The 67,761-nt window shown below is 58.7% G+C and overlaps 4 protein-coding genes across 5 annotated transcripts in view; 1 reads left to right on the plus strand and 3 right to left on the minus strand.

Annotated features, from left to right (window-relative positions):
• Positions 1 to 1,185: 1,185 nt before the first annotated feature.
• On the minus strand, positions 1,186 to 9,325 carry FEN1 (flap structure-specific endonuclease 1). Its single transcript, XM_077116013.1, has 2 exons — positions 8,414 to 9,325; positions 1,186 to 3,356 (listed from the first exon to the last, which is right to left on the minus strand). Exon 2 carries the CDS (start codon positions 3,335 to 3,337, stop codon positions 2,195 to 2,197), a length of 1,143 nt encoding a protein of 380 aa, XP_076972128.1. The 5' UTR covers positions 3,338 to 3,356; positions 8,414 to 9,325; the 3' UTR covers positions 1,186 to 2,194.
• On the plus strand, positions 8,762 to 11,889 carry TMEM258 (transmembrane protein 258). Of its 2 annotated transcripts, none has more exons than XM_077116016.1 (4): positions 8,762 to 8,894; positions 10,339 to 10,448; positions 11,008 to 11,183; positions 11,787 to 11,889. In XM_077116016.1, exons 1-3 carry the CDS (start codon positions 8,892 to 8,894, stop codon positions 11,132 to 11,134), a joined length of 240 nt encoding a protein of 79 aa, XP_076972131.1. In that variant the 5' UTR covers positions 8,762 to 8,891; the 3' UTR covers positions 11,135 to 11,183; positions 11,787 to 11,889. The 2 variants fall into 2 exon arrangements, with proteins under 2 accessions (XP_076972131.1, XP_076972130.1); XM_077116015.1 differs by having other exon boundaries at positions 11,008 to 11,144.
• A 612-nt stretch (positions 11,890 to 12,501) lies between these two features.
• MYRF (myelin regulatory factor) lies at positions 12,502 to 45,574 on the minus strand. Its single transcript, XM_077116017.1, has 27 exons — positions 45,495 to 45,574; positions 33,388 to 33,475; positions 32,826 to 33,089; positions 30,459 to 30,520; positions 29,261 to 29,540; positions 27,977 to 28,227; positions 27,742 to 27,865; positions 25,940 to 26,135; positions 24,708 to 24,784; positions 24,478 to 24,588; positions 24,005 to 24,095; positions 23,418 to 23,618; positions 23,028 to 23,139; positions 22,400 to 22,509; positions 21,715 to 21,875; positions 21,560 to 21,632; positions 21,182 to 21,270; positions 20,813 to 20,881; positions 20,399 to 20,479; positions 20,130 to 20,218; positions 19,818 to 20,009; positions 19,391 to 19,642; positions 17,690 to 17,777; positions 17,399 to 17,473; positions 16,852 to 16,957; positions 15,225 to 15,299; positions 12,502 to 15,027 (listed from the first exon to the last, which is right to left on the minus strand). The coding sequence occupies exons 1-27, from the start codon at positions 45,538 to 45,540 to the stop codon at positions 14,947 to 14,949; spliced, it is 3,444 nt and encodes a 1,147-aa protein (XP_076972132.1). The 5' UTR covers positions 45,541 to 45,574; the 3' UTR covers positions 12,502 to 14,946.
• A 5,348-nt stretch (positions 45,575 to 50,922) lies between these two features.
• DAGLA (diacylglycerol lipase alpha) overlaps positions 50,923 to 67,761 on the minus strand; it is a 26,155-nt gene continuing 9,316 nt past the window's right edge. Inside the window, exons 7-19 of the mRNA XM_077116018.1 lie at positions 67,482 to 67,559; positions 65,593 to 65,717; positions 62,041 to 62,194; positions 61,328 to 61,411; positions 61,136 to 61,213; positions 60,660 to 60,740; positions 59,658 to 59,800; positions 59,200 to 59,268; positions 58,792 to 58,864; positions 57,334 to 57,530; positions 56,454 to 56,583; positions 55,689 to 55,876; positions 50,923 to 54,009 (exon numbers count right to left, since the gene is read on the minus strand). Of these exons, the coding sequence (XP_076972133.1) occupies positions 53,043 to 54,009; positions 55,689 to 55,876; positions 56,454 to 56,583; positions 57,334 to 57,530; positions 58,792 to 58,864; positions 59,200 to 59,268; positions 59,658 to 59,800; positions 60,660 to 60,740; positions 61,136 to 61,213; positions 61,328 to 61,411; positions 62,041 to 62,194; positions 65,593 to 65,717; positions 67,482 to 67,559 (2,367 nt within the window). The 3' untranslated portion in view covers positions 50,923 to 53,042. The remainder of the gene's footprint in view (positions 54,010 to 55,688; positions 55,877 to 56,453; positions 56,584 to 57,333; positions 57,531 to 58,791; positions 58,865 to 59,199; positions 59,269 to 59,657; positions 59,801 to 60,659; positions 60,741 to 61,135; positions 61,214 to 61,327; positions 61,412 to 62,040; positions 62,195 to 65,592; positions 65,718 to 67,481; positions 67,560 to 67,761) is intronic.

A 67,761-nucleotide genomic window follows, 5' to 3' on the forward strand; every position in this document is an offset into this window, starting at 1 on the left:
CTGAACCCTCGCTGCATAAGCCCCTTGGCAGAGGAAAGAGCATTACTCTAGAAAACACCGAAGCAAGGGGGGGCTGTGCTAGGAAAAGAAAAGCCAATTCTCGTATGCTTAAAGGCCAGAGTGCCCATATGGCCAGACTGCATCAGTTTCTCATTCTCATGAGATGCTGTCTCATCCTCCTGTCCTTCAGTGTCCCATTTTGAATTATTTTCTTAACTCATTTCCAGCTTCAGAATGGGTAGTCCTTGTAAATCCTGTTTGCCCAAGTCTTCCTCTGCAGGCACAGAGCCTCATAAATGAACTACAGAACAACCCCTCTGCAACTCTCCGTCCTCCTGTACAAGAGCTTCCTCTCTGAGCAACAATATGAGAATGTGCCAAATAAAAATTCACAGGACTGATTTTCTCTGCCAGGTCCCCAAAGTTAACAAACTCCTAGAAAAGACCAGGGAACTCAGTAATTTAGAAAACTACATTGCATGCTTGTCATGGGGTACCAGCCCTTAACTAGAGCTATCACACCAAGGTGATAGCTCTTTAAGAAGTCTTACCATTTCCTGAATCCCATCACCATCACTAAAGAGTCAAAAATTACTTGAATCAGAAAAGAGACTTAAAATAAATTGTGTGGTTCTGTTTGGAAAAATCCATTTCTAGAGAAGTAAACAAAAGTAAGACCCCTGCCCTCGGTAACTTACATTCCACTGCCAGACTTCTATGTCCACACTAGTGGTTTTCAGAGTCTCCTAATTATGAGGCGGTGGCTATGGAGATCATATTCTCCTTTCAACCAGAAGAACTTTTATATTCTGAGATTCCAAATAAAATTATAGAATTGGAAAATAAGTAGCTGTGTTAAAAGACTGAAAACCTCTGGTCTTCAGTCTTCTGTTTAACCGTCAAGATGATATTATCAACTTGAAAGGTAGTGTAAGTGTCCTTGTTAACTCCAAATAGCAGTAAGTGATGGGAATGCTTTAAAAAAAAAAAAAAAAGCATGAAATGGGACAGAGCGCCCCACGAAACCTTTCAAAGTACAAAAACATTCTACCTCTACGAGACAAACCAACCTGAATTTACTATCACAATCGCAACAAGAAAGTGATTTTGAATGGTAGCTTTCACACACCAAACTGTTATAAGCTTGGATGCCATGAAATAGTTCATCTAAATTGTATGGTTTTCTCAAATAAGCTCCTTTATCTCACAGATTAGGTGTAAGGCCAGCAACCCACTAAATTTATGAGAACTCATTACTCAGCTAGATAACTGGACATCCTTCTCCAAATGGCTTGAGGACCCTCATAGCTGCCACAGCCATTCTGTGGGGCCTGGCGCCATCTGGTGGCCACGCTCAAGCCACCTGCTGTTAGGCGGGTGCGAGTCCAGCAAATGTTACCCTGGAGTGGGCCAAAGGAAAACATTTCATTCTGCCTGGGACTCGGGACACCTGATGGTTTCAAGTGTTCTCAAAGAACATGGTGTTGATGGTTACTTATAAAACTTTATTGATTTTTTTCCACCTTGAAAACAAAAACACATGAAAGCCAGCATCTTTCCCCCAAGTCTCAACACAGTTGATTGATTCAGAGACGCCATCGGCACAGCATCCCCACCTCACTCCCCTGAATGACCACCATCAAGATTCAGGGGTACACGGCCAGTAATCAAATACTTGCTGCCAACTCCAGGGACTCCTCTCTTCCTGTCTTATTTCTCAGCAGCTCTTCCAATCAGGTAAGACTCATCTTGCCGATGGCTGTATTTCAGGTTGGGTCAAAGCTGACCTGGGGAGAGAAGCACAGGATGGTTCCATCATCGCCTCCCACCAGCCACCAGCTGGCCATCAAGGAAATGATTTCCCTAAAGTCTTTTGTCTCCACCATTCATCTTCCTCTTCTTTCTCCAAAACTCATTTTTGCTATTACTTTCATGTAACGATGGATGCGGTGTCCATTAAACGGTTTGCGAAGTGGTTTGATACACTTTCCTGAGCTAATGAAGCAAAACAACAAAGCACCTCTGTGGACACCCTGCCATCTGATCCAGTCAAAAAGGGAAAAGCACTACCGAGGAGGGTGAGGCAATGGAATAGCCCCCCTCATCCCCATGGAGTCTGCTCTAGGCTCTAGCTCTTAAGGGTACAAGGCAAAAATTGGGGGGCCAAGGAGATACAACAGGAGAAAACACCTGTTTATTTCCCCTTTCTGAACTTCCCTGATGCCCCAGTCTTTGCCTTCTTCTTGGCAGATCCCTTGGGTTCTGGCTCCTTGCGCTTAGCTGAAGAGAGGGAGCCAGTGACCTTGAAGAAATCATCCAGGCGGCCCTGGGTGCTGCCCTGACGGCTCTTGCTCAGCCGCTTCACCCCGTTGCGGATTCGCTCTTCAGAAAACTGCTTTTCACCACACATGAAGGTGACCAGCCCTTCTTCGTTCGGCTCACTCCACTTCAGCTCCACAGACTCTGCGTCCAGCACCTCGGGCTCCAGGAAGAGCTGCTGGGCCTCCTTGTGGAGCCAGTTTTCTGGCACAGGGTACTTATTGGGGTCGAGCCGCCGCACAATCTCCTCGATGCTCTTGTGCTTTTGGATGAGGTCCACAGCCCGCTTGGGCCCGATTCCCCGGATGCTCTCACAATAGTCGCTCCCCAGCAGGATGCACAGATCCACAAACTGCTCCTGGTTCAAGCCCAGCTCCTGCAGAATCCGGCTCAGGTGGAACTCTTGGATGGGCAGCTTCTTGGCCTCGCTGGCAGTCAGATGCCGCATTAGCACAGGGCTGCCGAAAGTCAGGCAGTCCATGTCCTCGGTGGCCGCAGCGTAGACTTTGCCAGCCTTCACCAGGGCAGCACAGCTAGCCTCGGCCTCACTGGGCGCATCCAGGTAGGGGATGCCCATGAGGCGCAGCAGCTGCTTGCACTCGTCGTTGTGCTGCTTGGTGACCTTCACCAGCCGCTTAGTGAACTTTTCCACCTCCTCCTCTGCCCCAGCTACCTGAGCCTGCTGCAGCTGCTTCTCGGCCTCAGCCCGCCGCTCACTGCGTTTGGCCAGCTCACCCGACTTGAGCTGCGGCGGCTTGCCATCAAAGACGTACACAGGCTTGATGCCGTTCTCCATCATGCGGATGGTACGGTAGAACATGCCCATTAGGTGGCTGGTGGTCTCTCCCTCCTCATTCTGCAGCATGTCCCCACCCTGGCGAACAGCGATCAGGAACTGATAAATGCTCATGGAGGCATCGATGGCCACCTTGCGGCCAAAGTAGCTCTTAATGTCGTTCTCCCGGATAGCACTGGGAGCCACGTCAGCAATTAGCTTGGCCAGGCCTTGAATTCCCATGGCACCAGAGAATGGGCTTCTAAAAAAAAACAGGCAAGCAAGAGGAGTATTAAAGAACTAAATAAATGGCACAACATCCCATGTTCCATGGATTGGAAGAGTTAACATTGCTAATGTCAATATTACCCAAAGCCAATATGCAAATTCACTGCAACCCTTCTTAAAATTCCAGTAGCAATTTGTGCAGAATTGGAAAAACAGATCCCCAAATTCATATGGAACTGCAAGAGGCCCCTAATAGCCACAGCAATGTTGAAAACGAACAGGGGGACTCGCATAACCCAACATCAGGTTGTATTATAAAGTAACAGTAGTCAACACAGTATAGAACTGGCAAAAAGATAGTCAAACGGGGGCAGTGCGATGGTGGCTCAGTGGCAGAATTCTCTCCAGCTATGCTGGAGACCTGGGTTCAATTCCAGGCATCTGCCCATATGAGGAAAAAAAAAAAGACAGACAAACATCAGTAGAACAAAAAAAAGTCCAGAAATAGACCCACACATCTATAGCCAACTGATTTTTAACAAGGGAGCTAAGTACACACAGTGGGGAAAGAATAATCTCTTCAACAATGGTGTTAGGAAAATTAGATAGCCACATGGAGAAAGAAGATGAAGTTAGATCCCTACCTCACTCCATATACAGAAAAACAACTCAAAATGGATCAAGGACCTATATATAAGCACTTAAACCTAAAAATGTTTAGAAGATAACATAGGAAAAAACCTCCATGACCTAGGATTCAGCAATGGATTCTCAGATATGACAAAAAATACAAGCAACAAAAAGAAATAGATGAAATTATCAAGAAAGTGAAAAGCCAGCCTACAGAATGGGAGAAAATGGTTTCAAACCATATATCTGGTAAGGGTTTAATATCCAGAATTCCTACAACTCAACAAAATAAACCAACTAAAAAATGGTCAAAGCCCCTCCCCACCCCCACCCCACACGAGACATGACTCCCAGGGTTATAAATCTCCTTAGCAATATGGGACAGGACTTCTGGGATGAGGCGGGAGCCGGCATCATGGAAGTGAGAAAGCCATCTTGACTGAAAAGGGGAAGAGAGAAATGAGACAAAATAGTTTCAGTGGCTCAGAGATTTCAAACAGTCAAGAGGTTATCCTGGAAGCTATTCTTTTGCATTAAAAAGATATCACTTGTTAGTTTATGGTATACTGAAGTGGCTGGAGGGAAGTCCCTTCAACTACTGAGCTGTGCTCCAGAAGCCTTGAGGCTGATTCTTGAAAACAATTGTCTAACTGTATAGCTTTTATAATCTGACTGTGTGATTGTGAAAACCTTGTGTCTAATGCTCCTTTTATCCAGGGTACGGACAGATGAGTGAAAAAATGACAAAAAATAATGAGGGGGTTAAGGGTAAAAAATTGGGTAGGTTGAAATACTAGTGGTCAATCAGAGGGAGGGGTAAGGCGTATGTGAGGTATGAGTTTTTTCTTTCTTTTCCTTGAATGTTCTAAAAATGATCATGGTGATGAATACACAACTGTGTGATGACACTGTGAGCCACTGATTGTATACCATGAATGGAAGTTTGTGTGAATATGTCTCAATAATATTTTTTAAAAAATGAGCAAAGGACTTGAATAGACAGTTTTCCAAAGAAGATATACAAATGGCCAATAAACATATGAAAAGATGCTCAACATCATTAGCCATTAGGGAAATGCAAATTAAAACTACAATGAAATACCACTTCACACCTACAAGGATGGCTATTATTTAAAAAACAGAAAATAGCAAGTGTTGGAGAGGATACAGAGAAATGGCAACTCTAGTGTTGTCGGTAGGAATGTAAAATGGTACAGCCACTGTGGAAAAAGCAATATGGCAGTTCCTCAAAAAGTTAGATACTGAATTACCATTTGACTCGGAATTCCCACACCTAGGTATATACCAAAAGAAAGTGAAAACAGGGTCACAAACAGATACTTGTACACCAATGCTTATAGCAGCATTATTCACAATAGCCAAAAGGTGAAAACAACCTAAAAAAACCAACAATGAATGGATAAACAAAATATGATGCATACCCACTATGAGATGATTCGGCCATAAGAAAATATGAAGTTATGAAACATGCTGCAACATGGAAGAACCTTGAAAACATTATGCTCAGTGAAAGCAAGACATATAAGGACAAAAATGGCCTAACAGCACTTGTAAGAGATGACTAGAAATAGCAAACTTGCAGAGACAGAAAGCAGACTAGATATTACTGGGGAAGGAGGGACGGGGGAGTATATTTGTAAAAAATGGAAGAAAAAAAATTAACCAGCTGGTTAAATGTGAGTCAGAAAGCATTTAAATAAAAGAAACATAAAAAAAAAAAAAAGAAAGATTCAGAGTCAGGAAACACAGAACTCATGGGGAAATAGCAATAGTTAATTTGGGTGCAGAAATCTAAGGCAAGGAGTGGTGGGAGGTGAGGCTTGAGGGGTATGTAGGACCAATCACGAAATACCTCTAATTGCCTTACTAAGGAAAGTGATCTATCCTATGGTAACAGTGAGCCACTGAAAAATAAAGGTTAGGTAGTGCAGTGGCAGATTTGCATTTCAGGTAGTTTACTTTAGAGCAGGAAGGAAAAGTTAAAGGAAGTTTCTGTACTATATTCCAAGTGAAAGAGAAAAAGAAATGGAGAAAAGGTGATAGGTTATCATGTTGGTGAAACTGTGACAAGAACCTGGTGTCCTTGTAGGTAAATTAGATGGGGTGAAGCACAGTTCAGGGTAAGAAATGAGGAAATGAGAATTGGGTAATACAATAGATTCCCATTGTTCATACTGGTTATGTTCTATAAAGTCACCATGGCACTAAATTAGCATATACTGAACCACTCCTCACAGGGGAAATACAGGGTTAGGTTCTTATGAGTCTCTGGTCACATATGATCAACCAACTAGAATAAAAGAGAGAAGGAGAAACTGTAAGGATACAAAAGGAGCAAGAGTTATAGCTGGTGCCATCTCACCAACTTCAGCTAAACAAAGTCAGTAGAACAAATCGGACATCAAGTTGGCACTGCAGAAGATCAAAAGATGAACAAGACATGGTCCCCATTCTCAAGACACTTACAATCTATTAGGGCAGTTCATTCGAATGATATTAACCTAAAGCTTACTAAACTTCCTGAGCTCCAGGAACTGAACTGGGAACTAAGTGGAATAAGACAGTGTTGACGTCATGCAGGGGCTTAAAATTCTGTGGGATATAGGCAGCAGCATTATCTAGCATGTATCTGCATCAAGAGCCAGAGATTCAGAAGAGGATTGCTTAAGGAGTCCAGCGATCATAACTGCAGAACGGAGCCCTGAAGGACAGACAAATATTGGGTAAGCAAAGACGGCAAGATGAGAGTGGTACCAAAGCAATGCTAATTTTATTACTTAACACAGCTGGATATGGAACATATAATAATAAGTACATATGTTCTTGCCAATTCCTCCTATATAGCTATACAGCAATAGTTGAACACCCCCAATTCACTCCTCTGGCTCATCTCCTTCAACTAGCAAATATAACATATCTGAATTCTGTAATGTGGCTTTCTCACATCTTGCTTGTGGTGGTTTGGAGCTAAGTTTGACCTTTTGGTGAGGTTGCTTCAGTTAAGGTATGGCCCAATTCAATCACGATGGATCTTAATCCTATTACTGGAGTTCTTTATAAGGAGAAAGAGATCCAGACAGAGAAAACCAGGAGAAGCAAGAAGTGGAAGGTCAATGGACCTGAAAGAAAAGGGAGAGGTTTGGAGAGGACCCCATGTGCACTGCTATATGACTAAGGAGCCCATGACCAAGGATTACTGGCAGCCGGCCCCAGGATGCGTGTCTTCGGGAAGAAAGCACTGTCTTGGCAATGCTGTGGTTTGGACTTTTCCTAGCCTCAAAACTATGAGCCTACAAAGCCAGGAAAGGAAAACACCGCTCTAATCTCCCTTCAGGATCCCCTCAGCACTTACGAGTTTCTACTTTTATCATGATGTCACTAGGAGTTTTATGTCTTTTCTTCTTATATTTTCTCTCCACCACTAAGTCCAAAATGTGTGAAATCCATGGCTCAATCCGGTCATGACTTAGGGTCCTGGCATACTGTAGTCACACAACCCATCTGCACCTCTACAGTTCAGGCCCTCATCAGATCTTTCCTAAGGGCTGTTTCCCAAACCTCAAACCTCAGGTAGGCCCAAATCACCTTCATTATTTTTGTCACATCCGACTAAAACCTCTATCTTCATTCAATTAACATTTTTTTTTAAATGAACCCTTTTGATTTTTAACCAAAATAAGGTGAAAAAGAGAATTCATCTTAAGCAACAATATCTGCTTTTATAGCGTGATGTGTTAAACGTATAATTACAAATAAAGATTCTCAGGGGCCACTTACAGTCGGTGGTATGTGCCCACACTAAGAAATATTGTCCTAGGCCTTCTAGTAATTCACAGACTTTTCTATAACATAAGGTGATCCTGGTCCGTTCCTAATTAAGTCCAAATACCTCAGCGTGGGCCTCAAGATCTTCTGGGATTTGGATGTTTACAGTCCAGGTCCCAGCAGAAGGGCTGGGATAAGACCTGCCCTTTCTCACTTTTGCTCAACTGTGCCCTCCTCCCGCCGTCCTCCTACCCCTCCTTCAAAGCCCAGCTCATCTGGGTTCTCTGTGAATGGCGGTGGCAAAAGCTCCGCTCCTGCGGAGCTCAGCATTCAACCATCTGTGTGACGTTACTTAAGCTCGGCTTTTTCATTTACAAGAGAAGAATGATAATCATCTCTTGTCATGCAGAACTACCAAGAAGGTGAACTGAGAACACAGCTGGAAAACTCTCGACATATACTAAATACATCCATTAGGTCCCATACGCAAAAGCGTATCCAAGACCTTAGTAAAAATACACAACGGCCCCCTAAGACGAAAGTTATATTATTTTCAGAAATAAAGAGAGGCTCGGAGGTTGCGCGTCTGGCCCATCACAGAGGTAGCGGCGGAACCTTTGAACCCCGCGTTCTCACACTGCTCCGATCTCGGAAGCGCTTCCTGTAAGGTCTCACCTGAGACTTGGGGCGCGAGGATTCGGCAACTAGTGCCTTGTCGGGTGTTGACAGACCGAGACGTTCCCCAGAACGGTCTTAAGCCACGCTCCTTCCTCAACTCCGCCGCGGGTCTTCTCTTGCTTAGCCGCCTTCCAAAGCCCGCGCTCGCGTCACGTGACCTGCCCCCGCGCACCGCCTCCTGGGAATTGTAGTCCAGGTCGCTGCCCCTTCACAGCCAGCTTCTCTCACCGCAAACAGTCCCGCCAGGACGAATGGCGTCTCTCAGCGGTCCCGTCCTGCCCTTCTCCATCGCGTCCTTCCACTCCACACCAAGCTCGAGGCAGCCCTATCTTCCGTTACTGTTCAAACCACTGTACTACAAACCCCACAATGCCACTCGCGTGAAGGCGCTTCCTCTTCCGGTCGGATAGAGCGCTTGCTCCGGCCGACGTGGTCTTCCGGTGGCGGAGCGGCGGCTTACTTTGTGCGAGTCGAAATGGTGAGCGGGTTGAGGGGAGTTCCAGACAGGTGTGGAGATTTCCTCGAGGCCGGGCACTTACTTCGCCTCTTTCGCCGAAGCCTCAGGCACCCGAGATCCAGGGAGCGGGGCGCTTGAACCTCCGGCTTGGGCTGAGGGGCGGGAAAAGAAAGCTCTACGCCACGGACTCAGTTCAGGCTGAGGGTTTGATCGCACTTGGTTTCTGATCTCAGATTTTATAAGGATGGGGCGGGCGGTGGGATGCACACCTTTGAGATTTCGCCTATGCTGTTACTTCTATCTGGAAAGGTCTTCCCGCTGCCTAACTCGTACTCATCCTACAGGACCTTGTGTAAATGTCATTTTCCTGGTGAAGCGTTTCCAGCTTGGCCTCTCTTTCCTGGTAGCTCTCACAGCCGCTGTACAGAACTCTTGCCACGTTTCGTTGACTTCTTTGTTACCCGCCACGCCTCCTAGTGACTTCCATCTGACGTGCATCTCGCTCTGGGATGATGTCTATTCATCTTTGTATTCCCAGTGCTAAACACAGGGCCTGCAATTAGAGGCTCAATAAATGGCAGCGATTGTCTTTTTAATTTTTAGGGGGGCATAAATGTTTACTGAATTGAATTTCAGTGTCTCTTAGAACAATGGGGTCAATTTACTTCTGTATAGCTGTTATGTTCTGGGTTTTAGGAGCATCGGCTAGTGGGTGACAATGGAAGTTAACATTTGTACAGAACTCGCAGGCATAATCGCATAATCTCTCCCATAACCTCAGGAAGGAAACAAACTCCTATTGAGCAACTACTCTGTGCTAAGCATTGAACTAGATGCTTTGACATTCATCATCTTTCTTATGTCATACATCAACCCTGTGAAATAGATATTATAACCGCTTTACTGAGACTGAGATTATTCAGTAGAGCCAGAATTTTAACTGCTGTCTTTTGCCTGTAGATGCCAAGGTTCAATTATAGTGTAGCGGAAAGAATACTGAATTAGAAGTTGAGATGTGGATACCAGTCCAGTCTCTATGAGACTTGCATCAAGGATTCTGGTGTCTATACAATCGGGTCCTAAAGTCCCTAAAACTGTAGGCAGAATTTTTCTTGTACGGGTGTTTTTTTCCTAGGCAAAGTCCATAACTTTAATCACATTTTCATAGAGGTCATTGGTCTCAGGAAATGCTAGCCACTTGCTGTGTCTTAGCCCCTGAGCCTCAGCTGACCATGTCTCATTGAAAAGACAAAGTGCCACCTTAGATGTTAGTGTAGTTGTTATTGATGTTATTGTCATTCCCAATTTGAATTACTTAATATTGCTTCTGGAGGATATCCACGTTTCCCAGGTTGAAGTATGTCTCTGGTGGTTGCAGTAGAACGAGGCTCCTGATAACCTCATAGTCCCCTCAGGTTAAAGTCATGGGGTTCTTCTGTGGCTCTGATCTCAAACCCTCCCCTAGGAGCTCGAGGCCATGAGCAGGTACACCAGCCCGGTGAACCCGGCCGTCTTCCCCCATCTGACCGTGGTGCTGTTAGCCATTGGCATGTTCTTCACTGCCTGGTTCTTCGTGTATCCTTTCCCTGAGCAGCCCATGGGCCAAAGTTAAGGATGTGGGAACCCGGGGGAGGAAACCACACTGGGTACATCATCCTACGAGGTTTTTTTTAACCTAAGACAAGGAGGGTGAAGAAAGGCCACTGATGCTCAAGTTCTGGTGAGCTTTGTTTTTCAAGTTCAGCTGAGGTCAGGTTGCTCTTCCCATTTCACAGGGAGTGAACAGAGGGCCTGGCTAAGGGGGAGGCTGGTGATAGGAGAGCTGAAGTTGGGAAGGTGGTATATGGAAGAGTATGCTCAGCTATCAGAAGGACTAACGGCTAGTCCCAGCTCTACCACTCATTAGCTGTGCAACCTAACCTCTCTCGACCTCATTTCAATCATGGGTGGTGCAGGAGCTGGATAGACCACCAGGGTCCAGGTCATCTCTTGGGCTCCTTTGTCCGACGGCACTGAGTCATGCAAGCTTCCCAGAAAGCCCGGAGCCCATGCCATTATGGCCCAGAGCTGTACTGGCCAGGCTCCCTGGGCTCTGCAGTCCACCCCTCTGCTTCTCCTTAACAGCCCTACTCAGGTACGAGGTAACTTCCACCAAGTACACACGGGATATCTACAAAGAGCTCCTCATCTCCTTGGTGGCCTCACTCTTCATGGGCTTTGGAGTCCTCTTCCTGCTGCTCTGGGTCGGCATCTACGTATGAGCTCCCAAGAGTAAGAGCCATGACCGAATGGGACACTTTAGGCTCCAAGGCACAGTCTGGAGAAGCCTCCCTACACCTCTATCAGCAGGGTCCTCAGGCTCTTGCCTGCATGACCCCTTGGTTAATGGAGACAGACTCAGCAGATTCACTGGGGACTCTAGGCACGTGTGCCTCCTTACCTGACCCCAGTGGGCTCTGAGCACACCATGACCTGCTCTGCCAGTTGTGAGTGCTTCACCCTGCCCAAGGCCTCAGCCTGTGTGGGCACAGGCTTCCCGTGCTTATACATGTGTGTTCTTGGAGCATATGCCGCGGGTTAGAAGAGGCTGCTACTTGGAAGTGGGCTGGCTGGGAGGAGGCTAGGATCGAAGACTTAAAACTTGCTGCAGAAAATCCAACAAACAGGTCCCTGAGAATTGGTTCTAGTTGCTCAGCTTCATGGAAGTGTCCCTGTCAGCCCTTGCCCCAGGAGCACAGGGGTTCAGTGAAAAAAGGAGGTGGAAAGAAGGGTTATTGGTTTCATTTTTTTTGGGGGGGGGGGTCATGCATGGTATAGGAATCAAACCTGTGTCTCCCACATGGAGGGCGAGCATTCTACCATTGAACCACCCATGCACCCTGTTGGTCTCATTTTGATACTCTTCTCTTCTAGGTACCAACCACGCGGCTTCGCTGACTCCCTGCTTTTGTAAATTAACTTTTTTACTGTTGGAGGTGTCTCGCCTGCTGTTCCCAATAAAGGCAGATATGTGGCAGTGCTGCCTGGCGTGCATGTTAGTGGGGAGGGCAAGGGGCTGGACCCTTGTGACTTTCCCAGTCCCACCCCTTCCTATTTCTCATCTGCCCTTCAGAGGGTTCCTGCTGCTGGTAAACCCTGCTCTGTCTCTACCCATGAGGGGTGTTGGGGAGGGGCGTCTGTGGCTCTGGAATGGAAGGCTCCCCTGTGGATGGGAAGGGTCCCAGTCTGCCCCCTCTGTTGTTTCTAGAGCAAACTTTTCTAGGAACCCACGCCAGTCAGTCCTGCCCTGGGCCAGTCCCCTCCTCTAAATGGATCCACCCTGCTTTGGGCTGGGAGGTCCTTGCAAGACTCAGCTTGTCTTCTAAGAAGGTTTACCCCTTAGGGGGCTCCTTTTAACCCAGGTGGGGACAGCAGCTGATCCATGGGATGGGGCGTTGTGCCAGGGAAGGGGTTGCTGAGTCCTAGTCCTGTTCCCAGTCCTAGTGTGAAGCATACAGGCATCCATCTGACTCAGAGGCCCCAGGAGGCCTCTCAGGAGGAATTTTTTAGTCCCAGTTGCTCCCAGCTCCACAGGACCCTCTCCAACCAGAGCCTTCTCAAGAACAGGAGATGGGGAGGCAAGCTCAGATACAAAGCAGTATTTGTACATTTATTTATATATGTATATTTACTCCAGAAGAAAAAAGCAGTTCAGGGGACAGGAAGCAAGCAGGCTTGGAGCTGCCTGTCTCTCTGCCCACCTTAGAGTCAGAGTTGGTACATGATAAATATGAGTCGGAGCTCAGGGAGAGGAACTGGGTGTTAACTGGGAGGGAAGGGAACGCTGTATGCACACGCAGGCATTTAAGGGGAAGACAGTGCGGGCAGGGGGATTTGTGCACTAGGAGGGCCTATGTACAGCTTGAAGCTTGGGGGAAATAAGCCCAGTGGCTACAGGAACAGATGCCGAAGGGGAGGGAGGAAGGATGGGCTCCTGGGTCCTGGGTGGGAAATGGAACTGAGACCCACTTTGCAGCACAGCCAGGTAGCTGGCAGCCTCTGGCACGCAGCCCTTTGCCTTCCTTGAAGCCCTTTTCCCTTGGGCATAAGGCAACTTTGGTCCAAGGTTGACCCCCTCCAGCAGCTTGGAGCCCCAGCTTGACCCCTACCCCTGTACCAAGGACCCCCTCCCCAAGCTTGGAAACAGAGCCAGCTGCTAACCAGACTGGGGCAAAGCTTTGTCCAGATGGGCTCCAGGGGGCAGTGGAAGGTCATTTTCCAGTTAAGGACTGAGGGGCAGCAGTTTTAAGGCATCAGGGAGGGCTCCCGATGGGAGTAGGGAGAACTGAGTAGTCCTAAGTAAAGTTCAGCCCCCTGCATGGTATGGGGGAGGCTATGTAACTCCTATGTCAGAATGAAGAAGAGGAGCCGGATGGGAGGGTAGGGGGGTCAGGAGGCGAGGTATCCCCGTTCTCCCCGTAATCCCCTGGTATTTCCCTGTCCTGAGGGTAAGTGCTTTGAGATCCAGAGCAGATGGGGTGGGGGGGGCTGCAGTTCAGAGGCCCCTTCAGGATTCTGCTTCCCTGCAGAAAGGCCTCCCATTCAAAGCTGAGAATGAAGGAGACAGGCTGGAGGGGAAGCCTGGCTCCCAAAGGGACGGCAGGATACAAACAGACAAGGAAGGCAAATCCCTTCCCCAGTTCTGAACCCAAGGCAGACGTTTGGCTGAACAATCACCACACTCCTTCCATGAGCCCGGATATGGCTTCAGAATGCTCCAGGCACCCACTACAAAACAGATAGGTCGGCACTTGAGATACTGTGTCTTCACTAACCCAAATCCACCACTGCTCCTGGGAGGACTGGGCAGAGTAGGGTCTACTGCTGAACCCAGGCCCCTCCAGCTTGGCTGTCCAAACCCCGCAGGGGAGCTTTTGATTTGGGGGCGACGAGGCCACCAGCAGACAAGTGGAAGGAGAGGCCAGAGTCTCAGCAGTGGCAGGGAGCGGGATGGGCCTCTCTGGGGCTCCCCAGGAGGGGTACGGCACAGCCCCGGCTTCTTTGCCAGCATCGCTCCAGGGCTTTCCCTCCTCTGGGCTCTCCATTTCCATCTTTCCCCTCCTTCCTGCCCTGGTTTAAGTGCATTTTAGTAATTGCTTCATTAATAACAGCAAAAGCTATTTGAGTCCACCCACCAGCCAAGACCAGCCTGCTGCCCAGCAGGGATTCCTGCTCCTCTGCTCAGAAAGAATGATGGGGTCACCGACACAGGGACATTCCTGGGAGCAGGCTGTGGGGCTGCAAGGGAACGTCCCCTTCCATAGTACTCCAGATTCCAGGGTCCGAGGCTTACCTAGCCCACTGGCCTGTGAAGGGCTGAGGGTGGCTTTAACCAGGTACAGCAGGTACATATGGCACATGTCAGTTTCTCCATCCCATCCCAGGGGGCTCTTGGGAGCCAAGCTCTCCCAAGAGAAGACCCCCACCCCCACCCAGCCATGCTTAAAGCTTAAAAGTTCAAGTCCAGCGTAACAGTCAACCCCCAAAAAGTCCAGTATGAGGCCACCCCCCAGGGAGCGCCTTCAAGAATGAGCTTTTGCCCTCCATGGACATCTGGGCCTAGCCAAACCCCAGCTGACCTCCAAGGCAGGCAGTTCTCTCCAAAAGGGGTGTACTCCCAGTCTAAACAGCAGGTATGGTAGAACCCACCCTGGGAAATCCAGGTCACAGGCTTCCCCTCGCCTCCAGGACACCCGAAGCCAGCCCTCCGGCCACCACGTCTGGACAGATGTGAACTGGCCCTGTCCTGGCACGGAGGAAGCGGGCAGCTGGGAAGGCCTGGGAGGTCTCTGTCTCTCTGGCCGCCTCCGGGTGCCTGAGGGACTACCAGCAGGAACAGCAACTCCAGTGTGAGGACTTCCAGTTTCACCAGTCGCAGGGCGGGCCAAGGCCTGGCTTCAGTCTCTCCAGAGGGAATTCCAGTGAACAGCAGAGAGCTGGCCAGCGGCAGGCTCCAGTGTGACAGCATTCATCCAGTGTGGAAGGGGGCTGGGCACCCCAGGTCCCCGGTGTGGCACTGCTCAGGCTGGGCAGCTCAGTCACACAGGCGGTAGAAGCGGAAGTAGTAGTCTGTAGCTGACTGGACCGAGCTCTCCATGCTGCAGTTGGCCTGGCCCTGGGGAGGAGGAGAGAGGGAACAGGAGAGGCGACTTTGGGGGTGCAGGGCAGGAGGAGCCCTGCCCTCCCCAACCGCTGACCTTGCTTGGCACGAGGCCCCAGGCCTACCACGTGGTCTGCAAACCCTCCTTTGCAACCCCCAGACACTGCAGGCACAGGTGCCTGAGCCCCAGGGGTAGAGGGGACTTCGCTCACCAGCAGTGCTACCCGGAAGTGGTAGGTGAACTCGCGGAAGGACAGGATAGTTACTGGCCATTGGTGGGAGGTGCCCTGGAGCAAGAAGGGAGAAGAAGGGTCAGTACAGCCCCCTGCCACATCTCCCCCAGCATCCCCCTCACCTACTGCCCCCAGGTCTGTGGCAAGCTTTATGAAGGGGAAAAGCAGTGAGCTTTGAAGGGAGATGGGAGGCGGCAACAAGCTCTGCTCTGGTGAGTGACAGCAGCCATCCTCTGCAGATGCTGCTTGAGTCCCCAGCTGCCCCCTCCTGTCCCCTGCTCCCTTTCCAGTCTTATCTCTCCTTGCTGTCCCTCTCACCCTTGGTGCTCCTGGCACAAGAAGTGTTTCATTACCAACATCCCCACTCCAACCCAACGAGGTGGGTTGCTGCTACTCTCCTGATCCTATGGATGGGGAAACCCGGCCACTTGTCTAAAGTGGTAGTGGGCATGGAGCAGAGCTGGGAGTCAATCCTGGATCTGTCTGGCTCTCCCCCTTGGAGAGGAGCCGGAGACCTGGTCCCAGGAGGCTTCCCCATCTACCTGAGGCTGTGGCTTCCTCTGTTTCATGGGTTCAGGTCTGAGCCCCACACCCGAGGAGCATGTGGCTGGGCTCGCCCCCCAATTTCCACTGCCCAGGCCTCTTGGGGCTCACCTAAGCCTTCCCCTGCTCAAGTCACTTTCCCCCCATCTTTTCTCCCCAGCTAGAGACTGCGTCCTGGAAGGCAAGGCCTGTGTCTCCTCCACCTCTGTCTGCCCCACAGCTGAGCCCAGCACAGGCCTGGGACAGAGAAGGCACTGATACATACTTGAATAAACACATGAACAGATGAAACATATTACTACTTCCCTTCAGGGGTCCTGAGTCTTCTCCCATGGATTCAGACCCAAGAAGAAATTAATGGCCCATCAGCCCCAGGATTCCTAACGCCAGTCACATGGCCAGTAAGGGGGTGGCCAGCAACAGGGCCCGGCTGTGTGGTTCCCAAACCAGATGTACTCCCTCCACGGGCAGCCTAACAGAGCGGCCAAAACTGCAGAGCTAACTGCCACCTCACTGATCTGCAGGGACCCCGGCTCCTTCCTGCCTCTCCAGATTCCCCCAGACACGTTTCACCTCCCACACAGCTCAGTCCTGACCACCAGATCCCTGCACATGCGGATCCCTACTCCTGGACACGGTCTCCCCTTTTCTCTCCCCAGCTGACTGTCCCCTAAATCACCCTTCAGGACACATACTACTGTCCCTGCCCTAGGCTAGATTAGTTCTCCCTACCACGGGCTCCCAGGGTGGACACCCTGCCCTACCCATCTCCATCACGACACGTTAGTCCTTGTGGAATGGTTGTCTTCCTTGGGACCCTGTGAGGACAGGGACAGGCGATGCTCAGAAGTAAATGGAATGGCTATGCATGTATATGGGTGTACGCATGTCTCCTTCCCTGGGGACACAAAAGCCCAGGCCCCTCCCCGTCCCTTCTGGGGGTGCCTGGACTCTAACCCGATGCTCCCTCCCTTCACCTATTTGTGAACCCAGCTGTGCTGGGGGGGGGGTCTCTGAGGCCTGGCTGGCCCCCTGCTTCCCACTTCCTCCCCCTGCCCCTTACCTGGGTGTCCTGGTGGGCATGGAGGTTCTGAGCAAAGCCCCCCTCCTCACACGGCTCCTCCTTTGACACCAGGCTGCACAGCACCACGGACACAGGGGAGGAGGAGCTAAGGAAAAGCCCAATTAGCAGGCAAATGGGGTTCCAGAATCTCTCAACCCCAGTCCTCTCCCAACCAGCCCTCCCCTCTAACCCCGCTCCTGGAAATAAGCCACCGAATCCTCCAAAAGCCTGATGATAATGCCTCACATCCTAGATGGGCACACAGCTTTCCCTTCTACCATGCCATCTGGGCCTCGCCACCCCCGCAAGCTGCATCCCCATTTTACAGATGAGAAACTGAAGCCCAGAGATCACCGTGGTCATGCAGCCAGTTAACCAGAGGGCAGGCAACAAAACTCAGCATCCCTCCCTAACCCCCCTTCCCCCAGGTCTCCAGTCCATAGTGTAGGAAACACGCACTGCCCTCAGACCTGGCCGTTCAGAGGCTCTACAGTGGCATTCCTCCATGACTCCAGCCCATCCCCCGTGCCCCCCGCCCAGGACTCACTTCATCTGCAAGGTCAAGTTGAGGTGCAGTGGGGTGCTGCCACTGACAGGGATGTGGTAGGTGAAGTTTCCAGGCCTAAAGGGGCAAAGCTGGCTTCTTAGCCCCTGGTCACCCTGCTAAAGCCACCCCATCAACTCACAGCCCCAGCCCGTCCCAGAGCCCTTCAAGGGATCCACACCCAGATGCCTGGAAAGGGTTACCCCACCTCATGGGGAAAGTTCCTCTGTGATCTGGGCTCATGTCACCTGTGGAGCCCTGCCCTTGAGGGTGAAGGGACGGAGCTAAGCCTACCTGCAGCTGTCCCCTGGAGTGCAGTACTGAGAGGTGATGGGCATTGAATTCTCCAGCACCTGGATAGAGGCTAAGGCAGGCACTGGGTCTGCAAGAAGAGAGGCGTTTGGGGCAGGGAGAAGGGTGACAAGGCAGGACACAAGGGAGAAGCAGCCAAGCTTTGCCAGACTTAGATCAGTCACTCACACCTTAGTAAGAATAAGTTTCCAGTTATTCTTCTCAGATCCCTGCAATGGCCAGGGTCACATACACCCTTCCCCAGAAGTCCTAGGATTAGCCAGTTCCCATGAACTTGGGCCTTCCCTCCTCAACGGAAATGCAGCACCCAGGAGCGGGGACACTGGTGTACAGGTCCCACTTGTTCTGGCCTGTGCACCTCTTCCTGATGGAAAATCTCTTCCCCAACTCCAGGTTCAGGGACAAGTTGGTAGTTTGAAACCCACCATGGTGCAAGTATTCACATCACACAAATCAGGGCTTTTTCCTCCCTACCCCGACCCCCGAGAGTCGATAGTCAGCTGTTAAACATTTAGCCTGCCTGTGGCCCTCTCTGATGGGCTAGCTGAGTGGGGGTGGGACTGAAGTCTCCCACACTGGCTGTGATGGGGTGGGTGGGGGGGTAAGGGAGACAAGGTTTCCTCCCCACCCAGCTTGCGCAGTGGCTTGCTGCTGCCTGACCATCCAGAAATGGGGAAGCTGGGGACCCTGGCCACTTGCTGGACTTAGTACATTTCCAGCTCTATGAAACCCAACCCAGAGATCCAAGGATCCCAGCAGGACCCAGATGGTCCTGTGGGGCCACAGACAGGCATCAGATACCAAAAAGATGCAAGCTGCCCTTCCCATTTCTCCTTGGGGGCAAACTCCTACTACCCTTCAAAGACGTCTCTAACACGGCCTCTTCCTAGGAAGCTTCCACACCTTAGCCTGTACGAAGCGCCCTCCCCATGCCCAAAGCTACCTGCTGGTCCCCTCAGAGCCACGGAAACTGCCTTGTCTTTATGTCTGTGAGGTTCTTGGGGGCAGGGACAGGTCTGCCTTAATCACCCCAAGTGCCCCATCACAGCCAGCCACCAAGCAGCAGCCCAGGAAACCTTGGATTCTACCCTTCACTCTGAACTTCACTCTGCAAAGCTACAATTTCCAAAGCTTTTTTTTTTTTTCCAAGCTTCAAAACCCTTCAAATGAAAGTTGATGGGGAGGCCCTGTGCTTAGAGCAGAGCTGCCTGAGAAAAAGGCTCCTGGCCTCTATTTCCACATCCCATGGCAGCCCCCCAGACACCTGGGAGGAACCCAGTTTGAAAACCTCTGCAGTAAAAAGTTCTCTAGCTTTGGCTTGACATTTGGAAAAAAAATCGGGGGGACCCTGTATAGCACCTCCTCATCCCGGTGGGGGACAAAGAAGGAGCCAGGCTCTAGAGTCAGGCAGGCCTGGATTGGAATTCCAGCTCTGCCACTAATGGGCTTGTATGACCTTGGGCAAGTCACTTGCACTGGAGTCTGTCTCCTCCTCTGAACAATAGGGATGACGGTTCCTTTCCTGCAGGCATGTTGGAAGGATTAAATGAGACCACCTACGTGAGGCACCTGGCCTGATCCCTGACAATTTCCAGCCAGGCTGGCAGGGTACTATACCGAGATGGAGCCTGCCACGGGGCCTTGCTGACCTGTAGTGAGAGGTCTTGGGGGCAGAGCAAGTACCTGGCTGGTCTTGGACCTGAGTGGGCTGGGCAGGGCCCAGGCTTGGCTGGGGGGCCCGGCGGCGGGCCCGGCCACGGAGAGAGAAGCTGGGGCTGTTCTTGGCTTTGCCCTGCCCCCCAAGGAAGGGCACTGCGGGGCTGGCCAGAGGCTCCAGGCTCTTGGGATGCTTGGAGAGGCCAATGCCATTGGCTGAAAGGCCCCAGGACTTGGCTCTGATGTTGGTGATTGGCAGCAGGGCCATCTGGCTGGGGCCTGTGAACAAAACCAGGGACAGGCTGAGAAGAAGAGGGGAACTGGCTGCCTCTCGGGCCTCAGTAAACGCTGGGTGACCCCCATCCATCTCCTGGTCCCTTTTGGACATCCCCCACAGTCAGTCTTTGGGTCCGCTAAGGCCCCAACCCAAGCCCTGGCCTTGGGAGAGCCATACCTGAGCGGTTGGAGGTAGGGCTGGGACTGGGGCTGAGACCACGGCTGGCGCTCAAGCTGGGGCCAAGATTAGAATCAGTGGTGGGGCTGGGAGCAGGTGAAAAGCAGCAGACGACTGGGCAGGGCTGGCTGGAGCACAGGTCCAAGGTGCGGAGGGCTGGGCCTGGGGCCGAGCTGGCCAGGCTGGCGGTAACTGAGGAAGCCAGAGGCTGTATGAGCTGCAATGGGGCAGCAGAGTCCCCCACCCAGAACACAGTCCCCGGCCCCTGTCCTCTCCCTGAGTCCCACCTTCAGACCCATCCCAGACACTCACTCAGCAGCAAAGAGGACCGTGTGCTAGGCGGCCCGGTGGTCCCAAGGGCCTGTCGAAGCTGAGTGGTCCCAAAGCTCTGGCTGGACCTGCTGGGGAAGGGTGTGCTGAGCTCAGTGGGGCTAGGAGAGCCTGAGCGGGGAGGCCTGGGAGTCCCGGAGAAGCAGGCTGGGTGGGAGGAGGTGGAGAGGGCAGGTGGGAAGGAGGCAGGAAGAAGGGCAGCAGGAGCCAGAGGAGGGAGGAGGGAGGGGACGCTTGGTTCAGACACATACCATGGGCACATGGCCTCACTCCCCCCAGGGTGCTGGGGCCGGAGCAGGGCCAGGAGACAGGAAGTGGACCCGGCAAGAGAGCTAAGGGGCAGCAAAGAGGGAAAAGGAAGATAGGTGCAGGAGAGTAGAGAGAGAAAACCATCAGAGATGGCGACGGTGGGCAGATGGAACCCCAAGGTCCTGCACTGGCCCTTTCCTGCTACCCCCTATTCCAACCTGGACCCCTGACAGCTACCTGGAGCACTAAGGAGGCTGGAGAGCAATACTGGCTTTAGCAGAGACTGGGAAACAGCTGCCCACCCTCCGGGGAGAGCCTCCCAACCGCCCCTGGAAGCCCCCAGCAGGCACTGCACCCCCTTCAGAGAAGACATCCTCTAAGGCCCCCCCAAAGCAGCCAGGCCTTCTGGGACATACCCATCAGTGTCCACCAGGTCACCCTCAGCACGCAGGCTCAGCACATACAGTGTGGACATGGACACCACGCTGGGAGCCACAGGAAAGGGTCAGCGTTAGAGCTAAGGCCACCATTCACCCCCCTCTCCAGGGCAGGGCCTGTGGACATTGGTCCCCCGGGGCTGGGGTCCCAGGCGACGCCTGCAAACGGGGTCTCCCCAGCTCTGGGGGGAGCAGATAGAAGGAGGCTGCCCACCTCCTTCCCCAAGCCCTCAGCCACTTGATCTCCCAGGCCACACCCTCCTCCCCCAGGCCTGGGCCCAGGAGCAGCTGGACCCACTGGGCAGCTCGACTCCCCCAGGCAGCCACCCTGAGAGCCTCAAAGGTCACCTAAAGGCCATGACCACCACCAGGGCGACAATGGTTCCTTGCAGGAAGCGCTGGCTGATGCAGGCCTGGTCTGGGACCGCAGCCGACACCTGAAGCAGAGGGAAAGGGGAAGAAGCAGAAGAGGCATCAGTCTGGCCCAGACTTAGAGTGCCCCTGGCAGCGCTGGGAACTGTGGGAACTGCCACTGTGGGCAGTGCTGGAGTGGGGGGGATGGGGGGGACAGGGGACTATGGTCCACCCATTCCCCCCAGAGGGGTAGAGGCAGAGAAAGAAGAAGCTGGGGCCAGGAGGGCTCCAGGGGTGGGAGGGGAGGGGAAGCAGCTGAGTCAGTGAAGTGGGGGAGGCCATGACGGATGGGCCTCCTAGCCCTGCCCTCACCTTGCTGGCCATCTTGGGGGGCCTCTTCTTGTGGGGGACACTGCCTGCCCGGCTGAACTGGCTCCCAGCATGGCTGCAGAGAGAAAGCCAGGGTCAGGGGTTCCCCTGGGAAGGGGGCCTGGCCTTCCCCCACCCTGCCCACCCCGCGTCCCCACCTGAAGGCACCCGAGCTGCCGGTGGACTTCAGGCTGTCGAGACGCCGCAGTTTGGCCAGTTTGTGGCTCCAGCGCTCGAGCTCGTCAATGCGCGTCTCCAGGTTGTCGGTCAGCTTGCACAGCTCCTTCACGGCACCCACGTTCTCCATGAAGATGCGCTCCTGCCGTGGGGCAAAGACCAACAGAAGGGCTGGGTCAGCCCCTGGGAGCCCCAGGCTCCAGGCCCAGCAAGGAGCAGCACTCACGGAGGCCCTTGAGTCCAGCCTCAGCTCCCACTGTTCCCAGCGCTGCCTCCAAACTGCCTCCCACCTTTCTCTGTGCCTTCTCTCAGGCTGTCCCACCTGCCTGTGTCCTTCAGAGCCTCCTGCTCCCCAGGCCTGAAGGCCCCAGCCCATTGCTCTCACCCTTGGACTAATATAGCGGCTTATCCTGGGGCACCTGCCAGCCGTATTTCAACCTCATGACAGGTAAGCAACAGGCATCCTCACCATAAGGCTTTGCAGTAGCCATATGAGAACATAAGAGAGGCCACCGCCATGGCCCTCGTTTTCCAGGAGGGGCTTAAAATGAGCTTTACGAGGCTTCTCTTCCCCTAATCACACAGCTTCGCTGGGGATAGGAGGCAGCAAGAGGGCAGACCGGCCCTGCCGCGGCCGGGCCCACCCTCAGCGCCCTGGGCCCTCACCTTATTCACCACCAGGAAGTTCTCTATGGTTTTCCCATTGGCGAAGACCACGTCTCCCGTGTCCTTCACCGCCTCGGGCAGGATCTCCTTCACCTCCTGGGCAATGACGCCTGGGGAGGGGCAGACCAAGTAGTGGGGGGGGGGCATCCACGGTACACTAATGTAAACAAGGGCTTGGGGAATTGGAGAGCAAAATTCTGGGGGCTAGAGATTTAGGGGTCAAGGAGCCCTTGAGGCAGCTCTGAGCAGATGAAGTTTCCAGGGTCTCCCAGTAAACAAGTATTCTCAGAGTGGCAGGCCCAGGGGTCAAAGTGTGAGGTGGCCCCCAGTTGGGGAGAGGTGGCTTCCTGGGAGTACGGACCCCAGGGGAAAAGGGGCAGGTTCCAGGAGGACAAAGGCAGGATTCATCTGCCAGCTGGAGAAGCGTGAGTCCCAGGGATATGATTCCCGGAGTTCCAGGGGCCAAGGGCGGGCTTCCCAGAACCTGGGAAGTCTCCACCTTCCGGGGGCTGAGGAGTGAGACATTAAGGGGGCAGAATGACAGGGGGCGGGGCTCCCAGGGGGCGGGGCTTCTCTATGGGGCGGAGTCCCAGGAACCAGGGGCGGGGCTCCAGGTCCGGGTACCTACCAGTCTCCGGCGTGGTGGCCTCAAGGCCTGCGCTGGCGGCGAACTCGGGTTTGTATCGGTAGCGCACCAGGCGCATGCGCGAGATCCTCTTCAGCTGCTCCGTGGTGTCCACCTGCAGCGGAGCCACCACGGCAGGGACTGAATCCCTCCCTTCCTGGGGCCGTCGGGGTGGGGGGGGTTGGGGAGGTTGGGGGGGAGGCCCCAGGGTCCAAGTGGGCTGCAACCCGGAGGCCGCAGTACAAAGGGGAGGCCTCCCACCATCCTTCCCCGATTCCCCACCCACCGCCCCTCCAGGAGCTCCGCCCATGCAAATAGACCCCCCCCAGCGGCCTCGCTCTCCGCCCCACCCCCACCCCACGCCCCGCCCCTCACCGACAGCCCCGCCCCCACCTCCTGCACGTGCTCCTTGGCCCGCAGGTCCGAGGGGTGCATAAGCGAGCCCATGACCTTGACATTGCCGTGCACCACCAGCGCCTCGTCGGGCCGGTCGGTGTTGATGCCCACGCGGCCGTGGTGGAAGACCGTGTCGGGCACCTGGGCCCGCTGCCACAGCACGTCGCTGTCGCTCTCAAACTGGCCTGGGTTGGAGGCCTAGGGCAAGTGGAGACAGCGGTCAGTCCCTGGGGGGGTGAGGGTAGGGGTGGGTCCTGCAGCAGCACCCCGGGAAAAAGGGAACCCCTCGGGTCGGCCAGCCAGCCGGTCCTCACCCCACCGTGCCCCAGTTTCCACCATCCCTCCCGGGGCGGCAAACTTTTAGTCCCTCGAGGGATCCCAGAAGACTACCAGGTCCCGTCCTCTTCCACGTTTTGCTGGGAAGGGGACACGGCCTCCCAGGCAGGACAGGCGCCTGGCCCAAGGCCCTGTGGCCAGTACCGAGGATCAGCACTTGGTGGGGGGGAGGGAGGCCCGGCTCCCCAGTACCCAGGTGCTTCTCTGGGGAGGACAAACGTCCCGCAGCAGGTCTGCGTGCCCCTCACCCGCACGATGATGCGTTCAGAGATCTGGGCGGCCAGCGTGTAGTTCTGGTTCTGGGCATGGGCCTGGAGAGCCACCACCAGCATGAAGTACCTGCGTCACACGGGGGGGGTGTCTCAGGAGCACCCAGGGCCCGCCCCACCCCCCCTCCACCACCCCTCCTGAGCCGGGACGCACAGTGCACACAGCTGTCCCCTCCAGGGGGCTCACCCAGGCTCCCACCCACAGGACACCCAAGGGACAGAGGTGGACCCCGGGGCCTCCACCAAAGGGCAGAGATTCCCCCCCAGGGCTTGCAGAAGCCACAGAGCCACTGCTGAAATCCAGAAGCCGGGCCCAAGTCAAGTAAGGGCTCTGAGTCTCCAGGCCCTCATCGGTCAAAGGGGTCAGTCTGTGGGACTCTGCGCCTGGCGGGCAGTGTGTCCCAGCCCCCCTCTCCCACCGTGTGGTCCCGGGGCGGGGTCCAGCCTGTCACCTCTGGTCGGGGTTAGGCTTGCCCTTCTTGCGCATATTGTTAGCAGTGGTCTCGCTGAAGTGCAGCCGCCCCACCGTCACCTTGGTGACCTGCTCAGGGGGCAACGTGACCCTGCAGGGGAGAGGCAGGGTGCTCAGGGGGGCAAGGCGGGGCACCCAGGCCAGGGAGAACGTGGGCGCCCAGGCTGGCTCCGGGGTCGGCCCCTCCGGAGGGGCCAGCCTGACACTCACGTGACGGGGTTGAAAGGCCGCTTGCTCCGGTCTGACTGCGACTGCTCGATGTTGATCGACTGGTTCAGGGCCTCCAGCTGGGGGGGAGCAGCGGAGCCCAGGGGTGCTTCAGCCAGAGCTCGCGAGGACACCGAGGCACAACCCTCCTCTCCCCACTCCGCCACACTCAGGCGCCTTCCCAAATACGGACCTGAAGCCCCACAGACCCCACACCCGCCTCCGTGTGTCACACATACCCCCGTTGCACACCACTCACTCCCCACCCGTGCGTGCATGCACAGCCGTCGCCCACAGTCACCCACTCAGCCCCCAGGCCTAACTCCAACCCACGCCCACATGACTCCCCCACTTCAGTGGGTGCACACTCACAGCCCCTCCCCTCCACATCCACACCCACACCCACACCGCTCCCCATCCTTTGCACACATCCACACCCCAGACCAGCCTCTACCCAGAGCCCCTCAACCTCTCCACAAGCTCCGGTGAGCCAGCCAGGGGTGGGAACCAGCATGAGAGGTTTGGGGCTGTGACAGATGGCAAGGCTGGAGTGAAGAGCTGGATCACAGCAGCCCTGGTGGGCTAAGCTGAGAAGCCGGGCTTTGCCTGGAGGGCACTGGGGAGCTACGGAAGGGCGGGGAGTGTTTCCGGTAGAGGACGAGCTGAGGGTCAGAGTGGAAGCTGCTGAGACACTCAGACAAGAAGGGGAGACAGCCCAGATCAGGGGAGAGGCAGAGATGGGCAGAGAAGGGACTGGGATCAGGCCAGGTGCCTGATGTGAGGGTGAGGGTCCCCTGGATTTCTGGCTTGGGTGGCTGGGGCGCTGGACCCCCATTCCCTGAGAAAGGGACTCCAGGGGGGATGAGCACGTTCACAGGGAATTCAGTTCGGCAGCGGAGAGGACTGTGGGTCCAGTAGGCATCACATAAAAGGAGTCAGCAGGGGTCTTGCTTGGGGGACACAGACTCTGGGGCCACAGGGTAGAGAATGAAATGGAGTGAGCAAGAGTGGAGGGCTGAGAAGCCCCAGTGTTGGAGGGGCAGGTGGAGAGGAGGAGCCAGGAGGGTCTCAGGGGCAGAGGGGCAGAGCGGTTTGACTAAGCAACCAAAAAAGTCTCACTGTCTCTCTCTGGTGCACACATACACACCCCCATACTTCCCCTTGGGGCCTTTCAATACACCCCCAGCCTCATCGGCCCTCCTTGCTGACCTCCCCCCACACCCCCCTCAACCTGCCTTCACTCCATGCAGCTTCAGGTAGAAGCAGTCCAGGGGCTTGAGGCCTTCGGGCGTCTTGACGTACTTGGGCTCGCCCAGCATGCCGACGTACACCGTCACCTGGAAGTGATTCTTCTTCTGGCACACGAAGGCATCGTCACCCACCGAAAAGTTGAAGCCCTTGTCAGCATCCACGCGGTAGGTGGGCATGGGCCTGGGGATGGGGGGGGTGGTGGGAGAGGTCACTCAAGCCGGACCAGAGACGGCATGTCCTTCCCGCTACCAAACCGTTTCCCACCCAGGAGCCCCTGGATCCTCAAACCCTCGTGGGTTCTGCCCCCACTTCTCAGAAATGGAAACTGAGTCAGTCTCAAGAGGCCTCGAGCTCGGGTCTGCCCACTCACGTGCATGGGGCTGCCGCCCTGCCCCAGCGGGAGGGGGACACCGGGCAAAACCCTGAAGCTCACGGGGCTGGGTGCGAGGTCCTGAGGAGTGGGGGGGGGGGTGCTTGGCGGCCCTCCCTCACCCAAACTTGGCTCCTCTCCAGAAGCCTGCCTGCAGCCCCCTCCCACACGGCCGATAGGGTGAGAGGGGTTGCGTCTGGGGATCCTCACTGCGCCTGACAGCTGGTTGCCACGGAAACGGTGGAACCAGGCGCCGGCTCTGCCTCAGGCCCGGCCCCTGTCCACCCCGCCCCCTGCACCCCCCAGCCCCCCAGCTTGCTCAAGCCCCCACACGCCCCCATTCAAACTCTCTTCATCTGCCCAGGTGGGGACACGGGCATTTCGGGGCAACCTCAGTTTGCCCACCTCTTGCTGGGGGTAGTGCCCCAAGTCTGACCCCACAGGGGGGACACCCAGGTGGCAGAAAGGGGACAGCGTTGCTGGCTCACACCCAGGTTCCCCGCACACGCGCTGTCCCTGATGCTTCCAGGCATGAGGGAAGGGGCCTTCGGACCCGGCCGGTGTCTCCAGGAAGGCCCAGAGGCTCATCCAGCTCTTGCCCCTCGGGGGAACCGGCCGACCAAGCAGAGCACCCCCCCCACATACCCACTCGCCCACCCAGGAAGTGTGCCTGGGGCCATGCTGGGGCAGGGGGCTCTGTCGCCAGTTTCCTGACCTTGGGGCCTGGGCCTGGGGCTGGTCCAGGAATGGTGGTAAAAGCACAGGACTTCCTGCCCAAACCTGGGGAGGGAGGGGCAGACTCCCAGAGACCTACCCCACCCCAGCCCTGGCAGGACTTCATGGGACCCCTTAGCAGCCACAGCAGCTGGAGCCCACGAGCCCTGAAGGCTTCTGGGGAAGAATCCCGCAGAGCCTGGGGCACCCAACTCCAGGAGGCTGGAGAGGACCCAACTCCCAGCCGCCCTGCCCAGGCCCACCAATGCCCAAAGTGAGTCAAGGGGAGTCACCCTACATTGTCCCCCCCAGGCCCAGGGAGCTGAATCCACCAGGCGTTGAGGGAGAGACAGAGCTAGCAACGCCTCCCCCTCTCCTTGGCTGGAAGGGCCCTGCTTCAGCTTCCCGCTACCTTCCTGGAATGCAGGAGGAGGTGGAGGAGGAGGAAGAGAAGGAGGAGCCAGAAAATACCCCTCCACCCACTTCTCCCAGCCTCGGCTCCCGGGATGGACACAACCTTCTCAGGAGCCCCCAGCGCCAGGCCCAGCTCTGCGTGAGCCTGTTTCCTCTTCCATGCAATGGAAGATTGTCTTGTGCCCAGCAGCTTCCCAGGCCCTGCCATGGGGCCAGGATGCCAGGCCCGGGAGTCTGGGCACCCAGCCGGAGGGTGTCCCCAGGGCTGGAGTGGCACTGTTCACTCACAGCTCCTTGTAGTTCGCGTCGTAGAGCGTTGCCCACTTGTTCTGCTGGTGCGGCTGCCACTTGATGGACTGGTAGTTGGGGTCCAGGTAGGAGCCGCTGAGGCTGTCACTGTCCTGCAGGAGTCCTGCAGCGAGGGGACGTCCCTGTGGCTCCCAGCCTGGGCCACCGGCCCCGTGGCCTTGGGACCCACCTCCCACCCCCTGCAGTGCAGAGGCCAAGCCGGCCAGCCGCGTACCTGGCGAGGGGGCACCCGACGGGTGCCAGGGCGGTGTCTGGACCCGGGCAATGCTGAGGGGCAGGGAGCCGGGGCCCGGTGACAGCGGGCCCTGGGGAGGCCAGGGCGGGGATGGGGCTCGAGCCGGGTGTGGGGGTAGGGCTGTCCCGGTCCCCGGTTCCTGTTTGATCATTCCGTTTAGCATCTGGGCATTGAGGGTGTTGGGTGGCGATTCAGAGTGCTTCCTTTTCTTGGAGGGATGTGTGGGGAGCCTGGGGGGACAGGGGTGTGACCTGTGGCAGCTGGTTCTCCTGGGCTGCTCACCCTGGGCCACCCACCCCCCGGGTAGCACCCCCTCTCCTCTAGTTCAGCAGGATTTACCCAGTCCAGAGATCATCTCCTGCATGGCAGAAGGCGGGGCCCTTGGGCCTTGCCCCCTTGGTGGCCTATGGCCCCCATGCTTCCCTATCACTCCGTATTATCATCTCCTATTTCTGCCCCTCTCTTCCCACCCACCACCACAGTGTGTCCCCATATGCCTAGCACAGTGCCTGGCACACAGAGTCCCCAGCAACTGCTTGCTGAATGAATGGCCTGGTCTCTTCCTTGGGTGTCCCTCTCTCAGCTCTTTCGAGCAGGGCCTCTATGCAAAGCAGTCACAGAGGGCCTGGTTCAAATAGGCTTGGGAAGGAGAGCTTACCAGGAGCCCAGAGTTTGGGAGGGGCGGGGTGGGGGAGGGGTGCCCGCACAGCACCCCTTCCCCTTTTAGTTTACAAAACCTTTTGGCAGTAGAATTTTCTACGAACGCAATCTTTCCCAAAATCCCCAACAGGTAAAAAAAAGAAAAGATCGAAAACACAACTGTGCAGATTGGAGTCGGAGTGGGAAGCTCCGGCCTGCACCCAGAAACTGCCTCAAAAAACAGGGGACCTCTAGGAGACGCTTGGAAAGTCACTGGGGTCTGGGTGAAAGCACCCAGAGGCCCACAGCCTCCTGGCTCTGTCGCTTTTCTTGTTCCATGACCTGGGCAGGCTGATTCCCCCTCTCAGAGCCTCAGTTTACCTATCTGTGCAATGGGGTACTGCCACCAAGTAAGGTAATTGGGAGGAATTAGCCACGGCTATAAATACCCCCAAATATCATGGTCACATACATGTGACCATGTGCCCTACAGGGCCTCCTGCCTTTCCTGGGCTCACCCCAGTCCCTCCTCCCTCCTTCTCTGTGCTGCCAGCTGCTGCCCTGCCCTGGCCCCCTACCCCCACCCTATCGTCCCATCCTGGGGCAGTCCTGCCTAAGTCTTACTCAGCTCCGTGTTGCTGCAGCAGCTGGTGCAGCATCTGGGACTGCTGGGCGTGGTGGAGGTCAGCGGGCACCAGCCCCTGCCCCATGGCGGCGTAGTGGGGGAGCGGGGGCTCGGCCTTCATGTACAGGTCCCGCTGCAGGACAGGGTAGTGAGGCGGGGGCGGCGGGGGCGGCGGGGGGCCTGGCAGGTGGGTCGGAGGTGGGGGCGGGTGCTCCAGGCGGGCGGGCACCCCCACATGACACAGGGTCTCAGGGGTTATCGTGCGTAGGAGGTGGGGGTCTGGGGGGGAGAGATGGTGGGGTGGGGGGGGAGGCAGGCATCAGAGACCTAGCTCGCTCGGGTCCCTGGGTACCAGCCCACCCCTAGGCAGACCTCCTGCTTCTCACCCAGCCCCCTCCAGAGCCAAGCCTGTCGGCCCACCAACCCCAGATGGCCATTGGAGGCCTGGGCGGGGCACTAAGACCCCCATTCTGGCCTGTTCCTCCCAGGCCCAACTCTCAGCAGCACAACCCCCACCCCCCGCCACCACCACCACCACCCTCCCCACAATCCTCTGGGTCTCAGGACCCCCAACCCTATCCTAGGCCGGCCTTCCTCTCTGCAGCAGCAGCCCCTCTACCAGGCACCCAAGGGGCCAGCCCCCCAGCCTGAGCGGGGAGGCCCCAGCTCCTTTTGTTCCCCAGGAGGCATTCCAGGCATGTTTTTGGTAAGATAAACAGAACTCTTGACCCCTCCTCTCCCCGGTGGCTGCTGCTGCTGCTGCTGCTGCTGCTGCTGCTGCTGCAGGACTCGGCCGCCCGCCGGTCATTCTCCTCTTGGCCACCTGGGGGCCACTGCACCCCTGAGGACACCTCCCCCCTACCCACGCCCACCCTCAGTACCACCCCCCACAAGGCGAGCCGGGCTCGGCCCTGCGAGGGCCTTTCCAGGCCGTCCACTTACCACCGAAGGGCGCGTCCATGATGGCGCAGTTGGGCAGGCGGGTGGTGGCATGGCCAGCGGGGACTCAGAGACAGGGCCCGGCTCCCCACCCGCCCCGTGGGGGAAACAATAGCCAGCGCCGGGGAGTATTTGACCAGCGATAATCTCGGCCCCGTTGGGCGGCCGCTGGCCCCCTCGCTCCCTCCCTCCCCGATAAGGCCTTCCCCAACCACTTGCCCAAACCCCAGAGGGGAGGGCGGTGCCCGCTGGACTCACCATTCACCTGCTGGGGGGAGTAGGCCTCGGAGCCCGAGTCCGGGGGGGAGTCCGGCAGCGTGCTGCGGGGGCGGCGGGAGGAAGGGGGCTGTTGGCCGAACAGCTGGGGCCCCCCACCCGAACCCCCACCCCATCGAGCTGCCTGCTGCAGGGCCCTGCCCTGACACCCCGGAGGGGCCTCACGCCCACCGACCTGGGGTGCCTGGCAGGGCCCTGGAGCCCAGTTATGGGTAGGGGGAGCCCTTGGGGACCAGGATAGCCAGTGCCCCTTGGGGATGGCCCTGGGGTCCAAGGACTTGCCCCTCCCCAGACCGAGGGGCCAGGCCCGCCCTTCCCTTCCTCGGCCCACCGCAGCCCTATTTCCTGGAAATAGGTGCCCCAGGAGGCTGGGGCTGGGGACATTGGGCAGGTCACCTGGATGGGGGGTGGGGGAAGGCTGCCTTGCCAGGGGCAGGTGTGGACTGGGCAGGGAGCCAGCCGGGACTGGGTTTATTTTTTTCCTCGCAGGTTTTGTTTTATCAGTGGTTCGGGCAAAAGAAGAAACTCAAACCCGAGAAGGCAACACGTCCTGCAGGAATATTGCCATTGCCCAGCGATGGGGAGGGGAGGCCCAGAGACTCCACACCCCCCATGCCCAGCAGCTGCCAGGCAGACAGACGGTCGAGCTATCCCAGACACAGCCCTGGGCTGACTGCAAACTCTCAGAGCAATCTTGGACAAGCCACCCAACCTCTCAGGGCCTCAATTTACAGACTGTAAAATGGAGAGGATAACACGGGACCCCACTGGTTGGGTGAGGATGACACGCGACACAGATGAGAACTCACATCTAACTCGCATGCCCTCGCATCTCCTTGACACTGGCCTTGGGTTTCTGGGGTGTGCGAGCGCTTTTACCCCCTTCCTGTGACACGCTCTATAGGACCCTGCAAGCTTTGCTCATAAATGCAGTTCTCATTATTCCCTTACTGGGTGATGGATTAGCAACCCTCCTCTCAGTGGGACTGCCGGGTCCACCACAAAAGGAGGTGCCCATCTCATTTACCACCTAGAATGAGGTCTGGCAGGAAATGGGGGCAGTAAAAGTCCTGGGTACCTCCCTGGGGCTGCCTGACCACAGAGCCCAGGCTTGGCCGTGGCTGAACCCCTTTCTCTCCGTGTGCCACTAGCTCCTGCTGTGAGAAAGAGTGGAGATGTATTCAAAAGTGGATTTGGGGGTCCCCCAGGAGCTGGTACGATCACACAGGAGGAGATCCATTCACTCAGCAGGGCGCTTATTAAATAAATATTAGCTGTCTCCCCTCCAGCCTTCAGGGCTGGTCCTTCAGGGGTCTGTGGCTTGGGGACACCTTCAGAGCCTTAAGTACATGGTCTACCTTCTCCAGCAAAACTTCACCCCCCAGCCTGGCCTCCGCTGCTCCCTCCTTCCAAGCCAGGGAGCTTGGGAAACTCTACAAATGATTTATCCATGGCTACCATCCCTCCAGCACTCCGTCTGTACTGCCTTCACCAATTTCCACATTAACCTTGGAGGGATGAGCCTTCCTTGGCTCATTCTAGAGAAACTGAGGCCCTGGAAGAGGGGACAGAGAGCTACCAAGGCAGACGGCTGGTAAATGGGGATGGAGATGGATCCAGGCTGGTTGAACTATATTGGTGCCCCTAATACTTAATTATTTTTCCACCCAGAGACGGGGCCCCCTGTCCCAGGCTGGGGAGCCTGGAGCTTTCTCTGAGCCCCTCCGAAAAGCCCAGTAGAGCCCGGGGCTTTCCCCATGAGCATGTACCTGTGGGCCATCCTGGTCAGGCTGGCAGCCACCCTACGACCTTTGGACTCCTCCCTGGGGGGACGTGGGGGCAGGCCTGGGAGTTCTCCAGCTCCCCGATTGATGATGCTTGGCTGCGGCCATGCAGGTACCATATCCGAGCCCATGGCCCATTCCGTGGGACCATAATAGATATCGGCTACATACAGGAGTTAGTGGATGGACGGATGCCGTGCCTCTGCATGTGCACACGTGTTGAGGCATTCCCATGAAGGGAAGCAGCCGTGGTCTCCCGTCTGGCGCTTTCAGGTTTTTCTAGCACTTATGTCAGCCCTCATCAGTCTCCTGCTCAAGAGCCCTCCGTGGCTCCCCGCTACCCCAGAACAAAGTCCTTTCTCACCCTGGGCCTGGGCCTGTCCCCCACCCACACCTGCCTGCAGGGTGGCCATGCCACCCTCTCCCGTTCTCATCGCCAGGCCTTTGGCTGGCACCGTCCAGGCCCATGGCCCCTGGTCCCTTCCCTGAGGCCCCCACTCCCAGCCCAACCCTGCCTGCCCTCTGGACCCCTGCACCCTAGCCTATCCCCGCTGCCCTCACTCACCCTGGGGCATAGGGAGCCTTGGGCTCTGCCTTGATCGGGGGCCCAGAGCCCCCCAGGAAGGGCTTGGGAGCGGTGCCCATGCCGTTGTTGTTGTTGCAGTTGAGAGGGGCGCCGTAGCTCGGAGGGGGGAGGGGGCCATGGCGCCCCGGGGAGGGTCCCCCCCCGGGGGGGCTCAGGTGGTGGACCCCGCTGGAGCCAGGGAGCACTGGCTGCCCGTGGGGGTAGGAGGCAGCACTGGCTGGAGCAGAGATGTCAGGGAAGCAGCTGCAGAGAAGCGGGAGGAGGCTCAGCCCCAGGCAGACCCACCCCCCAGCGCCTCCCCAGACCCACCTGTCGAAGTGACAGGCCCCTCCCGGCAGGGGCACCCCGGAGCTTAGAGGGGACGCAGCTGCTGGGAAAGGAGGAGGCGCAGCTTGCAGAGGTAGGACCGTGTCGGACACTCCCACCCCACCCATGCACCCCACCCCGGCACCCCAGGGCCAGGCCTCACACCTCCCCAGGTGAAAGGTGGAAGCCAGAGGGGCTGGGGGCCTGGCCAGGGCTGGCTGGGGGGACGACTCACAGGTCGGAGGCGTCCTCCTTGCTGATGTATTCCTCCAGGATGCTGGTATCTATGTTGGAAGGTTCCAGGGCACCGTTGATGTCGTGGCCTGGGGTGGGGGATGGGGGAGAGGTGCGCTGGGGGAGGAGTCTGGCTCCCTGAGACCCTCCCCCACTGGGCCTTTGGGCTGGGGTCTCCATCACTCCCCAGGCCGGGGCCCCCCAAAACATAAGCCTTCCTGCTTCTCCCCATTTGTGTATCACAAGGGGAGGGGATCCTTTGGTTCCCGTCCAGGACCACGGCCAATGCCTTCTCCAATCCACGTGGTTATCTCTTGGGGAGGGGACCTGGAGTGCAGATGTGGGGGCAGACAGGCCATTTCCTCCCCCCCCCCACGGTCCTTTTCTAGTTGCATGACCCTTCCTCTCGATAGGTAACTGGCCCGCTGTCTTAACGGGGTGCTTTAAGGAGCAACGAGGCTCTTTACTGAGCCGAGTGCTCGGTGGGTACCTACCACCCTTGTGGGCTCAGCTCTGTCCACTGCCCTGCCCTGTCCTGCAGCTGGCGGGCTCGGGGGAGCACGAGGCTGGACTAGACTGGACCACACACCTGGGGGCTGGGGGGAGCCCTGGTGCTGGGGGTGGGGGTGAGCCTCCCGCACCCCACGCCCCAGCTGCAGAGGCGCCAGGGCTGGGGATCAGAATGGGGAAGGCCCCGCCCAGCCCACCCTCATTGGGGTTTGCCCACTGCCCCCCCCCCCGAGTGACAGGGAGCAGGGGTGCTTGGCTCCATTTTCCAGAGGACGAAGGGAAAGCCTGAGCTCTAGCCCTCCTGCCCACCCTCTCCTGGGTCCTCCCCCACTGGCCTTGGCCCCAAGAAAGGGAGGGACTGACGGAAAAGGCAGCCCAGTGCTCTGGGGCAGCGGCAGGGAGGAGGCGGGAGGTACTGGCCTTTCTCCTCCCGGGGTCACCTTGCAGGGGGAGCCGGAGGGCGGGGTGATAAGGGGGCTGACGTGGGAGATGCGTCAACCCTGATAATGGAGGACGGCCCTACCCCACCCACACTGCTGACCTGGGCTGGCCAGCACCTTGGGGGCAGCAACGGCACCTCCCACAGGCCTCTAGAGCCTGAAGTCTGGGGTCTGCACGTCGTGCCCCATTCCCCGCTGAGTCCCGGGAACAGAGAGGTCAGACAGAGCCAGGTACAAATTCTGGCTCAGCCTCTCCCTGCTGTGCATGCTTGGGCAGGTCACCTACTCTCTGCGAGCCTCAGTCTCCTCATCAGTAAAATGGGGACGTGAGCAGCTAAGGCAGCGTTGGTGTAAGGATGAAACGAGACGAGGTGTGTAAAGGGCAAGGCACGTGCTCAGCAGAGCAGCTTGTGCTCGCTTCCCAGCCCCCAGAGCCCTGGGGTCCCCAGGAGCCCCCCGCCCAGGCCCCTCCCTGGCCCCCCAGCCGGCATTTCAAGAATGCTGAGCCCCGCTTAGGTGATTAACGAGCAGCTAAGCCCTCCTAGGAGTCACGCGCTGCCTGGGGACAGGCCAGGGCCCTCCTGCTGACCCCCACCCCCAAGCTCACCCAGCCGGGAACAAGGGACACCCACCAAGCGCCACTAACGCCGGCCACGGCCCTGGGCGGCCAGAGAAAGAGAAGATTTTCAAGCTGGGAATGACCGGTCTGCAGATGGAGGTCCCAGGACTCCTCTCTTCCCCGAGTCCTTCACCCCACTTTTCCCTGATAGCCACAGATCCCCCTGGCTGAGCGCTTGCTGGGCACTTCTGAGCCAAGCATATTCACAACCGGGGGCCTTTCTATGTGCAAGGCATCCTGGAGGCTCTTCATAGGCACCGTGTCATTCCATCCTTGCCATCGTGGCGACGGTGACACTGAGCGCCCACCAGCACTTCTCAACCCACAGCGAGGACACACGTGATGGTGACAGCGGCTCCTCCTGACCAACCCCCACCCAGCCCTGGCATGCGTCTTTGACCTCCCTCGCTGCTCCCCACCGTCCTTCGTTCAGAGAGGTCAACTCTCTCGCCCAAGGCACACAGCAAGGGGGACTCAAGGCCAGACCAGACTCCAAGCGGAGAGGTGGGGTGGGTGGTTGCTGTGCCTTCCTGGCTGTTCCATCTGGGGTGGGGGGGATCCCGAGGGAGGATCAGGCACAGGAGAGAAGGCAGGCGAGTCCGGAGCATTGCCACCCCCCCCCCCCTCGGCCTCTTGAAGCTGCAGGTTTTTGAGGCTGAACTTGGAATTTACAGTGAATGATGGACTGATGCAGTCATGGTGTTTCTATTTATAACAGTCCCGGCCCCAGCCTCCCCTCCGCCTCTGCCCCTGGCCAGGAGCTCTCCTAATTGTCCCCCGAATCCCCCTGCCCACCTCCCCCCGGGGTGGGGGGCCTCCAGGCAGAGGCATCCTGGGAGACCCTAACGAGAACCAGATGTGGCTGGGGGGGAGGCAGGACCCTCCCGTGCCAGGGGCCGGGCGGACGGGAGGAGGGAGGCGGGAGCCACTGGGGCTGGGTGTGGGTGGGCCAGTGGGTGGGGGAGAGGTGTGGGGCTTGGAGAGCCTCCTGAGGACCGATGACCCCACACCTTCCCCTTCTCCCCGGAGGCCCACCCTCCTTCTTCTCCCCACACCAGGCAAATGCCCCCCTCCATCTGCCCCGCCAGCCACACTCGAGATTTCCAACCAAATGTTCCAAGAGGAGAGGGTGGGGGTGGGGGCTCGCTGGAGCCCAGGGATCCCCGAGGCTGTGGCAGCACCCCCAGGAACCCAGGCTGGTGCAGGGCCCTCTGGACACACTCCCAGGGGTCCCCCCTCCTACCAAAAGAGCCCGGAGACAATTTGTCGCTGTCCCAACAAAGGGTTTGCCCGCGGGGAAGCTAAACGTATCCCTGCTAAACATCTCACCCTGATCCACCAGACCTCCCACAAGTTCCCACAACCAGAATGCGCACCCCAAGGCCATAAACCAGTATCCCCGCCGCCTCCACACAAACTCGTCAACAACTTCTGATTGCTAGGGATAAATTCAGACCGCTCCTGCAGTCCAAGGCCTGGGGTGCCCAGCCTTGCCTGCCCTGCAGCCGCCTCTGCTGCCTCAATTTCCCTCCCCAAAGCTCTCCATAGTCCAGCTCCAGCCTCCTTTCCACCCTGGGACAAACCTCGTCCTCCCACCGCAGGGCCTTTGCACATGCTGCCACCCTCACACCACCACTCCCGGCTGGGCAGATTCCCATTCTCTTTAGGTCTCAGCTTGCCGGTGAATCTCCCCTTCATCTCTAACTCTAACTATTTCATTCCCACCAGGGTGGGAGTGGGGTCCCTCTTTACTCTCTCACCTGGCACAGATCTCACTGGCAAGTGTGAGTGTGCCCACTGCCCGCCTGCAGCTCACACTCACTGAGCGGGCACTCTCTGGCCAGGCCCCGCACACACTTTACATGGTCCATATTGAATTCTCACAACAACCTGAGGGTAGGAGGTTTTCTTTCTCTCCCTTTTTACCCAAGTGCAAACCAGAGGCTCAGAGGAAGAAATTGTTTTGCAGCGCTTACAGCTTCTACCTCTCTGGGCTGTGAGCATCTAAGAAGCACCCAGCATGCAGCAGGAATAAAATAAATGCCCAGGGAATGAATGAGTGACTTGGCAGGGTGGGGACAAGAAAGGGGCCTGACTACCTGGGGACTTTCGCCAGGCCACGCTGTGGGCAGGGGTCCAGGGCTGGACAGGGTCCCTCTAGGCCCCACTCCACCCCACCCACTGAGCTATGCACCCCATCTGCTCCTCATTAATTCGGCCCTTTATTACCTGTCTCTAACAGGAACCAGACACTGCCCCTTTCCTGGGTGGGCAGGGATAAGGAGACTCCCTTCCCTCCTCTCCCCTCCTCTCATCCAGGTCACCTAGCAGGAGAAGAGCCGAGGGGGACCCAGGCCAGGTGCGGGATGAGGGCAGGCGGGGACCCAGGTGGCCCCTCGACCCCGGACCCCTCCCCTCCACGTGCTCATGCCCCCCACCTCCCGCCCCCACCAGCTGTGGCCGCTGGCTGAGTCTCGCCCATTGTCCCGGGGGGATGGGGGGAGGGTGGGGACACGGCACAGTGGGAGGCTTGTGCCCTGCCCACCCCCTCCCCCTGCCCCGTCAATGGGGCACTTGTCAATTCATGCCCCAAACATGGCGGAAATCCCGTCGGCCACGTGGCCACGGCAGAGCGGGCCAGGACCTGAGGATGCTGGCCAGGCGTGGTGGATCTGAACCCTGGGGCTAAATCCCGAGGACCCCCTACATCTTAGGGGTGCCCCAGACCCAGGCAGGAGCTGAGAGCTGGGCTGGGAGTGGTGAGGGGACTGCCCGCCTTGGCATTTCCCTTCCCACAAGGCCCTGAGGGCTCTCTGGGCAGAGAGACCTGGCTCCTAACAGGGGGTCCCAATTCACTGCTGTGCAACCCCCAGCAAGTGACTTGACTCCTCTGAGCCTCGTCTTCCATCTCTATCATGTGGGCAGGAATCTTGCCTTCAGGGATGGGTCCTGAGCCTTAACCGAGATAGCGGGAAAGCACCTGACCCCCCCAGGAGGCCAAGCTTTAATCAACACTGGTTGCTGTATCCTCCCTTCTCCTTTTCTGCTTCCCAGCCTCTGCCCAGACTGTACCTCCCTCCTCCAGGCCTTTCTGTGTTTCCTGCTTCTCTGCTCCAGGAGGCCTCTGTCCCTTCCCATGAGCCCCTCTAAAACAGGCCCAGTACCAGGCTATTTTCTTGCCAAGTGCACGGCATGGTCCAGCCTCCAGCCAGCCTGTACCTGCCTGTCACTTGCCCAAGCAGCCCCTCCACTGTCACCCCAGTCACACGAAAGCCCCCCAGTGTTCGCGGCTCTTCTCACGGTGTTGACTTCGCTTAATCAACATGCTTCAAACTAGCACACATCAGGGCGGGACACAGTGGGGTTATCACCTCCTTTGGTCTGAACATCGTATCTTTATTAATATGACCCATAACTCTAGCTAGCTGTCCTGATATCAGGCTTCAAACTGTTAGCAGAACTTTCCCACTTGCAGTGCCGTCAGGTCAGATGCTTGACTTTGCAAGCAGCCCTCGGCATCTCTGCAGCAAATCCTTCAGTTAACTTGGGCCAGACTTGACAAGAACGTGGCTCTTGAGTTGTCATCCATTGGGTCATTAAATCTGAGCCACAGTTGTCTTTGTCCCCTCCCACCTACCTGCCAGAAACTCAGAAGAGCCCCATAGGCGGCCTGAATAGACCCCTCTTCTCCAGGGACCCAGCATCTAGGGTGGCTAACCCTAGACTTATGGTTATGTCCCCTCCAACCCCCTACACAGACCCCACTGTCCTCAGGCCAACACGAGGCTGAAGTCACGGCCCCAAGACTCTCCCAAACCAGACCCAACAGAACCAACCCAGCAGCTGCAACCTGTTCTTAGGGGACCCACATTGGGTCTGGGGGCCCCCAGTCCTGACACCACTGGGCCTTGAGTTAGCACCCACCTGGCACCCTGGCCCTCTCCCACAGGGACCCTAGATTGGACGCAGGGTCAGATGTGGAATAGAGACCCTGCAGCTTGGGGTGGGGGCAGGTCTCCACAAGGGTGACCGTGCCCATCTGTGTTCACACACCAGCATGTCCCACACCGAGGACACTCTAACACACGTGTGTACACAGGGACACACACTGCTTCACAAGTGGTCATGTACCAGTAAGCCACATGCTAACACGCACGTAATGGCATGCCCCCCCACATGTCCACACTGGCAAATGTGTATGCACAGGCACACTCCACGTGAGCTCGTCCATTCATTCATTCACTCATTCATTCATTCACTCATTTGCCAATTATTTATCAAGCACCTACCATGTGTTAGACACAGTGCTAGGCTCTGGGGATATAGCAGTCAACAGACACCCCTGCCCAGGTGGAGCTGACATTGTACATGGCAGAAGCACATAACAAGCTAGACTAGTAAAATCTATAGCATTTTAGGATGCTACGGAGAAAAAATAAAGGGGAAAGGGTTTGCGGGGCCAGGAGAGCAGAGACGAGTTGCAAATTTTAAATTTTAAATAGGATGATCAAGGAAGGTGACAACTGACCAAAGAGATGAAGGTGGAGAGCCACACGGAAGTCTCGGGGAAGAGCACTCCCTTTGGTGGAGACAGCCAGTGCAAAGGCCCTGAGGTGCAAGCGTGCCCGTGCATGCTTAGGTCTCAGCACCCCTCACAGGCTACTACACCTGGACACAGGTGCACACACAAATGCTCATTGACCCCATGGCAGGTCCAGGACACACACGCCTCCCAGCGGGTGGGTGCAGCTTCATACATCTGAATGAGGGCCATAAACCCAGAAAGAATTTCCTCTTCCTTCCTCCAACCTTCACACTCTCCTCCTCACCCGCACCCCCGGCCCTAGGCTGCTATCAGACCCCCACAGGCTCCAGCCAAAGCCAAATCAGACTGAGTCCCAGGTCCCCCACTGTCCTCCGCCTAGGGGCAGACACTGACCCTGTGTCCAAGCTAGCTGTCTGGCTGCAGACTGCAGGAGTGGTGGGCCCCAAGCCCAGGTCCAGGACCATGGGGGAGAAGAGAGCACAGGAATCTGAGCTGATGAAGAGGCGCATGGGGGAGGACCCCCAAGGGAGGGAGGGTCCCCAAACCCCACCAAGGAGAGATGGAGGCTATTGGTACTGCACTAGGGGAGTCTGGAGGGATTGGCCCAAAGACAGAGGGACCCAAGCACCCCATCCCCACCCTGGGGGCTTTGCCCTTTCTCCCCCTCCAGGCTTTAGCACTTTTGGGGGCTCACCTGTGTGAGGGCAAGGAGGCCCAGAGAGACCCAGAGGTTTCACCAAGGTCCCCTAGTACAGCCACAGGTGATGGATGAGAACCCCCAGCATGGCACGAGGGGACGCCCCCTCCCGGCCCCGGCCCCGTATGCACACGTGGTGACAGGCTCAGGAAATCCAGGATCCTGCCCAGCTCTGCTGTGGCTGCTCTGAGCAAGCCCCCACATGCCACCTTCCTCTCCTGCCTCAGCTCCCCCCTCTCAGGAACAAGGAGACACCACCTGCCCTTCCCATCCAGGGCACCCAAAGCCTCCCGGGAGGCAACTCACACAAAGGGCTCTGAGCTGGTGCAGCACAGACAAAGGACGGTGGAGCCCACCCTTCCCTCCTCCTCTCCACCTCTTCTTCCACCCAAGTTCCCCATCTGAGGTGGAGGGCCCAGAGGATGCAGGGCCCGGGAGTGGCCTCAGGACAACGCCACTACCCTCAACACGGCAGGTGGTTTCCTTATTCCTGGAAGAAGGGGCTCAGAGAGGGCGAAGGGCTTCCCTAGGACACACAGCAAGCAGCAGCAGCACACTAGCTCAGGCGTGCGGGGGCCCCCCAGCTACCCTGTGGGCCAGTAATGCGTAAAGTGCAGAGATGGGCCTTGCCAACTCCATGGGATAAGACCAAGGCTGACATTTATGGAGTGTGACCGCGCCAGGGGCTGTCCCAGTCCCTCGCAGGCGCGCCTTCGTGCCTAACGATTGTATTCCCACTTCACAGATGAGAAAACAGAGATCCAAAGACAGGCAGGCAGCGGCAAGCTCAAGAGGGATTGGGAAAGCAGTAGAGCCTGGAGCAGACCCAGGCAGAACAGGCCAGCGACTGCACAAGGCCATTCCGTCATCCCCAGGGACTCCCCTCACGCTGTGACAGCAGGAGCTGGAGACCTTGACACAGGAGAGGCGGGCCCCCCCCTCCCTGGCCTCCCAACACACACCCCGATACCCCAGGCGGTGAGGGAAACTGAGGCCCAGGGGAGGACACGAGGCTGGGTGGGGGCTGTGGGGGGGAAGGGCAGCAGGGCAGGGTGGGGCCACCCAGTTAATGATTCAGTTAATGATTTTTGCTCCTTGTTCCTTATCGAGAGGGCAAAGTCCGAGGGCAGCAGCCAATCGGCAGCCGTGCCGGGCTGTTACCCAGCAGCCTCTGCTGCCAGGGCCACCCCCCCTCTCCCAGCCCTGCCACCCCAGGGAGCTGGGGGACGTGGGGGCCAGGTCTCTAGGGAGGAGGCTATTCTGCTCAGAGTGGCCTGTCCTTCCCCCCAGAAGGCCCGTCCCACACGCCGGCGAGGCCCCAAGGCCCGCGGGCTGGTGTCAGCCTGTTGATCAATCTGCATTGACCCCAGGCCGTCCATGTCACCTTCCTGGGGTATCCCTCACCGCACCCTACCTCTGTTCAATGATCCACTGTCGCCTCCATTGATTGTGAGAACATTTCCTCCCCACCCCCACTCCGTATGGGCCATGCTGGGTGTTGGATTCAGGGGGATGAGTCAGACCCCCCACTATTATTTCCCCTTCCCCTGTGCGGGGGTGTGGGGGGTGGGTCTGGCCGTAAGACCGTCTCAGTTCAGTGGGCTGGGCTGGGCCAGGAGTCCTGGGGTGGGGGATGGGGGGGTCTGGGTGGACCCAGGAGGACTTCCCCTCCTCCCCTTTGGAGTCAGGGATCCACCTACCTCCCGGGGTGCACAGACCTGCCCTCCCACCCCCCCACACACACACGTCACACCCCTCCCCAGGGTGGGCACCGGCTCCCCAGGGCAGCAGCCCTCCCCACTTGGGGCCTCCTCCTGCCCACTGGAGGCAGAGAGACAGGTCCCTGACAGGTGGCTGCCCCCTCTCTCTCCCCCCCACAGGCCCTTGGCAGGGTTGAGAACTGGGAGCCGGGGCTCAGAGCTGGGCGACCCTGGGCAAGCGTCTTCTCTTAGAGCCTCGGCCCTAGCCCCTGGCCCAGGAATAGGAAATGGGGCCAACGCCGCTCCCCTCCCCTCCCTCACCCCAGCACCGGTGGGGAGGCTTAGGGTTAGGGTAGCTTTCACACGGCGGGGGCCCAGTCCCCCACTTTGTCCACTCTGTATGTCCTATGGGGGGGGCGGAGCATGAATTTATCTTTCATGAAAAAGTTTGGTGGCTAAACACAAAACCCACATTTGGAAGCCCCTGCTCTGGTCCCCCCCCCCCCCACAGACCCCCCCGAGCCCTAGGAGGGGAAATGAGACCAGAGGGACATCACTCATATGTCCCCAGAGCCAGAGCCCTAGACGCTGACCAGGCCAGCACCCTCCCCTGCCTATCTCGGCTGTCCATGCCCCCAAATGTCCCTCCCTGCAGGGTCAGGGCCTGCCGTGGCTCAGCTCATGGGAGCTAAAGGAGACGGTCTCGGCCACCCCAACCTCCTGCCTTGCAGATGAAGCAGGGAAGGATGAGGATTCACACAGCTCTCGGAAGGTCCCCGCTTTGACCCCAGGGACCTGGCGGGACCCCCGGGTGCCACCCCATCCTGCCCCTTGAGGTGAGGAGGGGCTCACCTGCGCCGGCCCAGTTACCTGCTGGAAGCCAGTGCATCCTGCAGCCCCTGTGCCCGCCGCTCTGGGCAGCCGTTGCCTCCCTCTGGGGGATTAGCTGGACGGTCACGGGGGCCTGGCTGTACCAGCCTCAAGGGGGCCGCCCTGTTCCAGCCTCCTGCCCGGGGCCCAGAGCGCCTTAGCCCACCCATAGGGGGGCAGGACGGGAAACACATGCTTGGCATGCCTTGGGAGGGGGCGCCATGTCAGGCGAGGGGTCCTGGGACACCCCCAGCCCCCACCCCCGCTTCTTCCTCAAAGCCCTTCCCCAGCCTCCCAGCCCAGAGCCGCACACTCAGACCCCTCGACCCACTGTCCAGAGGGAATGACTGAGACCACGCGGAGCGCAGGATGAGAATTCAGAGGCCCTCTGTCCCCAAGGGCTCCGAGGGCGCAGAAGCCCAGGTTCCTCTTCCTTTCACACTTACGCTTATGAGCACCCTCGGCCTGGCAGCTCCAAACCCTCCCTCACACCACGATGGCTCCTCCCCAGGTGGTCCAGGAGACCCCAGATCCCAGGGCCCACCCCCACCTCCACCCCACCCCCATCCCTGGCTCTAGGCACTACTTCCTCCCACTTCCAGCCCCCAGCCCCAGAGCTCCCTCCCGGGGGCCCTTCTGGGCCAGGCCGCCCCACACCCCGCCCCTGCTCCCCACAGGCATTCTTGAGCCTCCTCTTATCTCTGGAGGGAGCAGCACAGCCTCCCCGCCAGGCCAGGCCGCATGGCTGAGCTGTGGCGTCAGCCCCCGCCCCCCCTCCCCCCCACCGTGGCCAGGAGGGAAGGTTTGGCTCAAGAGACAGGGTGCCCTGGCCAGCCAGGCCCACCCTTCCACCCGGGGGCCCCGGGCCTACAGGAGGAGGCATGGGGATGTCTGGGGGGGGAGGGGAAAGGCAAGGGGACCTGGCCCCTATGACATCCGGGGGTCCCCAGTAGGTTTAGAGCACTGTCCCCCTAAACCGTGGTGATTGCTCCCCCCTCCCTGAGGGAACCTACCCACCCCCAAATGACCCTGGGAGAGATCCCAAAGGATGAAAAGTGCCCGGGGAAAATGAGAACCCCTGGGACTGATGGGGGGCTGCCCAGCAGCCTTAAATAGCCTTCAGCTGCGTCAGGACCAGCTGAAGTCTGGGTTTTTGGGATCTGGGTAGGCTGAGGTGCCATGGATCCTGGAATGGGGTCAGCCTGAGATGCCCTGATCCTGGGCACTGGGGAAACAGGAGAGGACAAAGTCTCCGGGTCTCAAGTCACAGAGAGAGAAACTGAGGCAGTCCCATATGGGACTCTGAAGGGATTCCATGAAACTGGGGCCCTAATTCCCTGTCCCGCAACTGGCCTGACCCACCGCCCCCACTCCCAGGACAGGTCAGGGCACTGATGGAAGGTTTTGAATGCCTGAGGCACAGGAGATGGACTTAGGGACTGAGAAGCAGAGGCTGGGTTCCTGAGTTGGTGAAGAGGGGCACGAAAAGGACCGGGGGGAGGGGGGGCTCTAACCAGCCGTTCCGGGGAGGGTCTGAGCAGCGGGGTATGGCTGGGAGATGCCACCGGCCCCCTGAGACAACCCACCCCATACCTCCTGAACCCAGCACCCAGGGAGGAGGGGGTACTCCTGGAGGAGGGGCAGGGGCTGCTCGGAAAAGGGGGGAAGGGAGTTGGTTAGCCTTGGGGCGCAGCCCCACCACCACCACCACTGTGCAGGGTCTCTAGAAAGCAGAGAAAAGAAGACAACAGCTCCTGGGGGCGGGGAGAAGGAAGTATTGTGGGGTGGCTGCAGATCTCAGCCCTGGGAGAGCCCTAGCAGGGTCAAGGGGAGGGAGAGAGGCCGCTCTTGGGGGCACACTCAGAAGGGGCACAGCTCCAGGGACAGGTGCCGGGGACACACGTCCCTTAGGGGTCTCAAAAGACAGCACGATGCAGTTCAGAGCACTGGAGAGTCTCAGAGAGCAGAGGTGGCTGGCTAGAGGTGTGCCAGCCTCCAGAGGGACCCAGCCTCAGGACAGCTTGTGGGTAGGGGGTGATCCATCCCTGAGAAGCATGCCGCGGAGGGGTCCCAGAGTCAAGTGAGGCAGAGTAGATGCTTCCATGGGGGGGATTTCAGCCTTGGGGGAGCATCATTGTGAAAGGTGGGTGCCAGGTTCTTGGGGGGGTCCCAGTCTCAGGGAAGCACAGTGGGGAGGCAGGCTGGGGGGAGCAGGGGGCAGGGTGCCACCCCATAAGATATCCAGGGGTCTAGCCAGAGGTCCCAGCCCCTGGAAGCCATGCTAGGAGCGGGGTGTAGGACTGGAGTGCCAGCCTCAAGAGGGAGGGGAGACCCCAAAAGCCACGCTGGGGGTCTGGGCATCCCAAAGGGGTTCCACCTCCAAGGGAAGCAAAGTAGGGTTGTCCCCGGACTCGGAAACTGCACTGGGGTGTTGAATTGCAGAATCTACGGGTTCTGCGGGTTCTGAAAGGAATGAAGGGGGTCCCAGAGGGGACGCCGCCCCGAGGAAGCTGTGGGTTGGGGTCAGCCGAGGTGGGCAGAAACCTCAAGGAGGCTCCCAGCCCTGGGGACCACACACCCCAGGCTGGTGTCAGCTCAGAGGAGGGTCCCAGTCCAGAGGAGGCGTTCCGGGACTGGGGGGGTTGGGGGGGGGTCTGGCCCCGGGGGCAGCCAGACTGGGAACGCGAGGCGCGAGTTGTGGGGTGGGGGGGTTGGGGCGCCCTCACCTTCGAAGAAGCGCTGCAGCGCCTCCGTCTCGTCCACCACCTCCATGGCGGGCCCACCCGGCGCGCACTCGGGCCCCGGCCCCGTTACAGCCCGGCCCCGGGGGCGCGGCCTCGCCGGCGCGGCCCGCGCGACAGTCCCGGCTCGGCTGCCGCTGCCGTCCCGCCCGGTCCGCCGCCGCGCTCGGCCCCCAGCGCCGCCCTGGCCCGGCCCCTGCCCGCCCCCCACCGCCACCCCGCGCCCCGCCCGCCGCGCCCAGCGCCCAGCGCCCCCTGCCGGCCCGCGCCGCTCCCGCACCCCCCGCCGCGGGCAGCGGGCGCGCGGCTCCTCCAGGCGGCGCTGGGGTGGGGTGGGATGGGGGGTCGCAGGACCCCCGGCCCTGCAATCCTGGGACAGCGAAAACAGCGGGATTTTCAGAATCAAACCTCAAAACTTCAGCGTCAGCCCCGATAACTCTGGTTACCTGCCCGCCACCCCCACCCACCCCATCTCAGCAATAATATCCTTCACCTAATGAGCGTGTGTGTGTATATGTGTGTGTGTGTGTGTGTGTGCGCGCGTGTGCGTGCGTGCCAGGAGCCCCTACAGGTATTGTCTCATTCAGTCCTCACTAAATGAGGGCTCCGCCAAGGAAATACTCCTATCTGCATTTTACAGATGGGGAAACTGAGGCTCAGTGAGGTTATAACTAAGAAAGCACTAGAACTTTCGATGATGATGGTTTCCTGGCTGGCCGACTCTGTAGACTGGGTCTTGAAATGCTATTGAGGGGGAGAAACTGAGTTTTCCATTGTATTTCATTTTAATTGCTTTAAATTGAAATTGAAATAGCCCACAGTTACTGGACAGCACAGGTCTAGGAGTTCCAAGGCAATTGGGATCAAAGCTGGCATTCGGAGTTAGAGTCCACACTCTCAATTTCTGAGCAAGATTCGCAGTCTCTACCTCCAAATGGGTCCTGGATAAAGCCGGTATTGGACCCCCTACCTCCACCCTTGCTCACAACCTCTTCCTCTCTTTCCCTACCCCACAGCATCGCTTCTCTCCAACCGGTGTCCTGCATAATTGTCCCAAATCACGCTTTTTAAAACATAAATCAGGCCACATCCTTCCTTGGCTAGACCAGTGATTTCTTTTTGCACTCCTTCATGCCATTGGATGGTACACTTAAAAATGGTTAAAATGGTAAATTTTATATTGTGGATTTGATACCGCAATGAGAAACTTAAAAAAAAAAAATCTAAATCTCTTGCCCTGGTCTCCAAGGCGTGGTGTGATCTGTCCCTGCCTATCCCAATAACCTCAGCTCCTACCTCTGTCCCTGCCTATCCCAATAACCTCAGCTCCTACCTCTCTCTCTCCATCACTCACAGCCATAGCCACCGGGGCCTCCTTGCCATCGCTCAAACATGCCAGCACCTCACCTGCCACAGGTCCTTGGCACATGCTATTCCCGCTCTCTGCATCTCTCAACCCCACCTGGCCAGCCCCTTCTCATCACTTAGGTCTTAGCTTGTACCTCGCCTTCCTGACCACTCTCTCTAAAGCAGCTCCCCCTAGCCAAGTCTTTCTTTCCTACCTTGGTCTTTCTTTTGCACCACTGACAAATATATATATATTTTTAATGCAATTTTATTGAGATATATTCACACAGCATACAATCCATCCAAAGTATACAATCAATGGCTCACAGTATCATCACAGAGTTGTGTATTCATCACCCTGATTAATTTTAGAACATTCTCATTAAAGAATAGATTTAGTTTGTATTTATTATCCTTCTCCTCACTCTGCAGTGGAAGCCTGATGAGGGCAACGGATTTTTCTGTCTTGGTCACCTCGAGAACACCAGTTCATACTGTCAGCACTCAATAAATACGTGTCAAACAAATGGACGATGGCATCCTCAAACTACAGAACGCAAAACCTCTGCGATCTTGCAAGCACAGACTTTTGGAATCCTAGAAACCGAGAATCATTCCTGCGTTGGAGGGGGTCCACCAACAGCCTCTCGGGACCCTCAGACACAGCAAGTCAGAGCTGGGGGAAACCACCTCTGCTGGGCAGATGGGACAACTGAAGCCCAGAGAGGTGGTGGGGGGGGGCTCGGCCGGAGCTGGCAAACCAAGATGCCAACCTTGCCAGGCCACCATCCCCAACTCCGCCTGGCCGCAGAGGGGTTGGGGGTGCGGGCCTGTGAAGCTGGCCCCCAGAGGCCTGTCTGGCCCTCCCATCCCCAGCCTCCACCCCCCCCTCCCCTCCATCCAGCAGCCAGCCATGGGGGAGGGGCAGCCGGGGCCCCTGAGCCCCAGATGTGGCCCAGTCAGCAGCCCGCGGTGGCCTGCAGAGGGAGGTCAATGCCACAACAGTTCTGGGGCTGGGGGAGGGGGCCCCCAAGCCAGTGGCCGCCTCACAATGAGGTTTTGTCCCTCCGGGGGCCGCTCCCCAGGCTGCTGCTCTTAGACATATAGAATGGGATTTTGCTGGAGGCCCCAGCTGTGTGTGCTGACCGGCTCCCCCGGCAGAGGCCGGGGCGGGGAGGGGGGAGAGGGGGCCACAACTGAGACTCCTATTCTTTTCCAGCTGAAACTCCCTGGGCAGACTCCCTTAAGACAATTGTTATTCTCCGGGGGCCCTGCTCCCCACCCGGGGTCAGTCCTGCCTGCGGACACCGGCCCACTGCAGTGTGCTTTTTTTTTCAAAACTGCCCTTATTTTAGGAGCTGCCCCAGGACCCGCTTTGGAAAACCAACCTCTTTACTAACCTCCTTCCACCCACAAGTCTTTCCTCTACTTCCCGCCACGGTGCCTCAATGGCCGCTATTTGAGAGCCAAGCGTTACCCCCGCCCTGGCCCCCGAGGGGTGAGGCTGGGGGGATATATGCATTTTGTATATTAAGCCTGGGCGCTAGCCTTGACTTTGGAGGGGGTGGGCTGGAGCTCCCTGCTAAATTGGTAGGGGGCTGGCCCGGCTGAGGGGGCGCAGGACCTGCCATCACCTCTGACTGCACGAGGGCCACAGAGCACAGGCTTCATCTTTGGGGACTGGAGGAGGGCGGTCACCACCATGTCCCAGACTCGACCGCTCACTCGAGGTCGGGGCTGCCAGCCCCCAGTCCCCAACTGCAAGTCGATAACGAAGTTGGGGCAGGACGGGCGGTGGCTGGGGCTGGTGAAGGGGCCCCTTCCTCCTCCTCCCTGCCCCCGAAGTCACCCACGCCACCACGAGTGAGCGACCGAGATGGTGGGTGGTCCCTGGGGCTGGCTCTGCTCATCCTCTGAGGCTGACCCTCGCATCCCCCCACCTGTAAAATGCAGCCTTTATTGCAGGGAAAGGCAGGCACCAGGTAAGGGCTCAGACTGCGGTGCTTTAGGATTCTGGTTAGTTCCCAGGGCTCACCCCTGGGCTCAAGGAGCAGGACGGCCAGAAGGAGGGGGGGGGGGCAGGAGAGCAGGTGGCCCTGGTGAAAGTGACACAGACACTTGAAGGTTAACGGGGGCAGGGGGAGGCAGTGCGAACACCAGCCCAGGCACCCCCCCCCCATCCATTTCCATTTCCCAGAGGGAGAGAGCAAGACCCTGAGGCTGGGGACTGTGAACCCCGCCAGCCAGGGGGAGCTGGGGGTGCAGCTTCCCTGGCCTGGGGGTCCTGGAGGGTAGACCACCCTCTCCTCTAGACCACAGGGAGAACTGAGTGGGCATGAGAAGTGGAACGCCGCTCCAGCCCCTCCCGACATTGCTTTTCCCGTGGGCTCCTCCTCATTCTGCCTGTCAGCTGTGTGACCTTGGGCACGTCCCAAGACCTCTCTGGGCTTCCCTGTCTTTGGCTGCTGCTCAGATAATTGGATAGAGTGGTTTGCCGACTGAATGGGAGCAGAGGGTGGGGAGAACCTCTGAAAACTGTTAGGTGCGGGTGGAGGCCAGGGTCCTAGATCCGTCCCCGCCTCCTGAGTGGCCGGGAGCAAATCTTCACCTTTGTCTGGCCTCAGTTTCCTCTTCTGTCCAAAGAGGCCCTGGGTGAAGATGGGCTTTAAGGCTGAGAGCGCAATTTGAGCAGCACCCCCCCCCACCGCCCCCCACCCCACAACCCCTCACCAAGCAGGGCCAGTCTAGACTGGGGGATTATGGGGTGTTGGGGGACAGTATAGAGAGATCAGGCCTGGTGACCAGGCGCTGTGGGCTGGGGGAGCTGGCTGGAGGAACAGCGCCACCTGCTGTGCAGAGCGGGCAGGCCCTGGGCTGGAGGGCTGGGGGTACATGAGGGTCAGTCCAGCTGCCCACCATCCCTGGGTTTCAGCCTCCTGGAACCAGGCTGGGCTGGGTTCCCCAGAGAGCCTTGGACCTAGTCAGGTACTTTGTGCCCTCATAGGGAAGCCTTTGGTCAAGACTTCCCCTGCATTTCAGTGCTCCCTTGCTGGGGACTTTCAGCGGGACCCTCCCCCACCCAATGCCCTTAGCTTCCAGCTTGGGGTGGGGGTTGGCACTATCAGCCCAGCTGGGGGTACAATGCAGCCCTGCCCATCACTGGCTCTGCAGTCTCGGGCCAATACTTGTCCTCCCTGAGCTTTGGGCTGCCCCAGAGGGCAAAGGGGGAGCCCTATGTCTGTCTAGGGTGCGATGATGTCAGGAACCCGAGAACCCAGGTCTGTCTCTGACACAGGCGGTACTCTGCCTTCATGCACGTGGGCTTTGGGGGGCTGAAGCAATGGCTGCCTTCAAGCACTTGGGCTTCGGGGGGCTTCTGGCCCCTCTGTGACTCCAGGGGTGGCGCTGGAGCCCTTGGCGAGCCATGCACTCAGTGCTAACTTTGCACACAGCCTGAGCCTGGGAACACCCAAACCGCCCCGACACACCTCGGGGTGCTCTAGGGCCAGACTGGGCTCTGGCCCCAAGGAAACTTAGTTTCCCCCTTCAGTTCTCTGGTTTATCCAGGGATTGTCCATCCCCCACCTCCCACCCCACTGACCTGACTTTGGCGGTAAGCCCTCTCCCGCCCCCCTCCCCGCGCCACTGTCCCCACCTGCTGGGAGGAGAGGTGACTCGAGGCAGCCAGTGTGCTTCTACATCCAGTTTATACACAGCTCTATACAATATACAGAAACCATTATATACAGATATATTTATAGAATAAGCTATATTAATTTGTCTCTCCTTTTTACAGCAATATTAGTTTGGATCTTTCATACATTAAAGTACAAAAAGAGTCACGGGGAGAATGGCACGTCATGAGTGCATGTGGGTCGGGGGGGGGCCCGGCAGCTCCGCTACCCATTGCATATGGAGGTCACCCAGGCCCCGGGGGGGGGGGCACAGGCCAGCTGGGGTCGGTCTGAGCCGAGCCAGGCTGAGGGGGGTGGCTCAGACCCCCCAGTGTGGTGTGGGGAAGAGGGCGAGACGTGCAGCAGGCCCATCCTTGGGGGTGGGTGGGGGGTGGGGGGAGGGGCAGGGAAGGACACTGGGGGATGGGTTGGGTGCTGCCCCTGGGGCTGATTTTCCTGCCCCAACCGCAAGCCTGTAACATGGGGTGGCTGCAGCCTTGGGGGCAAGGGGGGGGTGTCTGTCCCTGAGGGCTCAGTCCCGGGCATAAGTGGGTTCCACACCCACCTGACAGGCCCCAGGAACCACCCTGGCAGAAGAGAAATGAAAAGGCCAGTCACCAGGTCTCTCCCTGCTATTGGCTGGGGGTGTCGTTGGGACTTTAGACGGGGGGAGGTTTTCCCTTGTTTCTTCAACTCTAAAAGCCAGATCTTATCTTGCTTCTGTGCTGGGCTGAGGCTGTGCCAAGAGTCGGGGGGTTCTCCATGGGGGGGGCAGGGGGTCCCCAGAGACTGGAGGGAGTGGGGACCCCAAGAGTGAGGGGCAGCCCAGCACCCAGGTCCCTGTCCCAAAGTGGGCAGGTGTGTGGAGGGCAGCCCTCAGGCCAGGCCCAGTGGTGTGCGTGTCGGGGGGGGCCAGGGTGTTGGGTTCTGGCCTGCAGATGCCATGATCATGGTTGGGGGTGGGGTGGGGGTACTGTCTTGGTCTGGGGAGGCTAGCTGGCCCAGGGGGCCCGAGTTGGAGTGGAGGGGGGACCATGCCTCCGAGGGGACGAAGGCACAAGCAGGCGGTCAACGCCTCGGCACCCGGCAGCCTTCCAAACCAGAGGTCAGGGCAGCAGGTTGAGACGAGGGGAACAAGGGATGTCCGAAATCCAGCTCGTCCCCCTGCCCGTGGACCTGCCACACAGGCCTCTGTTATACTCAGACTTTCCTTGGCAGGCTTGGGAGGGGCAGCAGGCAGGCGGATGGGCAGAGGCGGGGGCTCCCAGCTGCCCCTTCTTCAGGAATGGTGCACACTCATGCACATGCACACGCGCGCCTGACACTCGCATGCACGATGCCCCCCATCCCTGCTTCTGGGGAAAGGCCAGCTCTCAACCTCCTCAGTGCTTCCCCAACCCAGCAGGGAAGGAACCCCGCAAGTGAGGGCTGTGCGGCCTGTGGCTGCACAGGGCCTGCCCCAGAGGTCAGTGGGGAGAGGGTCTCCGGCCAGGCCCCACAACACGCTACTCTTGGCCCCACTTCCTGCCAACAGTACTGCAGGTGAGAGGGAAGGAGGCTGGAGCCTAGGCCAGCCAGGAGGTGGAGCTGACAGGGGAGGAGGCATGTTTGGTTGCAGAGCCTAGGGCCTGGGGCTGCCTGGGCATGGGGGGAGTGACATCAGAGTTGGGGGAGAGGTGCTGTGGGTGCCTCCCATGCTCTCCACCCGCCAAGTGCCGGAATCCCTGGGAGCAGAAGGCGAGCCAGGAAGGAGCAGGCAGGCTGGGCAAGCCTGGGTGCCCGGGACCCATCAAGGCAGAGAAGGAGTGGCCCCGACCCCGCCTCCTTCAGATCCCTCTAGGTTCCAGGTCGCCCTTGGGCTCTGCTCGGGGGAGGGGAGATGGGTGGTGGGTGGGAGGGGTGCCGAGCACGTAATTCAGGGATCCAGGGGGTGGGGACTTGCAGGCCCAGGGCGAATCCTGAGCAAGTCCAGCAGCTTCTGTAAACACATACAGCACTGCGGGCCACCGCGGTGGGTGGTCACCCCAGGGGGCTGGCCAGCAGGCACCAAATCTGGGGGGATGGCCAGAGCTGATGCAGTCTGGACCACGATGAGGACACGTGGGAAGGGGGCTGCTCTCCTCTCCCCTCGGCCCTGGGAGAGCAGCCAGAGGGCAGTGATGGAGAGTCAGCTTGCCTCAGAATAGGGGGCCCCAGAATAGGGGGTGCCCCTCACGGGGGGCAGTCCAGCTGAGAGGGCTGAGGGCTGCGCGGCCCGCCTTGGCAGGCTCCTCCCTGCTCTCACCATTGCCCACGTGAAGGGCCCCGATACCGCCTCCCCCCACCTTGGCTCTGGGGGGTCCTAAGCTGAGGTAGGGAAGCGGACCCCCAGCTCAGCAGCCATGCCTCGGGCCTGGGGCCAGGCCGGCCTCTGAGGGCCTCTCCTTAAAGCTACCCAGCCCAGGGGCAGTCGCCAGGGGCCCAGGGGCCGCTTGTTCTGGCCTGGACCCCAGCGGGCCACGTTCCCGGAGTGCTAGCGTGCCGAGATGACCAGGTCATCCTGCTTGGCAGGGCTGGCCCCGTGGCCGGTGGGGGTGGAAGTCCGAATCTTGTCCACCGCCAGGCACTCCTGGCTGCCGAGGCCCGGGGGCGACAGGTCCATGAGCTCCCCCGAGGAGCTGAGCGGGAAGGAGGGTGACAGCGAGATGCCCGAGGAGGGGTCGGCCGAGCCGGCGAAGAGCCGGGGGGGTTTGGGCACCAAGTTGGGCTCAAACTGGGCGCGCAACAGGATCTCCCGCTGGCTGGGGGACTTGGGACCCTCAGCGTAGTCGCTGGTGGGACTCTCGGGGACCACCATGCAGTACAGGTCCTGGAAGGAGCTGCTCTTGCTGTCCAGGTTGAAGAGGCTGTCGATGAACTCGGCGAACTCCAGCACCTGAGGGCTGGGCGAGTCCCCCAGGCGCCCGTTGTGCAGGGCCAGCTCTCCGCAGGGGGCCGGCCCGCTTCCCTCTCCCCCCGCCTCCTCCTTCTCCTCGTGGGCCGCCAGGCTGGGGGGCCGCTCCGGGGTGGCGCCCCCGCTGCCTGGGGCCGCCTCCAGGGGCTGCGTGTCCTGCGAGTGCTTGGACAGGCTGTCGGCCGCCAGCAGCTCGGTGCGCGAGCTCAGGGACGGGTTCTCCTCGGGGATGGCAGGGTCGATGTAGAAGAGGTGGCCCTCATCGCGTTCCAGCACGGCGTGGAGGCTGGGCGAGCCGCGGATGCTGCGGAAGCCCGAGGAGCGGCGCGAGTCGAAGCTATACAGTGACTCCGTGTCCGAGAGGCTCTCCATGGTGGCCAGCGGCGCCCGCCGGGCCTGCAGCTCCGCCGCCAGCCGCTCCTGGGTGGACAGCAGCAGCAGCTCCACGGGGTCCTGGCGGGTCGTCGCTGCCGCCGCCGCGGCCACCGGGGACAGCAGCCGCCCCTCCGAGAAGCCCTCCAGGCTCATCTCAGACTGGGACTTGCTCCTGCAGGGGGGCAGGGCCAGGAGGGCGGGTGGCTCAGGGAGGGCAGAGAGAAGACCCACCCCAGCTCCCTGGGGTTCAGTCAGTGGTTACCAAGCTGCTTGGGGTGGGGAACCCTTATTATTTTTTTTTTAAAAAAGAAAAAACAAACCACAAGAACCCAAGAGAGAAGATGAAAGGGTGGCTGCTGGGTTGAGCCAGGGCAGGGACCTGGAGGTCCGAAGGCCTGCTGGGAACATCAGGGCTGCAGGAGCGCCACTGGGGACCTTGCACTGGGACCCCTGTCACTGCAGTGATGGAAAACTGAGGCCCAGACACGGGTAGGGACCAGCTGCCCTGCCCCAGGACCCTCAGGAGGCAATGGCCATATGGCAGAGAGGAAGGGACAAACGGAGAGAAGGAAGGAGAGAGCCCTGCCTCAAGCTGCCTCCACATCACACACTGATTCCACACCCATTCCTCCCGGGCAGCACCCCTCTGGGGCCCTCCCAGGACTCTACCACTTCCTTCCTCGACCTGGGGTTCCTCCCACCTCCCATGGTGGCGGCACTTTGCTGGGCAGGTGACCCTGGAGGTAAGGGCAGTGGCCCCCTTTAAGCCCTTGGCTCCCTGAACCAGCTGGCAACGAGGGCGTGGACAGGGCAGTGGGTGAACACAGGTCACTGCAACCAGACATTGGCTTCCCCCTCTGGTCACTGGGAGAAGTGCAGGGACAGAGCAAAGGGCCAGGTGAGTGGATGCGGGCCGCTGTGATCGGACACTGGCTGCCCCTCTGGTCATGCTGTGGCCACAGAAAATGCATGAATGGTAGGAGAGATGTCCAGGTTTCCCCACCAAGAGCTAGGAAGCAGTGAGGACCTGAGAACCTTCCCATCACCCTTCTCAGCAGCCTCTTGATCAGATGCACAGCCAAGGGCACATGACCTGGGGGGAGGGTTCCAGGAGGGCAGAAGGACCCTCAGAGCCACCCCTTAGGAATTCGGGTCCCCCGTGTGCGTGAGCATGAGGGGTGTGTGCAGGCCTGCATGCGTGTGCATTGATGAGCGTGCGTGCATGCCTCCATGTTTATGTGTACGAGTGAGTAAACCAGATGCCTGTGTACATCAGATGATCCGTGTGTGTGTCTGTGTCTGTGTGCCTGGGTCAAGGTCTAGGCAGGGGTACATTCCCATGTCTGCTTGTCCAAACCTTTCCTCTGTGTGTCTCCACCTGTCTTAGGTGTGACCTGTACATAGGTGTGTGTCTGTGTGAGGCCATCTGTGCACTTGTAACTAATGCCTATGCGTGCACAGGGACATGCACGTGGCAGCTGCAGTGCAAATGAGTGCCTGTGTGCATGCATGTAAGTGCACATGGGTCCAACTATTTGTGGTCATGCATCCGTGGGCCTGTGGTCGAGATGCCCCACAGCCCACGTGGGAAACCCTCTGGCTCAGGGCCCTCTTCAGTGGTGGCGGGAGTAGGTGGGTGGGCAATTGGAGCAGAGAGGGTGAGATTCCGAGCAGAGGGGCAGGTTCTCTGCCGCCAGGGCACATGTGCAGAGCTGCATGAACACTTGTGGACCCAGTCCCGGCCAGAGAGGCACGTGCGGGCGAGGAGGCAGGCACACGCTGACAGCACACTCTTGGGGCTCCCGCATTCCCCCCGGCTGCCTGCAGGGGGCAGGGCTGGGCAGGACTCACTTGACGCTGCTGTTGCGGCGGTCTGCGCTGGGGAGCTCCAGGGCCAGGCCAGCAGGCATGGGCGGCCCGGTGGGTAGGGGCTGCTGCTGGAAGATGAGCTCGGGCGTCAGGTCCACCTCGGTGGGGCTCACCATGACCTTGGCAGCAGAGAGCAGGGCCGTCTTGCCTTTGTTGTAGTTCTCCAGCACCTGGGGACGAGAGGGGGCGGCCGGTGGGGGTGGGGCTGGGGCTGGCAGGACCACCCTGGGGCAGGGGCAGGGGCGTGGCCAGGCCCAGGCTTCTCAGGTCACCATCCTCGGGTGGGGGGGGGGTCAGTCGGTTTCCAGGGGGGAACCCTGGATTTCCGGGTGCATGCCCACAGGCCTTGACCCCCTGCACCCTGAGGCTAGAACACCCCCACCCCCTCCCCCTACCCCAGCCCCCATCCAGCCTCAAACCTCCTTGTTTCAGCTGCTCAGGGATGGCTGAGACCAGCCCCACCTGTTCAGCACAGGCGCCCTTGGGCCCTCTGAACTTGGCCTGCCTTAGGGACAGGTCCCCCCGGGGTCCTGAGAGCTGCCCTGTCTGGGAGCCTCCTAAATGCCTAGCCGAGGAGGTGGAGTGGAAGGGCTCGAGTGGGGTTTTGTGGCCCCACCACGGTAGAGCTGGGGAACCTCGGCTGAGCTGCCTGACTGCCCCAGGCCTCAGTTTCCTTGTCTGTGAAGGCAGGGACAGCGATCTGACCTGCAGGGTCCGTGCGGGGCTGGGATGAGGCGGCGGCCTCACCTTGTTGAGCCCCTCCATGACCACGTAGGGGAGGTGCTCGTGCAGCATGGCCGGCGAGATGATCACCTCGTTGAAGGCCTTGTTGTCGCCCCAGATGGCGAAGTACGTGGGCTCCTCCTGTTCACAGCAGCTGAGCGGGCACAGAGGCCAGAGGGACGCTGAGGGGGGGCCTTGCTGAGCGGGACATTGGAGGGACCCAGCCCTCCCTGGGATCCTGGGCCCCTCACCCCCACATCAGCCATGGGCATGCACGGTGCCACCCGGGGGCCCGGAGAGGCTGACCCTGAGCCTCAACCACTGTCCCTCTGTGGTCAACCTGTGGCCCGAGCCCACACCTGCTCCACCGTGGGCAGACCTCGCTCACACACTTCTGTCCCTGCAAAGGAGGGTCAGCCCTCTGAAGGGCACAGACTAGAAGATGATCTTTTCCTCTTCCCTGCCCTGGCCCCCTACCCTTGCTGGCAGCTGGCAGCCAACTAGTCCCCATGACGATGCCAAGCGATAATGGAGGCACGAGCTGGCCAGGGCCTTAGGGGTGACCCCCCACCCCCACCCCCCAGGGCATCCACCATCAAATGAACCACTTGTTGGGGAGCTACCCGAGACGGGAGCGGGCACCCAGGAAGGGGCTGATGCTGGGGGCAGAGGCTGGGACTGTCCGGAGAGCAATCTAGAGTCCTGATCTGGGCTGGCCTCTTTGTTCCACGTCCAGGGCCTGAGGCTGGGGGAAGCCCCCTCCGGGGGAGGGTCCCTGGGCCCTAGTCTCCCAGCCTCTGCCCCCAGCCCCATGAACGCACGAGTGGAAGTCGGCCCTGTGCTCCTCTGCCCTGGATACGACGGCTGCCTGCAGCAGCTGACCTGGGAGCCGGGCGGCACCTACCAGCACTGCTCGGCAGGGTGGTTATGGACCACGTGGATGATGCGGCCGGGCGGGTAGAGCGGGGTGCTGGCTGACAGGGCGATGGTCAGGTCACTGGGGTGGGTCCAGAGCCGCGTGCTGGCCAGGGTGGTCACCTCCACTTCCTCGGGCAGCTCTGACTTGGGGATGCACTTGGTGGCCCCCACAATGATTCGCCACTGTGCGGGGGGGGGGGGTCGGGGGGATGGGGACAGAGCTGAGCAGCGCTGGCTGGGTGGGCAGAGGGTGCTCGGGAGGCTGGCAGGGGAGGGCACCATCCCAGCAGCAGTGGTGGGTGGGCAGAGGGAAGGGCAGTGTCCAGAGCATTAGAGGCTGATCCCCACCAAAGAGGCAGCAGCTGAGGGGGACAGTGGCCTCTGAGGAGTATCCTGAGGTGCCAAGGACAGAGGACACAGAGTTGTTGAATTTCAGGGCTGCAAAGGGGTCAGAAGACTCATCGACCGCCCCCCCCTTTTCTAGTGGATGGAGCAAGAGGTCCAGCGGGAGGAAGGGATGTGCTCTAAGTCACTCCACCCATCAAGGCAAAACAGGTCCCAGAGCTCAGTTCAGTTGTACCTGCGAGGTCCGGCTGTCTCCGGGGTGGTTTTAACCATGTGCATTGCTGGACCTGGCAATGCCCAGTACAGCATCTGATAAGAGCCTCCCCAGAACCAGATGCCTCCAGATAGAGGTGGTCTTATGAGGCTTCACTGCCCTGTCCACCTCCTGGCACCTGGCCCAGGGCCCTGCCTGCCAGGGGCATGGATACCAATGCTGGGAACTGTCCCAACCAGGCTGAGGTGGCAGCTGGGGGTGGGGGCCTGCCTGGGGGTGCTGCCACAGGGGGAACCATAGATGACCCGAGTGGTCTGTTGGCTTCCCCCACAGCCTGGCCCAGCATCTCCTCTCCACCTGGCCTGGCAGGCTAAAGGCACCTTGTCCCAGGATGAGCCACCCAGTGTCTTCCAAACACCTGATGCAGCCTAAGGAAGGGTTGGCCCTCTCTCCTCTTGGCGCCAGTGGAAAATCAGAACAAACCACACCTGAATCCTCCCGACAGATGGTCTCCAGCCTTCCCTGAGCCTGGAATCTTCACAGGCCTTTCCTCCACACACCCAAAGCATCACACCCAGGGATCGCCCTGTCCTGGCTCTACCTGGCCCTGTGGATGGCAACCGGGACCCACAAGAACTTGGCCCCACCCCCGGCTTGTCACAACTTTCTGTGTGAGCAAAAGCAAGTCCCCTGCCCATGCAGGGCCAAGTGCACAATGCCAGGGTTGGATGGGATGAGCTCTGAGATGCTGAAGCCCTGATGGCTTGAGGAACCAATGACACCAGTCATACTCCAATCCCAGCCTCACATGGGGACAGGACAGGGTCAGACGAGGTGGCTCAGGGGCCCACATGTCCGGGCAGCGAGGGTGGAGGGGAAGCTCACTTTGGGCTTAGTGCTACGCTGCAGGACATCCAGGAGCTGTCTGCGGAAGCCTTCCAGCTGGGAGAGGCCGATCCTGTGGGAGGAGTGGGAAATAAGGACATCGGTCCCCTGGCCTGGCGAGGGACAGGAAGAGGTGTGTGTGGGGGGAGGGGTGCTGGGGAGGGTCAGCACCCTCCCAGTTTCCAGGAGCAGAAGGTGGAGCCGATTGGGTTGTGGGGAGTGTGGAGGGGGCTGCAGCTCAGTGGAGCAGAGCAGGGGGGAAAGGCGGTGACAGGCAGGGCGGCCACCACGCTGGCATTGACCTTGTCGGCTTAGCGGGCTACTGAGGGTGGAGAGGGGCACCAGGCCCACGGAGAGCCGCTGTGAGGGACCAGGGCAGGGGACCACGGAAAGAAGGGAGCGTCTTGCCTGGGGACGAGGTCTTTGCCCAGAACCACGGCTGTCACAAATTCCTTGGAGTACTCCATGGCGTCCTCACTGCAAGGGAAGCTGGGCTGAGAATAAGGCTATGGCGGGGGGGGGGGGGTCCCCGAGTGCAGGGCTCAGCCAGGAGCAGGCCCTGCTCAGCACTCTTGGACTTCCTGGACTTTGTTTTTTGACTCCAGGGGGCTCTCACATGCCATGCAGGGCTGCCTGCCCCCTGTCCCTCCTTTCTCACCAATCAGGATCTGCCAGGGGAAGACCCCGACCCCAACGCCCTCTGCTTTCTACTTGTCCTGCCAGTCCAGGCTCCAACCCTGTGTCAGGACAGGCCGTTCCCAGGCCCCGATGGGACCCGAAGCCCGACAGCCCCGTTCAGACCCCAGCCAGCCTTGTCCCGGCTCCCAGGGAGCCCCCAGCCAACTCTGAGGCCCCAGGCTGCTCACCTCAGCAGGCCCCCTGGTGGGGAGTAGGCAAAGCACTTGAGGGTTGGGTATTGCGGGCGCAGAAGGAAGGAGAGGATGGCAGCTGTGCCTGCGCCCAGAGAGTGGCCCACCACAATCAGGCCGTAGTGTTTAGTTCCACGGCCCTGGTGATGAAGAGAAGCCTGAGAGCCCAGCCCCACTGCCTGCCAAGCTGTCTTAGCCAACACCAGGGAGGCAGAGGGGTTTGTTCAAGTTCTGGGATCATGTCTGATCTATGTGGCTGCAGAGAGAGGGAAGCATCCAGGCCCCCACAGAGCAGCTTCTGAGGCATACAATTCTAACAAACTCCTACTCATCCTTCAAAACCTTATTGAGAAGTTACCTCCTTGGAGAAGCCCTCCTTGATTTTCCAGGACAGGCTCCCTCCCTCCTAGACATTTCATCTGTAGACCTACCATTATGGTGATTATGCTGTATTATAATCATTTGGTTACCTGGATAGGAACAGGTATCCCAACAACTAGACCGTAGTCTTCTGAAGCCAGGGGCTGCTTTGCTTTGGAAAGGGTAGAGGGCAGTACCTCGGAAGCTGACTGTGCAGAGAGTGGTCGGTGAGCAGAGCTCAGATCACTCCCCAGTCGGGGCAGCACGACTTCTTTCTGCTCTGTAGCTAAGTTCCTTATCATGCTGCTCGGTATTTTGAGCTTCTCCATGAAATTTCCTTCTGACAAAGGGCTGTGTGCCTCTATGAAGCTTTGAAACCCCCACTGAGTCATCTCAGTTACCTCGAGCACCTGGCCCAGAGCAGGAGCTCAATAGCTCTGGGTGGGCAGGGGTGCCCCGAGGTGCTGCGACAAGTGAGGAGGGGGCCGGAGGGGCTGAGTGGGGAGGGGGCTGGGAGCCAGCAGCCTGGCCTGGGGGCTGGGGCTGGGTAGGCTCCATCTTCCACTCCCTTCCCCCATCTGCTGCCTTGGGAGGGAGAACCATGTGGGGCGAGGGCACAAGGCCTGGAAAATGCCTCACCAGGTCTCGCCCAAAGGCCTGGGACAGCACCATCTCCTGCTCCAGCTTCTTTTTGATGTACTCAGCCGAGAGGACCATTCCCTGGGTGGGGAGGAACGGGGGCACTGAGGGGGGTGGTCCAGCACAACCACACAGCGGGGCCCCAGCTCCTTAACTCTGTCCCGCCCATCTCCCCCTTTGGCCTCAAGACAAAACCTTGGGGTGAGGGGGGCTGCAGGACACTTGGATCATCTCCATTTCACAGATGAGAAGACTGAGGCTCAGAGGGGTTGCTGGTCTAATAGAAACCTGTGGGCTCTCTTCTAAGCTGCCTCCTTGGGGTCTCCTGGGGACAGGATGTGGGCCAGCCAAGACCATGGGGTCCCGACAGATGGGCTGCAGTTGGACCTTGCGGACTAACCCACAGCTCACCCACTGGCATGCTGACAGGCAGGGAGAGCAGGTGGGGGGCCTGGGGTGGGCCCACAGCGGGGTACCTTGTGTCCCAGCCACGTGCCGTGGTGCCCCTCCACGGGGAGGCGCTCGGCATCGCCCGTCAGGTCAGTCAGGGCGTCCTGGGGGAGAGGAGACAGGGATGGGGCTGAGGAGGGCAGGGCACCCCCCGCCTCAGGGTCTGGGAGCGAGTCCAGAGCAGATGGGGGTGGGGTGGGGGCCTAGGGGGTGTGTACCTTGGGGGACAAGGTGCCCCGTATACTGATCACCACCTTCTTTTTGTCATGGTCCACGGCCACGTAGAAGGGGGTCTCGTAGACCTGGAGGCGGGCGGCTCGTGAGCCTGAGGGGTCCCAGACTCAGAGAGAGTGACCCAGGCAGGACATCAGGTTCCACCTGCCCCAGAGCCCTGATGCCTTCAAGGCTGCAGACCCCACCCACCCCCCTCGGGGGCCCACAGCAGCCCCTGCCCACCCTGCCTTCCTAACCCCATCCCCCGAGCCCGGATGGACTGCTGTCCCCTCCCCAGGCCTATGCCCCATCCTTAGCAGCAACCACCCCAGCTCCCCACCCCACCAATTACATGTTCTCTCTCCCACAGCTTCTTCCCCCCATTTCCCTTCCCCAAAAGGCAAGGGCCAGGAAACCCCAATACTGCTGTTTTTCCAGCAGGCCAGGTTGTGGGGAACAGGACGGGGCCAGCGCTGGTCTGCCCAGCTGGGGGAGGCCTGGGGGCTACAGCCGGCTGATGCCAGAAAGCAAAGGGCTCTTGCTGGCCTGGAAAGAGGACCGTGGCCCCGCCCTCCCCCCAACCCTGACCCTGTGCAGGCTGCAGAGGCCAAAAGCTGGGGTGGGGTGGTGTAATGGGGAGGTGCCCACATCCCACCCCAGCCCATCCTGACTCTGGCCCGGAAAGGAGGTGCAGGGGGAATGGGGGGGCAGGTCTCACCGCGTCGTGGCAGGAGGTGTAGACAATGTCCACCGCGGTCATGTTCTCGTCCAGGAAGTGGCGCCGAATGGCTATGGCATTGCAGCCGCAGCAGTTGTCTTCCTCGATGGTGACTCCGGGGGCGAACCGGGGCCGTGCAGGGCACAGACAGCACCTGGATGGGGGGGGGAAGTGGCGTGGAGCGTTCCAGAACTGGCTCCGCTTGGGCTCTCAGTCCCTCCCACCCGGCCTCCAAAACCTCCCTTGCTAAGTGCCCCCAGACCACCTCCACTTCACAAAGTCCATGGCCAGTTCCCAGGCCTCATGTCGCTTGACATCCCTGCAGCAGGGGGCCCAGTGGGTCACTCCGTCCTCCCGCCCCCCACTTCTGAGCCACTCTCCGGGTGCCCCCTCAGCCTCCGGGCTGGGTCATCCTCTTCCATATTCCACTGGCCCCGACGCCCAGGCTCCAGCCCTTGGGCTCTTGCTCCCTGGTGGACTTGGCCAGTCTTGAGCTTTAAATACCACGGATATGCTAACAAGTTCCAAATTTTTCTCTCTACTTCAGATGCTTCTCTATCCAACCGCCTAATGCCCAGCAGGCTCTCAGCCTTCGCAGGTCACAAGTGGGGCCCCTGACTGCCTGGCTGCCCACCCGAACACACTTCCCACAGGCCTCCACCCACCACCCTACTCCAGGGGCTCAGCCACACACCTGGGGGCATCCTTGGCTCCTACCCCACCTGTCACCTCCCACATCTGGTCGGCTCTGCCTTCAACATCAGAGCCAGACTCCAACAGCTTTTCCCCACCTCTGCCTCCTCCCTCCTGGACCAAGCGGGCTGCTATTTTTGCCTTGCAATGTTGCAGAAGCCTCCTGGCTGGTTGCCCTCGTCTACACTTGCCCCCATTCTCAATTCGGCAGCCAGTGCCATCCTTTAAAAATATAAATCAGACTAGGTCACCTGTCTACTCAAACCCTACGTGGCTCCTCCCTGGCCCAGGGGAAAAGCCTCACCAAGGCTGAGGGCTCTATACCCCAGCTGGCCCCCGGCCTCTCTGACCTGCTGCCTTGGGCTCCCTTCCTCAATCCCTCCGCCGTCCTTCATGCTTTCCTCTGACATGCACGCATCTTTGCACTAGTGGTTCCCTCTGTCTCAGATGCTCTGCTCCGGACCCCATCTTGGCTCCCCCCCTCACTTCCTGCTGGCTTCTGTTCAGATGATATCTTTGGCCCCATCGTATAAAACAGCAACCCCCACCCCAGCATCTCCCATCCTTCCAAAGCACCCGGCTTTATTTTCTTCAGGGCACCCACTGACTCAGCTATACCCTGTATTTATGCATCTGCATACTGTCAGCCTCTCCGCACTAGAAAGGGACCTCCAAAAGGGCATGGCTTTGGTTCACAGCTATGCTCCAGCACCCAAGGCCATGCCCCACACATTAGGCACCCCCAAAATGAATGGATGGGAAGCCTAGAGGTGCAGCTGCTCCTCAGGCCACCAGAGGGAGCCAGTGCCCAAGAGATCCGCGCCAGGGGCCCCAGGGCTGGTGACCCGTGCCTGACAGCGGTCAGGACAGGGAAGTTGAGATTTTTGTAAGAATCCTCTATTTCAATTTGTGTTTGTTCAGGGTCGCCCCCTGCGAGACTGTTACATGCTTTCCAATGTTGTGCGGCTGAGAAGCTTCAGAGTTAAGCCATGTCTCAGAAGTCACGTAGTCTGGGGACTTAGAGGATGCTGGCAGAGCCTTGGTCACTGGCCCCCAGGGAGCCCCCCGCCCACCCACACTGTCAGGAAGGGGCAACTGGGCCTGGGGACCAAGCTCCCATTCTCGGGCAGCTGTTTCCACTAGTGCTGAGGATGAGGCCCTAACGCGTGGCCTCGGGAGATGGGGAGACCCGGGCCCAGATGCTCATCCTGGTGGATGAGGGTTTGGAGGGCTCTCCATGGCTCTAAGCCTTAGGGTGAGATGGGGTCAAAGGTCCAAGATCACGAAGGGCCAGCAAACAGGTGCTTAGTCCAGGAGGAAGGGGGGCTCCTTTTCTCTAGGAACAGGGCTGTCTCTGAGGCAGAGCTCGGGCCCAGGGGAACCGAGGGGTGGCAGGGCCAGCAGCCTGGGCAGGAGGGGCCCCGCCAGCATCCTCCAGGATGGCGCTCTCCACATCTAGGGGAGGATGCAGCGGACCGGGGTCTGAGGGCAGGGGGCACCCTGCAGGGTAGGAGAACCGCGCCCAGGTGAGGAGCCTGGAGCTCAGGCAGGTGAGCAGACCCCTCCTTGGGTGGCCCAGGGTTACTGGGGACAGGCCAAGAGGCTGAGAAGTGCACCAGGCCCTCGGGAATCTGAGTTGACACTTTGGCTGCATGTTCCTGAGCTTGGCCCAGACTTCTCTTCACCCTTCAGGCACCTGGTACTTCCAGGCAGGGACCCAGTGGGCCTCATGGGGTCTCCACTGGCTTGCTCTTTTTGCACCAAAAGGCCTGACCTAACTTCTGCTGTCCCTCCTGTTTGCAGAGCACCTAAAAAGCCCAGCCTGCTAGTGACTCGCAGATTCTGAAGTATCCTCTGAGCAGGCAGGAGGGATGCCTCCCATGCAAATGGGGAAACTGAGGCCCTGTGAGATGCCTGTATTCTGTTAGTGGGGAATGGAGCAGAGCCTGTCAGGCGCCATGTCTCAATGTGAAGCTACAGCAAGGGCTCCCAAGGGTGAGGAGGGCAGGCCAGTAAAGATGGGGGTCCTGCCTGGTCCTCTGATCAGTCACTGAGGAAAAGGATGCTAAGAACACAGTGCTGAGAACCATCCAGTTTGCCTCAAAGCGAAGAAGGCAGAAAAGAAGGGATTCTTGGACAGGTGTGGCTGCTGCGGGCCCCGAGGGCAGATGCTGCCTGCCCAGCATTCCAGACCTTCCCACGGAGCCTGGGGAGCTGTCTTCCTTCTGCCTGGCATGGGCTGAGGGCAGAGATACCAGGGCTGGGAGCAGCCCCTCCCGGAGCAGGGTGCCCATCTGGCCCATTTAGGATGGCATGTCCTCCCCAGTTCCTGGGTGGTGGGCCAAGGGCAGAGCCAGGCTGCAGGCTGGGCCTTTCCCAACCCCCTACTGGAAAGGCCTTTGACTAAAGAGCCTTCTTGGTGCCTTCCCAGAGTCCCCTAAGGGCTGAGCCTCTCCCAGGAAAGCCTCTTTCCTGCTGAAACGCTGAGCCCAGAAGGGGGAGCTGAGAGAAGTGATGATGGTCAAAAGCAGCAGAGAGAGAGAGAAGCTGGAAGAGAAGGGAACCAGCAGTGCCAGGCACTGAGTAGCATCTCATTTAATCCTCTCCAAACCTTCTCTGAGACACATGTCATCAACCCCATTTTACGAATAAAGAAACTGAGGCTCGACCTCAGGTCGGGGTGTGTCCAAAGTCCATATTCTTCACCACATTGAGACAGGGCAGAGCCCCGGGAAAATGCAGAAAGGGGGGTGAAAGCAGGCTTGGGACAGCAGGCCTGGCCCGGCTGAGAGAATGCCTCCCACAGGCGTGCCTGGCTTCGCGATGTCAGCCCCTTCCAGGGGACGGCCGGGTACTCACGAGCAGGACCGTGCCAGTTGGCAGAGGCCACAGGCCGGCTTCCGCATCAGGTACATGGGCCACCCATAGGCAGCCAGGGCAAAGAGCATGTAGTAGCAGACCTCTTTGTAGCGAAGCATCTCTTGCTGGAAGAAAGGAAGAGGCAGAGGCCGTCACTCCTGCTCTCCCTGCCCGCGGCCTCAGGGCCCAGCAGTTTCCCTCGGTGAGAGAGAGACGCTGCCCTCCCGGCTGCCTGCAGAGCCACCCCAGGATGATAATTGCATTTCCCTAATTATCTCCATGCAACCAGAGCGCGATTCCTCCTGAGACCTGTCCTGTTGTTCCCATCTCTGAATTAGTGATTTGGGGACAAACACTCGGAGCGGTGGATCGATTTCCTGGCCCATTTTCCTGAGAAGGGAGGAGAGGCTGAGTGGCAATCGTGCCACCCCGTCCCTCAGGCCTCGACTGGGGAGGGATTTTGCTGCCGAGAACATTTTGCCCCGAGAGGCTCTGTGGCGGCTGGGGGTGGCAGCAGTCCCGGGCAGCGGGGCGGCCAACCTGAACTGGGCAGGCAGGGAGACCCGGCGGGGGCGCTTGATCCCTCTGGCCCTTGGTTTTCTTTGTCAGCAAATATGGGGAGACTCCAGTTTGACTCATAGAGTCATGGGCCTCTCGGGGGCCGAGGGAGGAGGGGGCGCATCTGGGGGAGACAGACATCTCCCTGGAGAAAGACGCCGGTTTGAAGCCGCGTGTCTGGGGCTGAGAGGCTGTTGCTGTCACGGCCACTGTCATCAGCCTGGAGGGGCAGGAGGGGTGTGGGAGGTACAGGTGTCCTGGCCAAGCCTGCCTGGTGCCCCAGGCACCCGGGCACCCGGGCACCCAAGGACCCTGTGGGTTCTTAGAGGGAATTAGTCATGTTGTAAAAGTTAAAGAGGGTGATTAATCATCTTGCGAAATAAGACAGGTAGTGCTTTAATCAGGGCCCAGAGGGCTGGAAATGTCCCTGGGTTGGCTCTGTCTGCTCTTCAGGAATGAGGGAACTGAAAAAGGCCATTATCTGCTCCATGCACGGGGCGAGGAGGGACAGGAGGGTGGGATACATGGGGTGCTAGCAGCCTCTGACAGGGGGACCCCAGCACCTTTGCACGCTGCAGCCTGGGATGAGGCAGGGACGGTTCAGAGCGAGCCAGGGCAGGCCCTGGTAAGAGAGGACACCAACGACTGCTTTTGGGCAGGGGGGCGGACAGGGGCTTTTTAATGGATTTAGATAAGTGGGAACCAGTCCTTTCTAGCAGCTTCCTCACTGCGCTCTCCTTACCTGGCACTGTGGGCTCATCTGAGCCTTGCTATACCTCTGCGGGAACGGGGTACCCAGAATCACTGAACAGAGAAGGGGACAGGCTCAGAGGCTGGAGGGATTTGCTCAGTCACGCTACAGGTGGCAGAGCTGATTCACACCCCGTTTTCCTGCCACTGGCTGTGATCTCAGCCTGGGCTGTGCTGTGGGGGGCGGGGGGCTTTTCCCCACCTCCAGGTGGCACCACCTTTACCTGTTAACCCATGAGATTTCTGCTAAGGCGCTGGAGAAACTGTTCTGCTACCCAAAAGTGCCGACTAACCAAAGTGTGAGACCATGCAATAATCTCAGGAGCCCAGGATCAGACATTCCAAGGCTGATTAGCAGGATTCAGGGATTTTGTTTATAGGACCGGCATGGCGCGGGGGTTCACGGGAATGGGGAAAGATCTGAGAAGAGAGGTCTCTGCAGAGATGGGAATGAGACCCGCGAAGGAGCAGGTGCAGCCAACACCTATGGTGCAGCTGGGAGGTGGTTGCGGAAGCAAGCTTGATGAAGAGGAGCTGGGGGCCCAGGGTGACAAGGCATCCCTGCACGGGTTCCAACTCACCGAGTTCTTGAGGTCCAGGTATTTGGTGTTTCTCGTCACTGGCATCCCGGACAAGAAGGCCAGGATGTCATTGTTTGCCTGTGAAACATGCACATGGTGACAGCTGCTGGCTGGCCCCCGGTCCGGGGCTCTGCACGCTGCCCACTTGCCAAAGGCCCGAGAAGCCCAAGGAAGCACGTGGCTTCTGGCTCTTCCAGGCCCAGCCACAGTTTTCCAAAATCTGAGTTTTCCTTATGGTTCTGACTGCTCCCCGCCCCCACCCCTGATCCCAAGCCTCAAA

This window comes from Tamandua tetradactyla, chromosome 9 (genome assembly GCF_023851605.1).
Source record: "Tamandua tetradactyla isolate mTamTet1 chromosome 9, mTamTet1.pri, whole genome shotgun sequence".
NCBI classification, from domain to species: domain Eukaryota; kingdom Metazoa; phylum Chordata; class Mammalia; order Pilosa; family Myrmecophagidae; genus Tamandua; species Tamandua tetradactyla.

Bases quoted from the DNA above. Each gene is read 5' to 3' on its own strand.
- MYRF (XM_077116017.1), bottom strand. From the start codon at position 45,540: ATGGAGGTGGTGGACGAGACGGAGGCGCTGCAGCGCTTCTTCGAAG. The intron at 24,589-24,707 runs GTGAGTGTCAGG...TCTCCCCTGCAG, and splicing joins CGGCCTTTCAACCCCGTCAC to GGTCACGTTGCCCCCTGAGC. The intron at 15,028-15,224 runs GTGAGCGAAGTC...CCTCCTCCCCAG, and splicing joins ACTTCCGGGTAGCACTGCTG to GGCCAGGCCAACTGCAGCAT.
- FEN1 (XM_077116013.1), bottom strand. From the start codon at position 3,337: ATGGGAATTCAAGGCCTGGCCAAGCTAATTGCTGACGTGGCTCCCAGT.
- TMEM258 (XM_077116016.1), top strand. The intron at 10,449-11,007 runs GTATCCTTTCCC...AGCCCTACTCAG, and splicing joins TTCACTGCCTGGTTCTTCGT to GTACGAGGTAACTTCCACCA.